Here is a 72,089-nt window from a genome sequence, read left to right on the forward strand (position 1 = left end):
CATGCTTCACTTGTTTTATATCAAATTTAAAATAGATGGAAGGGATTCAACTGCTGAGGAACAAATATCACATTAGCTCTATGGACTGTCATACTTAAAATATCCTAAAAAGTATTTCAATGAATTTAATTTTCACAGAAAAATGTGTGTATATATATATATATATATATATATATATATATATATATATATATATATATATATATATATATATTAGACATTAAGAGGAGATTATAAATAGATATATAAATACCCGTTCACATACACCTTTCACGATAATACCAGCATACCAGCAGTAACTATCTTAGTTGTATGATGCATTGCTTGTCACATCGTAGAATGTAGAAGTGGATAAAAATATAAGAATTTAAAAAATCGAGGCACAGTCAATAGATTGCGCCGTGGCCCATATGGTTAGGTCGTCAGTATTGCACACTTCATGAGTGCGACGACCTGTATTTGCGCCTATGTCGGAGTACGTCACTGATGAGATGCAGTACATCGAAACCCACTGTGGGTGTGGCGTTGTCCGTTGTCGATGCAATTGCTCGTTTCTATCTAATTCTGGGTTCTATCTTTATCGTGAAAGGTGTATGTGAACGGGTATTTATATATATATATATATATATATATATATATATATATATATATATATATATATGATATCATTGAAAAATAATAGACGTTGGAACAATAAAAAATACACTACAAAAGAAAGACAAGCAAAGAGACCGAATAAAAACAAGTAATTAAAACTCTAAACAATTATTTCCGATTTTTAGCGACTGCACATTCACTCTAGCCCAAATATCAGACAGTACCACACAAGAAAGAGTATGTGTGTACTCAGTAGAAATGAATATTAAATCACACAAACAGAATCCTGAACAGAAGCGTGTGCTCTATCTCAACCATCATCAATGGACTTGAGGTAATCTCGTCAGTATCACACAAAGTTTGCAGCTAATTCTACTCTATGCGATCAAGGCCGCCAACCTCCCACATTTCCTCCTGTATCTGAAAACACGGTATGCGACATACAAATATCTGTGCGTGATGTTACCAAGCAAATCAAGAACCTTGATTCCAGTAAAGCAACTGGCCCTGACGGCATTCCAATTATAATGCTGAAGAAGCTTCATACTTACAAAACTGTTTAAACGTTGTCTTTAGGAAAATTGTTTCCCAACATTCTGGAAAATCTCATCAGTGTGCCCCATATTTAAAAATCCAGGTGATCAATCATCTTCCTTTCAGTACAGACCAATAAGCCTGGTGTGCGTCATGATTAAGTTGCTGGAATCTGTGTTAAATAGAGAAATAGTCAACCACCTCAGCAAAACGAACCTCTCCAGGTTACACACAATATGGTTTCCCTTTCTGCTAGATCTACAGCAGATGTGCTAACAGTTATATCTCATAGTATTAGCGAATCTCTTAATGGAGTCTTCCTTTCTAGGGCAATTGCTCTTGACATATCAAAGCCCTTTGATAGGGTGTGGCATAAAGGTCTACTCCATGATCTCCAGTTAGGGTATAGCTATAAATGTTTTTTCAATTATTAAATCAGTTCTCTCTGATAGGTTCATAAGAGTAATGGTTGATGGGCAGAAATTAGAGGCTCATAGTATTAATGTTGAAGACCCTCATGGGTCCATCCTGGGGTCAACTTTCTTCCCCAGCTACGCCAATCATCTCCCAAATCACATCTTAAAATCATTCGTAGACACTACCATCTATGGCAACACTTCAAGGCTGTAAATGACCAAGTTCTCTCTGATTCTCTATCCTCTGAACTTGATCACATGGTGCAATGGAGAAAGAGGTGGCTAGTAAATTTTTATGCATCTAAAACCAAGCTTTTATCTTTACATCGTCAATGCTCTGATCCCCGTCTGGCATCAATTAAAATGAATGACTCTCGTCTTGGGGAGGCTCCATATTTTGACAAGTTTCTGGGCTTGACCTTTATTCCAGATCTGAAATGGAATCCGAACATCAAATCTGTTGCCAAGGTCGCTGAAAAAATGGGGGGATCCTTCTACTGCTCCAGTAGATATCTTACTGCCGATGCAATTCTCTACATGCATAAGAGTAGAGCATGTCCAAGGATGGAGTACTACTGCCATATCTGGGAAGGAGCTGCTAGAAGCAACTTCTCCTGTCTTAACAGAGTTCAAATAGACTTTATAACCTAGTGGGAGATGCTCCTTTCTCTTTCCTGCAACCTCTTTCCCACAGAAGAGACGTTACGAGCCTGTCTCTACTTTATCGTTATTTTCATGGTAAGTGCTCGTCTGAGCTCCAATCTATGGTCTGTGTTGCCAAACTTTCACAAAAGACACTCGTCTAGCTGAAAACACTATCAACAATTTTCCCCACTCTTTGTCTATGCCTAAACCTAAACGTAGATTCCATAAACAAAGCCTCTTTCTTAGAACTGCACCCCTGTGTAACTCTGTTCTGTTTTGTTGCTTTCCAACTGACTACAATGTCATCGTCTTCAAGTCTAACACGAACAAGTTGTTGATGAGTTGTCCCCTTAAGTAATCCAATTTCCACTTCTAATAATTACTACAATATTATCCCATTGACTACTGTACACTCATTAACCCTTATCCTCGAGTTCCCTCCAGGCCTTGACAATTGGTTACTCCATTGTACCCCCCCAAAAAAACACACACACACGTGTTTATGTGTGTAATGGAGAAAAGAAATAAGTATATTTAACAATATATTTATCATGCTTCTTAAAATGCCAGAAATATTTTATAATATATAGGATAGAGGTGATTTATCGTAAATTGTCATGTGTATTTATGTGCGACTAAATGTTGACAAACAGAACTTTGTAGGGATAAGAGGTGACATGTAAATCGAACACAAACTATCCAAAAGAACCTTTGACAAATTAATAACCAAAAACACCTGTGTCATATCAAATTTTAACTGCAGTCTTGCCTCCCGATTCTCGAATCATTACTGATCCGGTCATATGATTCAACATCAAATAGGTTCAGTATAAGGGCTACACACACACACACACACACACACACACACACACACACACACACACACACACACACACACACACACACACTAGAGGCGTTCGAAAATAAAGCCTCCTATTATTAATTTCGCCCGAATGGATCAGATGGTATTTGCATTGTTATGATGACATGAAAGTTGCACTTTCCCATTGCAGATATTGACGGTGTTAGACTGTAAGGAAGAAACCCTGGTCATGGACGTGCGTCAGAAGAAGAGATGTATTGTTGAATTCCTGGCAAAAATGCATTGACAATAATGGTGACTATATAGAAAAATAAATTCTGGAGAACAAAAGGTGCCTCGTTTTTATGGTACCACTCCCATCTTCGTAGCTCTTAAACTTTTGGAGTAAAAATAGGAAGCGTTACTATTGGTATGACCTTTGTACGCTTGTTTATTGCTGTTTCAAAGCAATATTAATTTTATGTTTGAAACAGCTGTTAAACAATGTTTGAAAATCTTTATTTCGAACTTGGTTTGGAAAATGTTTTCACTCGTCGAAATCTTTCTTCTTTATAGATACTCGCAAGCCGCCCGGCATTGCCCGGTCGTAAAATACGCTTGAATATAATATTTTGATTAATGCAGACTTCGTATTTATTATTATACTAGCGGTGGTACCTGGAGTTGCCCGGGTGTTTGGAGGTGTGTGTTGAGAACAAAAAAAAAGTGTTAGTAGGCAGGCAGGCTCGAACCCGTGACGAACCCGTGACGTGAAGGCGGAAAAGAAAGTAAAAGAAAACGTGAACTTTTACCGCTACACTACAAAGCCATAGGAAATGGAAAACATTCAAATTTATCGATGTCAATTAAAAAGTTAACTTGCAGAAACGAACGTTGGCTGAAGGCCAGTTCAGCTTTCAACCGTTTCATTTATTTGTTTGTTTCCCCACGATGTTGGCGAAAACCAGCTTCCCACAAAAAAGGAGTGTCCAAATGAATAGCAATTGTTTGATATGAAGGGTTTCCACCACATTGATCAAAGCTAATTGCTTGTCTGGAGAAGGCCGGCGAATGACGTTCGCGTTTGATTCAGTTTCGCTTTTATACGAAAAGCACCAACAAACACGCGAGAGGATGGAATAGCATAAATTTTATAAAAGTCGATCAAAATTAATCTAGATAAGACGTCCCTTCGCAAATCATAGATATTATGATTTACAGAGTATATAAAACGTTCTAAAACCCAGTAACCCTCCCCCGAGAACCTCCCCACCCTAAAAAAACCTTTGCTGGGCATACAAAAACGCGCCCGCGACTTTTGCCTTTTATATATATAGAATATTATATTGGACCCAATACATTGTAACGATTTAAAAAGTTTAAAAAAAAAATGACTCGTGTGCTACCACCGAGAATCAAAACCAAAACGTGTAGCTTACGATTTAGGTTTTCTTTTGACGTTAATACCTGACCTATGAAGACATGTTTGCTGCAAGGCTAATAATTAAAACATGAATCAATACCTAATACGTTACGAATGAATATTTATAATGCCGTCGTTCGACCTTCACCTGGCAAATTTCATTTTTTTTCATTTTCACACATTTGCACCGATTTCCCCGGCAAAAACTAAAATATAAATTGTCACAGGGGTTCGAATACCTTATTATATAAAGTTTTATCCCTGTAGACTAAAAACTGACAAAGGAGTTTGGTAGGCAAATATTTTTAAACAAATATATATACGCATACATCATAAATATATATAGAAAAAGGTTTGTGTTTACTATAACCTTTTTACACAAATATTACGCAAGTATAAATCATGTAGAATGTATGCATGAATATAATTACACGTAATAGTTAAGTAAAAATGATCATCCAATAAGAAAACCGACAAAAACTAATAGAGAATCAATTAAAATGAATCCTTAAAAGAATATGCAAATTAAATAGATCTTTTGCAGGTAAATGCAATTCCAATTATATATTTCATAAGAAAGTTGTATTTTCTTTTTAAATAAATAGAAAAAAGGGGGTTTAATATGACTATCATTAAACAAAAAAACAAAAACACATATTTATAGGAGTGTGTATATATATATATATATATATATATATATATATATATATATATATATATACTTCATTTACTCACGTAATTCAAAAAGATATCTTAACCTAGATTCAAAACAGGCCAAGACACTAGATATCTACGCTAAATAGCACACACAAAAACGGGTCAACCGGAGGTCAAATGGACCTTTGTCCTGTAAGTACCTGCTCATTGGATGATTAGGAAGGGTGCGATGGATACTAGAAAGCTGATTGGCTAACACAAAACTCAATAGAAGGAGCGTATATAAAAACGCGAGACAACCACAAAATTCTCGCATAAGCCTGAAGAATCCTAGAGATGGATGAAACGCGGAATATTCAGTGTAGCTTAATCGCCATATATATTTTATAAATTACTATATATATATATATATATATATATATATATATATATATATATATATATATACCACATTTTTTGGTAATTTTAAGTTCCACATCTCTGCGACTATTGACCAGACTTTAACAAATGAAGGCTCGTTGAAAAGCTAATAACCTGGATTGTGTAGTGAGCTATGTCACATTTGCCCTTAAGGTCGCTCATTAAGAGGGCCATTCATCATCCAGAGCCTGTTTTTGGCACTTTTTTACGGTCATAAAATGTTTCAATCATAGTCTTTTGCTTTCCCAGTTTTGCATATTAATTACAAAATATCTGATATTTCCCCAAAACATTAGGTCTATTGTTAGTCTCTCTATACGCTAAGGTTATTTCCATTGAAGGAGCTTGACAGAACTAAAATCTCTGGTTCCTTTTTGTAAAACATTCATAACACGAACCTGTCTTGTTACCACAGTGTAGCAAACGTTCCTTTCTACCAGCATCATGCAAAATTACCATGAACAGAGCTTTGAGCTTTTCCGCAATGACATTTATAGAACACATTGTCGCGGAACTGCTTCCCTGTTGAATACAACTTGGTCATCTTCAAAGTAGATGTCAACTGATTACTATCTATAACCATTGCCACAGATATTCCAACTTGTTTCTGACAGTCTGATAAACATTCCATCTCCTTAACCCTATTCCTCGATTCGCATTTCCCCTTTATACGGTATGCCATTCTTATATATATATATATATATATATATATATATATATATATATATATATATATATATATATATGTTTGTGTGTGTGTGTGTGTGTGTGTGTGTGTGTTAGAACCACCTAAGAATTCTCATGGTCTATTTTACTGAAACTAGTGATTATCTTTTGAAAAACAAGACGCAAAACATGTTTTTGAATATGTTTAATATAATTTTATACGAATTCTCTGCCTCAAATGTAGTTGTCAACAACGCTAATAATATGGTGAGTGTAATTAGAAGTTAGATTTTCGTGACAGTAATACGTGCGTGTCTTGTGTTATTGATTGTTTCTGCTGATAGATGCCAACAACGCCGGCATCAAATGTACACTTTTCAAAACTGCCACTTTTTTCTACTTCTTTTTCTTTTTTTCTCTGGACTCGCCCAACCTTCAACTTAGCTAATACGCGACACAGCTTATTTGGTGACAATGTAATTTATGATAAAAATGAATAAGCACTAACTTACCTTGATATCCGCCCCTTATATTTTCCATCGCGAGCACACGGTGTATTAATATGTAATCTGAGTACCGTCGGTACATGCCATATCTTTGTGCTTGTGCGTGTACAGATATTATGATTTACTTGTAATCCTGCTATATTTACCAGTTCGTTCAACCTGATGTGCTGTTAATGTTAAACTATAGACAACAGTAGATAAGTATTAGATTTTAAGCTTCTTATTAAAATGTTACATGTAGTAATAATTTTAATTCATCTGCCTCTCTAACTGTCTTTCTTTTTTCACTTTTTCTCCTGCTCTCTCTCTCTCTCTCTCTCTCTCTCTCTCTCTCTCTATATATATATATATATATATATATATATATATATATATATAGATATATACAACGAGCATTTCCTGTATTTTAATTAAACTAGTAATTTCACTATTACATTAAAATACACTTAGCTCTTTAGACTATTATTCTAATCTCCTTTAAATTATATATATATATATATATATATATATATATATATATATATATATATATATATATAGGATACTTTACCCTTCACCATACTATCCATTCACGTGAAATCACTTTTTCTTCACCCTATTCCCTCTGCTTCACTTTTTGTTATCAAGTAAGATCTATGATTTACTTGTAGTTTCATCAAATACTTTTGCAAGCAAATCCGATACCGCATTTTGCTAAATCCTACCCTCTGAGGAGAAGGAAAGTATTTCTTCGAAACTCTGCAGATTAAGGACTATCCACTTATTTAGTGTTTCCTTTTTAAATTAAATATGTTTTTAATTCTTTTTCAAAATTTTTTAAACATGTTTTATTAACTACTTGCTCTTATATATATATATATATATATATATATATATATATATATATATATATATATATATATATATATATATAGTCTTTGAAGTTTTTAACCTTTAAAACTATACAAAAATTTTTTTTTTTATCATTCGTTAGAAAACCATCTAGTCAGTAAGTCATTTAAACACCTGCAATCACTGCATCAACTCGCTCTCGAATTTACTATAATACCAATAATTTATTTTTCAAGGAGTCATCAGTTGTTTACCATGAAACACTGTTTCGGGGATTTATATATATATATATATATATATATATATATATATATATATATATATATATATATATATATATAAAATGGGTTAAGAAATTCCAACGAAAGAAAGATGTATATTTAAATAAGGGAGTAGTCACCAACAATGTGTATTTTTTAACATTATTTTATTATTCCGTGTCTTGGTTTTTCATTGAGAATTATGTTTGGATCATTGTAATAATGTTTTTAAGTCATTGAAATCGTTTTTACGCGCGTATCAGACGGTCTGTGATGCGTCCTCGTCAGAAATTATTTTTAAATGTCTTAAAATTTCAATGACTTAAAAGCATTATTACAATGATCCAAACATAATTCTCAATGAAACATTGTTGGTGACTACTCCCTTATTTATATATATATATATATATATATATATATATATATATATATATATATATATATATATATATATATATATATGAACCAATTTTGCATGCCTGTATATCTATATGTGTGTGCGGCGTCACAGATAACCAATTAGTTTAAGAGTCAAACTAACCAAACATTTGGAATCAGTATCTTTGTAGAATTAAAGACAAAGTACAATTCTAGTATCAACATTAACTTTATTGGCTATCTTCGTTTACGTCAAATATGTAATAATAGACAAGGTTTTAGTGATTAAGGATAAGTTCATGGGTTTAAACATAGCAAAATTTGAGAGTCTATAATAGGAGAATCTTATTAAAATCCCCTTTGTATGTATATAGTAATAAAAAGGTATTTGCTAAGGTTAACAAAGTTTGTATTGTTAGGAAATAACCTCTGTGTGCCAAAATGCTAATAAGAGTAGCTGTCAGTTCTTTATGTATGTATTTAAGCCTTCTTGTTGACGCCGATAGATCATGACTAAAGGTTGTTTGGTTTACGCACTAAGAGAGGAGTTTATTGATAGAAGTGAACAACGTGAATGGGTTACAAAGCTCTAAAATTACAAGCAAATATTTCGCCATTTTTAGCGTTCTTTTTCCAGTAAAATAATTTCTATTAGCCGACTGAACAACATAGCTACTATGTTAATAGCGTAAACTTGAGCATTCCTCTGTAAATTCAATCATACCAACAACAAACATGGCACCAACACCAACACCAGACACTATACCAACAACAAACATGGCACCAACACCAGACACCACACCAACACCAGACACTTCACCAGCACCAACACCAGGCACAACACAAACACCCGTCCCCACACCAATGCAAACTGAGCCTCCACCTCAAAAAGAAAAGGAAAAGAATGAACCGAGGAAGGGGAGAGACTGCTCTGCCTCTTTCAGACCAACCAAATTAAAAGCTCTTGCCCCTGAGGAACTATGTTATGTAGACCCTCTATTTGTGGCAACAGGCATTTTCCATCGGCAGAGGAAAAACTTAAAACCTCTGCTCGATTACAAACAAATAGAGGGGAAAGATATAAATATCCCCTCAAATTTCCTGGATGCCATGCTCCTAATAACTTTTGTCAGAACTCCAGAGGCCCGCAAGACCAACTTGTGGACAAGGCCGGGAATCGAACTGGTGAAAAAATATGACCCTTCTCTTGACGAACTGTCAAAACAATGCAAGGGAAGGGTCCCAGTGTTGGTCCATCCGTCACTCTACAGGGCCGTAAAATTAATTTATCCTTTGGACGTCGGTGGCATTACGAGAGAATGTCAGGATATGAAAAACCTGACCACCTTGAGCATGGCACATAATGTCGGCGTCCTCTCCCCGGCTGACTTCAGAGCTGAGTGTGACACACCCTAAGGTAGGTACCATGGCTTTGAATTTGGCAAGTTTGAATGTGAGGGGCTTGAGATCATCAGGCTGGGCGGCTCACCTCCGGCACAACCTCTTATCCCTGGGAGTGGATGTGGCTGCGATTCAGGAGACGCATTTCATTTCCTCTGTGGACTGTCAGTTGCTGGCCTGAGATTTTGAGGTTTATTCAGCATATGGCAACCCACGGGGGAAGGGAGTTTCCGTGCTGGTTAAACGTACCCTGTCAGCGACGGTCGATGTTCATAGGGATGCGGTGGCAGGCTGGTTGTGGCCGATGTTGCCGTAAAAGATTCTGTGTTTCGGGTGATTGTGATTCATGCACCCAGCACCACTTGTGAGAGGGTCTCATTCTTCAGTCAGCTTGATGCGTTTGTAGATTGTTGGAAATGGGTAGTGCTAATGGGGGATTGGAACGCCATCTTACACCCCGAGATAGATAAGGTAGGAGGCTATGCTAGAGGATAGGAGAGGTGCGAGTCCAGCCTGGCTGATCTGATGGCTAGATGCAGTCTGGTCGACAGGTTTTGGGTCGAGCATAAACTTGTTATGGCCGAGCTGAAGCTACGAAATAGGCCTAAGTTAGTGGCTCACTGGAAGTTAAACACCTCCGTTCTGGAGATACAAGACTTCCAAGAGAAGCTAATAGAATTAATTCAAAAAGCCTTAGTGGGGGCGGTTACCGGAAGTAAGTGGTGGGTAGGTCTAAAAGCCAAAATTAGAACCTTCTCCATCAAGTATGCCCAGTGCCTCGCACTAGATAAGGCTAAGACGAAGAAGCAGCTAGAGCAGAAACTAGCCCGGGCTATGGGAGAGGGTGATAGGGTTAGTCAGGAACTAGCTAAGCAGGACCTTCTGCGTGAGAAAAGCGAGCGTTATGAAGGTCAAGTAGTCAGAGCTAGGCTTAGGTAGTTAGGCAAAACTCCCACACTGACGCACGTCGTGAAATTTCTAGGCGTGGCTCGGACAAGTACATTGCAAAGGTAAGACATCCGGATGGACGCACCCTGGAATCAACTCGGGAGATCTGCGAGGAGTTTCGAGAACATTTCGAGGAGTGTTTTACACAGCAGCCCGATCTTCCTGTCCTTGAGTTTAGCGACTATTTGGCTGACTCTCCCTGCCTCGGGGCGGCTAGAGCATCTAGTTGTGAGGGCCGGGTGACAGAGTGGGAGGTTTTTACTGCGCTGAAGCAGGTCAGCTGTGACAGATCACCATGGCTCAATGGTCTGCCATACGAACTGTATTTGAGGCTGTCGCCCATGTTTCTGCCTCTTCTGACAGATGTGTTCAACCATTGGTTTGCTCAGGGATCCATCCCGGGCAAGTCACCAAGGGAGTGATCACATTGCTGAGGAAAGGTGACGAGCATGGTGGGGAAGAGTAAGAAGATTACAGGCCCATAACTCTGCTAAACACAGAGTTGAAGATTTTGGCCAAGGTCCTGTCGAATCGGCTGCAGGTTGTTATCGGCGAGTTGGTTGAACCAGAACAGAACTACGTTATGAAGGGGAGATTGATTCAGAAAAACTTGCACCTGATCCGCATGATCCTAGAGGGAGGGACAGATGACGACACGGAAGCCGCGCTGATCAACTTAGATCAGTCCAAAGCTTTCGATAGGGTCGACCATCGTTTCTTGGCATCTGTCTTAGAGGCTGCCGGTTTTAAACCGGACTTCTGCAAGTGGATCTCCGTGATGTATCGACAACCCACAGCCGTCATGCAAGTCAACAGAAAGCGCTTGAAACCCTTTGTTATCTCTCAGACAGTTCGTCAGGGTTGTCCGCTGTCACCCCTGCTCTATGTCCTGGCTTTGGAGCCCCTGCTTCGCAAGCTGAGACATGGGGAGGCAAATTCAGCCCTGCGCGGAAATAAAATACCCTGTGGCTCAGCTGCCAAGGTATCCGCGTTCGCCGATGATGTCACGGTCTTTGTGTTGAGCTTCAGAGACATCGAGATCGTGTCGGAGGCGCTCGCTTGGTACAAAAGAATTACAGGGACCAAGATAAACCGCAGCAAGTCAGTAGGACTGCGGTTGGGCGCCTGGAGTGGCAACGCAAACCTCTCGGGGCCTTTCAGCTGAATGGATGGCCCGGTTCGGATCCTCAGTGTGTGGTTCAGACCGGGTCTCCAGCTTGACAAAAATTGGTTGGAGGTACAGTCAAAGGTGGAGGCTGCAGTCAATTCGTGGCTTCCTAGGAAACTTTCCTTAAAGGGTAGAGCTGAGGCGTGCACCACTTACGTCTTTCCTCTCATCCTTTACCAACTGGCCGTACTTCCCCTACCTGCACAACACCTAACAGCTCTTGACAAACTCTTGTCCTCACTTCTTTGGGGCAGAGGAAGACACTGAGTGAGCAGACAGGTCTGTATTCAACGTCCGTGTGAGGGAGGCTTGGGAATGCCGGACTTGAAGTGTCATCGAGACGCTGAGAGGCTGGCCTTCCTGAGCCACTAAATGCAAGATGACCAACCGTGGCACCCAGTGGTTACTGCCGCCTTCCCCGACCTCGTTCTCGACTCTTCTATCGAGAACCGTCGCAGGCCGCGGGGAGAATCTGCCTACATGAAAGAGTGCCGAGCCACGCTAAAACGACTACCAAGGTCCAGCGACCTTGTGACTGCTACCAGTAGGGAACTCCATAGGGATCTAGTGAAGGGGGCCACCGACGACCCACTATGCGCGCGTTTAGGTTGGCAGCAGAGTGAGATCCCTCCACATGGAGCTGGGCGCCAGGTTCGAGTCATCTGAACAATTCGGAGTTCTCTCTGACCTGGCGATTTGCCCGAAATGCAGTTCCACTCAGCAACATACAATGCAGTTCCGGGTTTTTGGAGTCACCTGATTGTCCCCGTTGTGGGACAATGGCCGTAGAAATGACTGATCATGTTTTCTTTGATTGCCGCGGACTCCGCCGGTACTGGTTGTATGTCAGCGAGGTGACGGCTCGCATCGATCCTGAGCATCCCCGCCCAATTACTGTATCCAATGTCGTGGACAACGTGAGGCCGCCGTGAGACCGGGAAAGACAAATGGTCTACGTTACGATCCTGGCCGTGGCAAGAATGGTGATTTGGACGTCGCGTCTGCAAGGTTGCCGGGGGGGGGGTGTTGTCTTTTTCTGATCAGGATCTGATCGCTTTCTTTAAACACCAACTATGGGGCAAGATCAGATGTGATAGAAGAAGGCTGCATCGCGCGGCATTTGACAGAAGATGGATACATGTAGGAAGTCCGTGTGTACGAAGAGGAGCCAAATTTGAATACGTGTTCCCCACGTGCAGTTCCGTAACGTGCAGTTCCGTAAAGTAAAATTAAACAAGTAGCCTCTCAGCTAGCTGAGTATGTGTTCCATCCCTACCCGATTAGGAAGCTTCCAAGATCCCCACCCCCTCCTTCTTGCAATTTTTGTTTTCACCCCCCCTCTCAATTTCACCCATCTTGGAGAGAAAGAAGTACAAACTAACAAATTTTCTTTTCTCCATTCACCCCCATCTAGAGGGCATCCCGACTTAGAACCTGACCCGCAGAAGCGAGGTTCCTTTTACAAACCTAGTGGAACGGGCAGTCTATCAACTAGACGGGGTTGGGAGGGTCCTACTAATCACTTTTTCCCTCCACCCGCCCTCGACACAAATGAAATATTGTACCATTTTTATTGTTATCTTTTTTGTTTTTACACGTCAATAAAAAATGTTTTAAAAATTGTGAGTTAAGTAGGACGTCCCCCAATATGAAAGGGTGAATGCGGTATTATGGTGAAAGAAGATACTAGCTGGGAGAAACTTTTGATTTTATTTAGTTCTGGAGTTACAAGGATGACCAACGACTCCCACAATCCCCCCTTTTGAGTTGGCCATGTGCCTAAGTTTTTTGTTCATTGTTGATATTCAATGTATTTTTAACAGGAATAAAGTGTAGTATCTGTTCCGGCGGATATTGCAAGCAAAGACAATATGTGGGGGGAAACCCCGCATATAAGACCTTGGTCAATGTAGGGGAAACCCTTCATGCCAATTGTCACTATCCAGCTCCCCTACTCCCCGGGGAGTTGGTCCCCATTTCCCCTTCACTCCTCACATTAAAAATCGGCTTTGTGCCTAATTTGCTCGGTGGGGGAGCAAATAAATACCCTTTTCCTGGCCTTTTGGCCAAGATCAAAGTGTAGTATCTGTTCTTACTACATGCTGTACTTATGTTTGTAACTTTGTGATATAAAGTGGGGGATCACTTTTCTGTATTAATTTAATGTAAAATGATCACCCACTTTACAACCAGTCAGTCTCAAAGTCATTCAAGTCATTCTCCAGATCATTGAAGTTGTTTTTGAAGAATTCCAGTTATTTTTTAAGCATTCAACTCATTCTTAAGGTCATTAAATTCATTCTTAAGTTCATTAAAGTCATTCTAAGTCATTTTCTTTTTATTTATTTAAGTCATTTCAGCCCATTTTTCGGTCATTTTAGTTTATCTTTAATAATTTCATGTCAATCCTACATTCACGCATTCATTCATTACACGAGAGCACGCGATTAATGACTATCGGCCGTGTTTATTATTATACTAAACTACATGAATACCCGTTTCAGGACTAAAATAGACCAGTTTGCATCACTTTTATGTCCAATTACAAAGATCAAAATCAAGTTATAATGAATAGAATACTCACTTTAACGTCGATCTTAATCAATCACGTAATTTTCAGTCTAGAAAATGTTTAAAATTTAAAGAGATTTAAGAAGAATATGAAATTCCCAGTACCTTGCTTCATTGATGTCTGATAGAACAGAGAACAAATTCAATGAAAATTCGATTTAAATTTTCAATTCGGATGTTATGTTCACACTGTGTGCACCGACAACCTTTGAAATACCCAAATTAAAAATTGAGGAATATTTATCTATCACTGTCACACTGTCACACTGTCACATATTAAAATTTCACCAAAAAATGGAGCTATTCTGTCTTCACGAAGGGCATCTAAATTCTTTTACCTTTTTGCATAAAACTAAACTAAATATAGCCCACATTTTAACTCCTTGCACCTAGCAAATCTATTCAAAAAGTCCTAATTATCGCTTAATTATTTTAGGTGTGAATCATATACATACAAATATATAAATTTATTTATTTTTATTGATGGGTCACCAGTTATCAAGGCCAGGAAGGCCATTCGAGGGTAAGGATTAAAAAGATCACTAGTCGAATGATGATCACTCACACAAGAACAATGAGATAGAACAATGAGTGAGATAGGGCAAACGATTATTTAAGGGGACTGATTATCCAAAAGGATGTCTTTACAAGTACTTTGTTACTTGAAAACGATTACGATATCGGGGGGGGGGGGCAAAGATTGGAATAGAATAGAAAGAGAGTAGCAACATCTCTTCTTTGCAAAAAAAAACCTGTAGGGCCGAGAAGAGATCATCCCCACTAGATTGCGAAGATGATTTTGTATTCTGTTAAAGCAAAAACGAGTGCTCTGAGCGGCACCTCCCCAGATATGACAGCAGTACTCCATCTCAAAACGTATCTGGCTCACATACAGGTAGAATATTGCTTCAAGAGAAAGGTACTATAAACATACCTAATTTTATAAAGATACAAACGTGAGTTATACATCGTTTGTTTCCCTAACGCTTTTCCCTTTATACTTAAATAACATAAAATGCATTGTAAAATATACTTTAATTCTGAAATTGAATTATATTTGAAAAAAAAAAAAAATGTCGATCCGATTACTATCTGATATCTTTCAATGTCTTTCTGAGTTTTTAGAGAAGAGTGGGCGTCGTCATTTAATTCCAAGACGTAAACACATCTAAATTAGATGGCAAAATAATACGCCTATTTATTTCTGTATTAGAAAACAAAAATATTTCTATATTATTATAATAATAATAATAATAATAATAATAATAATAATAATAATAAGAAGAAGAAGAAGAAGAAGAAGTGTAGCGTTGGCATCAACTAACACCACACCAAATAGTCGAAGAATCAATGAGGATGGAAGACGAGACAGAAAAGCATTAGCCAGACCTCCACTGGGTAGGTGCGAAAAGTGACTGAGACCTTAGGGAGTTTTATTTCCATTCAAATTCCAGTGAAGACGAATGACCATTGCCAGTAAGAAGTTAATGGTAAACGGTTGTTGCAATAACGCAAATTCGTTTGCAAAGGTTAGCGAAAGAGGTGGAGAGTATTTGAAATCTGGAGAGACTTGTTGTCACCCAGACTCCAGGGAACAGCACAAGTTGTTTGTATTGAATCATCTCTGATGATGACCTGTGTGAGAAGTGCTACTGATAATAATTTGGAATCAAGAGGAAGATGGGGTTCATACAGCGGCCGGTATTAATGAAAACAGCTGAAATCTTAAGGGAAACCATTGAATGCGGAATCTAAGTCACAAATTACAAATACTAATCAGCGACATGGGAACTGCTTTATAAGTAATACAAAAAGATGAAAAACATCACATAGATAAAAAAAAAAAAGAAAAAACTGGGACTGAAAGACATTTTATAAACTGCCCCTTCCCACTAAAATGACTGAAAGACATTTTATAAACTGCCCCTTCCCACTAAAATGGCGTCATTCCTGGGCTGGTATCACACAAAATAGTCATGAAGAACCCAGGAGGAAAAATATTGTCCAAATCTCCACTGGATGAGTTGCGAAGAGTGTTGGAACCTTGGGAAGGCTTATTTTTACTCACATTCCAATGAAGACCAATGGTTGTTATCAATGAGAAATCAATGGTAAAATGTTGTTGCGATAACAAAAAGTCATTTACAAAGGTTATCGAAAGAGGCGAAGAGTATTGGAAATCTGGGTAGCTTTGTCACCCAGACTTCACGGAACACCACCGCTTATCATCACTGAGTAATCTCAAGTGATGGCCTATGCGAGAACCCCAAGTGAGTTACAATAACATCAATAGAGAAGTCAAGAGACTTACTATTTTCAGTTATGCAAGAAATGTCTCGAAAGATATGTTACTATTTATGAATTTTCGAATGAAAACAAAGTTGAATACTTGCAGTGCTTGTGATCCAACGTGTCACGAGTATGTTTCGTATATATATGTATATATATATATAATTTTCAAGTAAAAGAAAAATAAAGAAATAACTTGTTATATAATTCGATGTTAAGATCAGATGTAAGGATAGCATCATAGTAGTAGTAGTAGTAGTAGTAGTAGTAGTAGTAAGAAACGGATTTATTTTTCAGGGCTTTTCCATTTCATGTGGGCGTGCAACGACGTACGCGAAATCATATAAAGAAAAATAAATACCCAGAGAATCCGTTGATACGTATCTCTCAATGATAACCTACACTATCCTCGCTTTTGATTTTCATTCCTAATCTATAAACACTGTTTTTTTTTGGTTTTTTTTTACTGTAATTTGGGATCCTTCTTTTTAACATAAACTGTTTTTTGGGGTGGGTGGGTGGGGGAGCAAGAGTATTCATTCAATGCCATTTCATTTTTTTATTTTTTATTTCTCCTTTGATATCTGCCGCGTTGAAATGAGGGTAAGGAAGCCATGGTTGTCTCCGTTGGGAAATCAGTGAACAGTTATTTAGTTGCCTTGCCGCAAAAGTAGAGGGAAATGCACTGCGGTGTTGGGAAATCGGCGAAGTATTCCCCACAGAAATAAAAGTAGTCAAAATGTAAACACTTCGCTTTACTTAGAGAAGCATGAAATCTTTGCAATACAAATGCGACACACACACACACACACACACACACACACACACACACACACACACACACACACACACACACACACACACACACACACACGCGCTCTCTCTCTCTCTCTCACACACACACACATATTTTATTTACAGAAAGTTTAGATGAGACAAGTCTGTAAATAAAAATATAAATAATACGCTCTTATTTTCGGAATTTTTCTTATTAATAGAGCACTCTGATGGAATCCTTCTCACCCATATAAAAATATAACTACATATATATATATATATATATATATATATATATATATATATATATATACTAGCGGAGATACCCGACATTATCCGGGATTAAATGAGGACCAACAAATGTTCCACCCTTCCATACTGTTATTTTCATAGAAATCGACGAAATCACCCATTTTAAAAAATTAAATCGATTGATTGCCTACTCTAGTTATAAACTCCCCATGGTGTACCTGAAAGAAGCTTCACATGTCTCCCCGCAGTGATTTAGTCTACAATACATTTTGGCCTATATTGCAGTGCAGATTTTATAAAATAATCGGTAAATGATGGCTTCATATAAAGTTTCAAATGCAAAAGTCAAGTATCATGTTTCAATTGTGCTCTAAACAGAAACATTCATTTCGAACGCGCCCCTGTCTTATCAAAGAACCAACTGTTAATTTCATGAAATTATTTTTACATAATCATTTCAATTAAAGTTAAAACCACTAAAAGTTAAGTATCTTGATTCAATTGTGCTAAAAAAACCAAACATTCATTTCGAACGCGTCCTAGTTTTATAAAAAAACCTACAGTTGATTTTATAGGCTGGACCTCTCTACTTATGCGGTGATAAAACTTATTAAATGCACTTGTGATGTTAGGTTGTATAAAAGTGTTAACTTTGGTCAAAATCGATCTTGCTTCTTTAATCGGATTTTTTTCGATTATCGATATTTATCAGATACATTCCACTACAAAACCTACGTAAGTACACTCCCAGACACATCGAGTACCTTTGCGTAAAATTAAAAAAAAAAAAAAAAAAATCGGCCCAGCCGTTTCCGAATCCGTAGGAAACAAACTCACTCTAATAAATTTCCTTAGTAATTTATATGTGTTTTATGCTTACGCAATCATCAATTCTTGCCAGTCAGGAGATTCGAACCCAACCACGAAGCTACCTTTGACTTCATTTGCTAATCTTTTACCTCCGAACCACCAAACAATTGTCACGAGAATAAGGGGAATTAATAACTAATAAACGCTTAATTTGGGCACAAACATGAAACAATCGAGAGTATTCGAACGGTGGAAGTCGTGAACGTTGCATAAACAATAGTTGACAGCCTCTTATACTTCACGCACACACACACACACACACACACACACACACACACACACACACACACACACACACACACACACACGCATATATATATATCTGCCTATATCTCAAGTATGTTTTCCGACTATCATGTATCGATTTCATTCAATATGTTCAATTCCTACAATAAGTCCGAAGAGAAACTCTCCCAACCAAGTCATAGTTAGAGGTGGTAGCACAATACTTCTCTACTCATTGTTATGTCTTCCTTCTATCTCAGTTTATACCGTTAAATATTTCATAATGTCCAATTCTTACACGCATTCGTGATTATTTCATTTTATCATTCAGTTTACTTAATAGTCATCTAACACTCCTCCTATACGCAAATATTGAACGTTCCTGGAATTTTTTATTCAGTCACTTTGACTGGATACTCAAAGTGGTGCACGGATTCTCAGATGGCGTTTTCGAACAATTTAGAATTACTTTGTTAAAATCCAATACGGTTTCCCTTCTTACTCGCTTGGAAAAATAGAAACCTCCGTTTCCTACATACAGCAATAAGACACCGACTTTCAGAACGCTAACCGCGAACAATAAACACACAGGTCTATTAGTTTCTTTCCCGGAAACACTAACAAACGATCCATTTTCTCTGAATACGTCACAATCAACACTGTCCAGATTTAGTCCTTCTTTAATAGACTTGTTAGTTGCTTCGTCTTCTTTTTGTATGACCTTTCATTCTTCTTCTTCTTCTTCTTCTTCTTCTTCTTCTTCTTCTTCTTCTTCTTCTTCTTTGTCTAGGTACAACTTCATCAGCAATTCCATCCGTGATGTTTACACGACACGATATAGATTGAATAAAGGAGTTATTATTGGTGTAATTTTCTATTCGGCAGTATGAATGCTTCGCAGTTCATTGCAACTTTTCCTAAAAACATTGCACCAAAAATTAAACATGGTCGCAACAAATTGTGTAAAGGGATTTTCGTAAGTATCAAACACGTAATATAGGCCAGGTTTTCAGATTGCTTTTCACATTCATTACTGGAACGTCATTGGGCGCATTATAAAAATACTTTCAAGACAAATGTCAATAATACTTCCTTTAGCGATCTTAGGGTTTTACAAAGTGTGCGTAATTTAACATATTTACTTGAAAACAAAAAAAAAACATATATCGATCATATTAATTTGCAGAACACACAAAAAATTAACCTTAATCAATTTACATGTAATAAAAGAAAATTACATTCATATAAAAACGTCAACATTATCTTTACAGTCAATACTGAAAATAAGTGTAATTTTATATTCGACAGTTTAAATGCTTCAAAATTCATTTAAATCTTTCATAAAATATATAAACACGTTACATAAAAACATTATGAATGGTCAAAACAGATTAGGTTAATAGATTTTCGTAAATATAGAACACAAGGTTTCAGATTGATTAATGACAGCAATAGTTTGCGCAGGTTTTCACATTCATTAAAGGAACATAATGGGGGGGGGGTTAAAGATTTTGAAAAAAAAATGTAAATATTAATTTCTTTAGTTTTACAAATTCTGCGTAAATAAACATATTTATCTGAATAGAAAGAACAAGAATCAAAACACATTGATTATATTATTTCCAAAAAATAGTTGAAAGTATTTAAGTGCAATAAAATAATTGCATTCATATGCGTAAATCAATGTAAATTTATTTAACGTCAACACTGAAAAGATACAAATCGAATCTGTTATAAACTAGGACGAGAATTAGTCTATCACTGTCTTTAAGTTACTGCAGATAAGAATTAGTTCAAATTCTGGACTGTTTTCGTGCTCTTAATATTTAACAAAAGAATATGTAAGCAGAATATGGACTGCGCTGAAATGATAGCATTATTATTTACAGATCCAGTCTTAAAGTAAGAGGCACCTGATAATTAATAAATAATAACTACCGTATACAATTTAATTTATTTGAACATCATATGTAAAATATAGCACTGTCGGTATTCTGCACAAGTACAAAAATGTGTTGTAATATAATATCTACAATAACGCGGCAAATCAGAAGTAAAACGAGAATCAAATAACAATGAACCTGAACATCTCCTTCTACCAATAAACCTGATAAATAACAACACTAACAATATGACAATGATCATTTTTTGCAAGACAACTCCCATTATAGTAATATTGACAACTCGATCCACAACGATATCCCTAATAATTCATCCAATTCTTACCCTGACCATAACAACTATAGATTCCTCAACACCACCAACAGTAACCAAATCGCACCCAAAAAATACAAGTACATTGGATTCACTTCCACTTTAATAAAGCTGAGAATTTTTAACCATATATCGTCATTTTATAGCATAAACCCAAATAGTAACCAGAGAAATTCTCTAACTACTCTTATAAAAAAAAACTTAGATCTAAGAATATCCTTTTGTGAATTAATGGAGATGTTATAGATAAATCCAAATCATATACACCTGGCTCCAAATTTTGTAACCCTTTTCTTATCTGAGTCAGTTAGGATAATAACGCACTGATTAGCTGTAAAACAGCGAAACAGTACTATATGTGGATGATTATATATATATATATATATATATATATATATATATATATATATATATACTAGTTATATTGATTAGTTACAAATATATTGTATGTAATATGTATACAAGTATATATATATATATATATATGTATATATATATATATATATATATATATCTTCGTTGGCTTTATTAAATATTGTGCTATTTAGAAGTGTCTGCGCCCACTTTATATGTGTAAGAAGATGTTTCCTTGGGGCGACAGAGAGATAAGTAAATAAATTAAAACTCGCTAAACAATGTGGGTTTAACGATATACTCGTTTGAAGTTTGAGACCATCGGTTTACTTTAGGCTACCCCATTATGGCGTTTCTTTTTAGCGAGAACGGCTTGATGTGTTTTATAAAAGATATAGGTTCATTTCCTCTCATGCAGCCCCTTCCTCCCCAAACAATAAAAAAATATTTTGTAAATGGAACGAATAAAATCACAGCACAGTGAAATTCAACCTACATCTCTCTTCTCAGCAAACTCGTAGATGAGTAGACGTCGCGCCTTTTTTAATCAACTATTTGAAATTCAGATCTTCACATACCTAGAGCAAGATTTATCATATTATTGCTGTTTGAACCAAACCTTCCATTACCTATGAGTAAAATAGCAACTTTAATCCCATTAATCGTATACATTAATAATTTTAAATGGGTGCTCCGTTTCAGCATTAAATAACCGCAAAAGGTTTGATTTGCCGTAAAACCAAAAATCCAAACTAACTTAACTTCAGCAATTTTTCTATCTAAATATCACATTTCTTTTTTAATTTTAGAGTCCTGACTTTTCCACTCTTCTTTATAAAAGAATGATTTCATCCTAAACGCTATTTCTTCAATTTGTCGTGTGTCTCAACAAATTTCCTCTCGTTTCATGGCACGACATTAAAGTGCTTCAGATACTCTTGATGAAAGTGTTCACCAAGCCACCAGCACCCCCTATCCGACCACAACAAAACCAATCTTTCACACCCTTTTGAACTTAGTTCTTTTTTCTTCTAGATACTCTACTTACTAACCTGACCCTCCTTGGCCATCGGGTTAGTATGAAAGTTTAGTATTTGAATTAGCATTATATATAATAAAATGATGACATTTTCCCCTATCGAACCCATAAGAAACCAAAGAGACCATTCATATACACATATTTTTCACTCGCCATTTAAACTTAATACTGCAGCGTCTTCTCGATATAAAATGTGTACATTTTGTCTCTATTTATTAAAAAATATAATTTGCCTTTTTTACCTCATCAATGACGGTGCCTGCCACTGCATGCCAGTGCCCGACATTTGAGGAAACACGATTTGTCCGCCAATGCTCACTCTAGTCAAGTAGTGATAGTAATCATAGTCGATTTCATAACAGAGCAGTCCAATAAGCCCCAACACTGGTCATGATCGAGAAAGCCAATGAACGCCGGTAAACTAAAACAATCTCCTCAATATATCTCCGGAGCAGTACAATGGAGGCTGATACTGATTATGGCAGCCAGAGACCGACAGTGTACTCCAGGAACCGACAGTAACACTTGTCAAGTCAAAGCCCACGAGTACAAACTATTAAACGCCATTAAACGCATTAACCGCCTCAATACAGCCCTAATTTCTAGTGGCCATCAGTCCCCGCCACAAGCATCCAAAGACAGCCAATGTATGCAAGTGCCTGACAGTTGAACAGAGACTATTTTTTACGGTTTCATTTACGAGCATTCCAATAGAGGCCGACACCAGTCAGTAGGTTTTGCTACCTGCCACTGCCAGACAATACATGACAGTGGAAGCCAGATGATTTCATTTTGACCACGGCTCCCACTGCTCGCTATTTTCTAAGGGCGGCAGTGGCCCCCACTAACAACTTTATTTTAATTTGTTTTCAGAGGGAAGGGGATTTATTGAATCTGTTCTTGATTTGTGAAATGCTTCCACCGGGCAACGCCGGTACACAGGCTCTGCTAGTTATAAATAAAATAGTCAATAGTAGGATAAGCATTAGATGGTCATCAACTACAACATCAAACTTTTGATAGCTATTTGTAAGTAAAATTAACTTTTATTTGTGATTAAATAATTCAAAGTGTAGTAGCTGATTTGTCCTTGGCCAGGAAAGTATGGATATTTCTTTATTTAAGAAATTTTTATTTTTGTCTTATCCAGGGTGCATTATGTTTTTAAATGCAAATATCTCCCACGTAAAAAATGACCTTGTTTTTTTTTAACTTAGTCCTTAGAAAATAAGTACCCTACTTTCCAACATCGTCAAACAATAATTTAAACGGAAAGTAGAAAACGCATTGTGGACGCGTTATCGGCAGCTCCCGTTACTCTCGCTTCTCCTTATTTGTCCCTCAGTCCTCATTTTTTAATGAGTGATTTTTCTGACAAAGGGAGAAGAAAAAGCTGTTTTCTAGGTTGGCAGTATTTTGCGCGAACAGTTGGCAGAGATGGCAGAAATTTTCTGTTTCTATGTCTATCCTTGTAGCCATGTCACTAGTAAGGTGCTGGAGGTAAACGTTTTATCTGGGTTGACGTTATCCGCCTGATAGTCAGGGACCCGAACCTTGGATTAACCACTAAGGATGTTGTCCTATCAGCTGGTGCAAAGTACTAGGGCTGCTGTATTGCCATTTGGTGAATGGATCGGGACCATGCAGTAGTTTCTGGTGGGGCCTCTCGATGCCATATTAGTGGGTTATTGTTACGGCTTTACCTTATCATGTTCTACAAAAAAATTCTTCGTTTCTTTTTCTCTCTTAGTTTCCTCTCTCTGTCTTACTCTAAGCAAATCTGACGACCTAGTCCACAAATTCCAAAATTCCATCATGACAAGTTTCAAGAAAAAATACACGATTAAACCCAGTTCTCCAACTTCCAACGTAGACCCCTACTACCATGTCTCCTTCTCCAACATCAGGGGTCTACATTCTAACCTTCCAGAGGTTGAAACCCAATTACAGGAGACTAAACCAGACCTTTTATTTTTAAGCGAAACTGGCATTGGACAGGCTATTTCCCTAGATGAGTTCGTAATTAAAGGATACTCTAATTTAACATCTAAATCTGCCTCCCAAGATCGCCATGGACATGGAATATGTGCCTACATTAAAGATGGCTTTCCATGTGGTAGGGACATCTCCTAACTTACCCTATATATGCTTCCGGGTTGCATTAGCTCACACGACTGCATTTATATTTACTCTCTATCGCCCCCACAACAGCGGAGTTACTAACTTTAAAAGCATATCTGAGAAAATTAATCAAGTCCTATCTGCTTATCCTTCAGCTAATATTCACATATGTGGAGACTTCAATGTTCACAACGTCGAATGGTTGACCCACTCAAACAAGACCGATGATGAGGGGAGGTTCTGTCATGATTTCTCCATTGCTTATGACCTCACTCAGATTGTTCACGAACCCACTCGTGTGCCCAACAATGACAGCCAATATGCGAGTCTACTAGACCTTTTTCTCACAACTTGCCTTGAACTATGTTCAGTTTCTGTTCCGTCTCCTCTTGGATCTTCCGACTACTCTGTTGTATCAATTAAGATAAAAATGAAATGTAATAAGTCCCCAGACGTACCTCTCCATCGTACAGTATATCGATACACTAAGGCTGACTGGGATAGCTCTGCGTTCCATGTTTAAAAAGGATGTGTCCTCTATAGTATCAGACCTAACGGAATGGTTAATTGTAGGTATAGACCGTTTCATACCCTTGAAAATTTCCAGCAAAAACCTAATAGCCAGCCATGGTTCTCTCCAGAATGTGCTGCTGCCATTGCGCACAGAAATCACTTTTTCCACTGCTTCCAACGTAATAGATGTATGGAAACTAAAGCCGCTTTCAGGACTGCCAGCAACTATTGTAAGAAAGTAATAAAGAACGCAATAGAGTTGTATGCTCAGTCTGCCCAGTTCAAATTAGCTGAGCAGCGGCTTGGTTCCCACCAGTTTTGGCAAATAGCAAACACAATCCTGAACAGAAACGTGTGCTCTATCCCAACTATCATCAATGGACCTGAGGTAATCTCGTCAGCATCAGACAAAGCCAAACAGTTTGCCAAGAACTTTGCAGCTAATTCTACCCTTTGCGACCAAAGCCGCCAACCTCCAATATTTCCTCCTGTATCAGAAAACACGCTATATGATATGCATATATCTGTACGTGATGTTACCAAACTAATCAAAAACCTTGATTTTAGTAAAGCAACTGGCCCTGACGGTATTCCAATTATAGTACTCAAAAAACTTCAACCAGAACTAGCGCCCATACTTACAAAACTGTTTAAACGTTCTCTTAAGGAGAATAGCTTCCTATCACCCTGGAAAATCTCATCAGTATGCCGTGTATTCAAGAATTCAAGTGATCGCTCATCCCCCTCTCAGTACAGGCCAATAAGTCTCCTGTGTGTCATGAGTAAGTTGCTGGAATCTGTGTTAAATACAGAAGTAATCAACCATCTCAACAAAAATAACCTTCTTAGTGACACTCAATATGGTTTCCGTTCTGCTAGATCTACAGCAGATGTGCTTACAGTTATATCTCATAGGATTAGCAAATCTCTCGACGGAGGCAACCTTCTAGGGCAATTGCTCTTGACATATCAAAAGCCTTTGATAGAGTATGGCCTAAAGGTTTACTTCACAAGATCTCTAGCTATGGTATAGCTGGAAATGTCTTCTCAATTATTAAATCATTTCTGTCTGATAGGTTCATAAGAGTAGTAGTTGATGGGCAAAAATCAGAAGCTCACAGTATTAATGCTGAAGTCCCTCAAGGGCCCAACTCTTTTCCTGATCTACATTAATGATCTTCCAAATCACATCCTTACATCATTTGTAGACATTTATGCTGACGACACTACCATTTATGGTAGCACATCTAAGACAGTAAACGACCAAGTTCTCTCTGATTCTCTCTCCTCTGATCTTGAACACGTCGTACAATGGGGAAAGGAGTGGCTGGTTACTTTAAATGCATCTAAAACCAAGCTTCTCTCTTTACATCATCAATATTCTGATCCTCATCTGGTATCAATTGAAATGAATGGCTCTTGTCTTCAGGAGGCCTCGAGTTTTGACAAGCTTATGGGCTTGACCGTTGCTCCTGATCTTAAATGGAACACATACAGCAAATCTGTTGCCAAGGCCGCTGGAAAAATGGTGGGATCTTTCTATCGATCCAGTAGATTTCACTGCTGATTCAATTCTCTATCTATATAAGAGCCAGGTACGTCCAAGGATGGAATACTGTTGCCACATCTGGGCAGGAGCTGCTAGAAAGGACTTGTCCTGCCTTGATAGAGTTCAAAATAGACTTCACAGTCTCGTAGGAGATGTCATTTTCTCTTCCCTGCAACTTCTATCTCACAGAAGAGATGTTGTGAGTCTGTATCTGATTTATCGTTATTTTCATGGAAAGTGTTCGACTGAGCTCCATTCTATAGCCCCCCCCATTCCAAACTTTCACAAGAAACACTCGTCTAGCTGAAAACACTATCAATAATTTCCCCCACTCTTTATCTGTGCCTAAACCTAAACGTAGATTCCATGAACAAAGCTTCTTTCTTAGAACTGCACGCCTGTGGAACTGTCTTCCGTTTTCCTGCTTTCCGGCTGACTGCAATATGGTTGTCTTCAAGTCTAACGTAAACAACTTCTTGATGAGCCGTTCCATATAAGTTAACAAATTTACCGAATTTCCATTACTAATGATTACTATATTGTCCAATTTCTACTGTACACTCTTTAACCCTTATCCTCGAGTAGACTCTTGACCTTGATAATGTGGTGATTCCTGTGTAAAAAAATAGCTTTTGAGTGCGACTGTTAATTGCAATCAGTCATGATGCTCCAATTTGGCAACTTTTGTGACTTAGATGTTCCTTGTTATCATCATCAGACTTTTCTAACCCACAACAATTGCTAATAACTCTTGGTCCTAGCTACTGTTTAAACAGAATCTATCGTTTGCAAACTATTTGTATACAAACTTTATGCTTAAAAACAAATTCACTTTTAAATATTTGAAGGTAGTAACAAAAAAGTTGACGGGATGAAATGATGGACACTCTTATGCCCTTTTTTCATCATGATCATAACACTATATTATTTTCTTTTTTCACTCTCTCCGCCCAGTGTGGCCACTAGTATCCTGTACATATGGGTTTAAATGCGATATACGTATGTGAAGTTTGAATGAGATTCTATCTCCATAGATCTTTTAAGAAGGGCACGTGGAAATTAGGGATTACTTCGATCGTCTTTCTCGAAAAATCTTATGATTTGAAGTTCATCAAAACCGGATATATACGAAATTTTAAACCAAGATTAATCCCTATACCTCTCTTGGTGGGACACTTGGGAGCACATCTATTGTCTTACTCAGAAATTTTGAGAAGCATGGCTTAAGTTTAATTGATATCTGATATATTTGATATTTTTAAAAAAATATTTTCTTTATATTTCTTTAGGGATGCACATAGAGATTCGGGACTACTTCTATTGTCTTCTCTATTAAATGAAAAATACGAATACACTTTTAGTTTGTATTTAGATTCTCTAACGTTTGTTGATATAGGGACACACACACATACACTGACGTATAAGCTAAAGGTTGAGAAGAAAGTTCTTGCGAATTTTTAAATTTTGATTTCAAATGATATATTTTCAAATAAGTATTCGTTATAATACCTTTACTTTATATATCAGTGTACATAACGTTTTTCGCTCTATCTAATCGTTTAAATTACAGTCGTTTTAAAAGAAGAATGTTGAATACAAGATGAAAAAAGTAAATTCGCCCAATTTTCTCATTTCAATTCAAGCTAGGTCTAAAAGCTGCTGAAACAGCTCGCGATATCAACGAAGTTTTTGACACAGGGACCACTAATGAACGCACAGCAAAATGGTGGTTTAAGAAATTTCGTGGCGGCGCCGAGAGTCTTAGTAGATGATAAGCGTAGTGGCCGGTCATCAGATGCTGAAAATGATCAATTAAGACCCTTAGACGAAGCCAATCCACGCAGAACTGTTAGAGAACTTGCTTCTGAATTAGACGTAACGTATAATACGATTTCCAACCACTTGGTAAATATTGGAAAGACAAAATAACTTGATAAATGGGTGCCTCACGAATTGAAAGACAACCAAAAGAAACGCCGTTATACAATGGCACATTCCATTCTTTTACGCAGCAAAAACAACCTTTTTCTTGACGAGGTTGTGATTTGCGATGAGAAGTGGATTCTTTACGACAACCGGCGACACCCAGCTCAGTGGTTAGACGCCAATGAAGCACTACGACACTTCCAAAGCCAGAGTTGAACCAAAAGAAGGTCATGCTGACTGTTTAATTGTCTGTGACCAGTCTCATCCATTACAGTTTTTGAATGTAAGCGAAACCATTATGGCGGCGACGAAGTACTGTCGACAAATGGATGAAATGCATCAGAAACTTCGACAACAACACACAGCATTAGTCAATAGAAAAGGCCCAATTCGCCTCCGTGACAATACCTGACTCTGCAGAAGTTGAACGATTTCAGCTACAAATCAAGCATCTCGACAATTTTCTGCGTGAGAAATGCTTAAAAACTTGAGCGATACCAATGACGCCTGTAGCGACTTCATCGCTGCCAGAACGTAAACATTTTTCGTTACTGGCATAAGTACACTTGTTTTAAGTTGGTAAAATGTGTTGATTCTGATGGTGCTTATTTCGATAAATGAATTTTTATTTGAGTTGAAATATGTTCATCTGAATTTAAAAGTTAAAAACCGCAAGAACTTTCTTGTCAACTTGATATAACAAGTTTATCAAAATGAAGAAATTCGGTATTAAATGTTGATATGAGAAATGACCTCAAAATGATGATATGCAGCAAAACAAAACAACGAAACAAAAAACAACCTTTCGTTATTTTACAAGAAATAACAAACTGATACTAATGCAAACATGTCCTATTAAAATGCATCTAAAGCACAAAATAATTTCAAATGGGTGTATGGAGAAAATATGTTGTTATAAGAATTATCCAACTAATATGGTTTGCCAGAGTAAATAGTTTCATTGACTTGAAAAAAAAATTAATATTCTATGATTTCAACGGAGTTTTGATACAAAAGAAATAACTTATTTATGCCAAATAAATTCAATGTTGTCATTTTTACACAGACGAAAGCTGTGATACGATGAAACAATTGTCTGTGGGTGACTATACATATGTTCCAATGCTTCCATTGATTGAGCGCTATGGAAAGTAAAATCATCAGCTATCATTAGTGAGAATGCAAAATTCTTTGTATAAGCAACTAAAGCACGTGTTACTGCTGACATTGTTTATATAAACAGCAAGATTTCCTTCCTTCACGTGATGTCCGAAAAAATTATGGTGACATAACGTCCCCCGTTTGTAAATGTAAAATTTTTTTTCGAGGTGTCAATCATTTTCAATTAAATATTTAGCCTGACGAAGTTTCAGTTTTTCTATACATACCAAAACATGTGAGCATATGTGTTCCTAGAATATAGTCCGACTTCTTGTAGAATACTCTCAGGATTGTTTATTATGACGCCCGCATGCATGGCATTCAGAAGAACTTCATTTCCTTCTATTATATATGTTAGTTGCCAGAGAATTGGAGGAAAGATACTAACAATGACTGGATTCGAATCTCTCAACCAGCAATAATTATCACTTCCTACACTGATGATTGCATAAACATGAAACACTAGTGTCTGTAGGTAAAAAAATTGTTAATATTTGTCTAATCTCTAATTATATATAAAATGCCCTTTTGTATTTTCTGTATCTACGAGTATTCTTAAATAGGTGTAGTATCGGAATACCTACAATATCGATAATCGAAAAAATCCAATTAAAGAAAGAGATTATCAATTTTGAACAAAGTTATACAGCGTATACAATTTGTGATGACAAGTGTATTTGAGAAGTTTAATCACTGCACAAACAGAAAGGCCCGGCATATGAAATCGACGGTAGGTTCTTTAGTGAGAGGTTCGAAAAGAATGTTTCTGTTTAGAGCACAATTAAACCATGATATTTGCATTTTAAAATTTAATTCAAGTAATATGAAATAATTTGTATAAAATCTGTAGTATGCTCTTTACAGTGCGATATACACGTATATATGTATATATAGATTACAATGTATTGTGGGGGTGGCAACTGAACCTTCCAATGCACTGTGGTGGGTCTTTGACTAGAGCAGACAATCAATCGATTTAGGTTGAAAAATTGGCGATTTCATCGATTCTGATGATAATAGAAGCATTGTAAGAGTGGAACATTCGTTGATCCTAATTTAATACAAGGCAACGTTAGGTCTCCATAATATATATATATATATATATATATATATATATATATATATATGTATGTATATATATATATATATATGCATATATATATATATATATATATCTGTGTGCGTGTGTGTGTGTGTGTAAAAAAGAAAGATAGATAGGTGAGAGTGAGAGAGAGAGAGAGAGGGGAGAGAGAGGGTAGAGAGTGGGGATAGGTTTCTAAATATCTATAAAAGAAAATGCTGGAGTTCAGGATAACAGAGACTTATCAAACGGATAGTATTACCAGGTGTTTGCCATTTCGCGAATAATACTTGCTAATGTATGCAGTAAATATCCATTTATTCTGTTGCAAATTGTGTGCATAACAGAAGGGAAGGCCGCCGAGGAGTCACGCCCTTTTAGTGTCGGCGGCGGAAAATAAAAAGACAAATGAAATGCTATTGAATGAAAAGATTCCTCGACTCTAAGATTGCAAGTTAACATTCATATCGAACAAACAAACCTTTGAATTGAGATCAAAGGATTGATGTCGTCGGCATGTTTAACACGGATTCTATGATATTTTGGAGACATTTTACATCGATCTAAATTCACCTTTTGTAAATACTACTACTACTACTACTACTACTACTACTACTACTACTACTACTACTACTACTACTCTATGTACTCAGGCGGCAAAAAGAAAGTCCGCACTTGTAATTTTTTCCCAAACTGAAAATTTAAGCAAAATTTAATGTAAGTGTTTAAACAAACAATACCTCATTTGATTGGCCTTTTATTCTTCTATAATTTTACCTGTTCATATCTGACTTTTAATTGAAATATTCTAGTGTTTACGTCAATTAAAAAAAAGACTTCAAATTGAGGAGACAAAAAGGAAGTTCGCACAATGGAAAATTGTTATTTAAATGTAACTTTAAGACATTAATGCAACAAAAACACAATGGGAACACAATGAACTACTTAATATTTAGTAGCATAGCCCTTCTGCAATTTGACAGCCTGCAATCTTTTGTGAATTCCTTGAATTAGACTGCAGCAATACACAGGGAAAGGGCATCCCATTTTTCTTTAAAGTTCTTCCAAATTTGAAATTTTATCATTGCGTAGTTGTTGCTTGACGTAATGTCATACGTTTTCGATATGATTGAGGTCTGGAGATTATGCAGTGTTGTGTAGCAGGGGACTCATATTGGGACAATACATAGAACGGATATAACGATGATGAGGAAAAGAAGATATATATATATATATATATATATATATATATATATATACATTACAGTTCTTTTAACATATATTAGAGGAGAGGATGATATGATGCACAGTTCTTTACTTAGAGGGGAGGAGGCATCTATAGACATTATTTGTGATGATGGGATACATAACTTAGAAGGGTTTACAATGTTTATTATTATATGATAAACACATTACCCTTTTCGTTCGTGATGAAGGATGACACAAGACAACAGTTACAAATAATGATGACTTTCTTATTCATCTGATCGACCGGTCCATTGACGTCAGGGATTCAAATTTGTATCTACATAGTCTAAATGTTTTCCCTTCTTTTCTTTGACTGACTAAAATCCGAACCCATAATATGGAGAAACGCCCTTTGTCTATGACGTCAGAAGTGTGTTTTTCAAACGTGACCAATTTGACGTGGCTTTACATATGTTTGTCCAACACACTTTTGACAACAAAAGAATCCTAAATTCCATCTAACCTAGTTAAACAATATGATTTAATTTGCATTGTTCATTCTTTTACTGACATATTTAATATTCAGATTTCTAAAAGAATGAACAATATACTTAATTTCTAACATTCCATTTCTTAACTTTGCCTACAGGCAATTCTAGGCTTATACTAATCTCATTTTCACTCATCTAATATTCTTCTTATTTACATGGGAAGGGAAGAGCCCTTCCCTGTAACACAAACACGGAATATCATGCTCTTCCAGGAACCTCTTGACATTGCTAGCGGTATGAATGGGAGCACTATCCTGCATGAAGAGGGGATTATCATTCAAATTCCGACCAAAGTAGGGTAGAAAATGCTCAGTCAACATATTAATGTACTTGGCCGAATTAATTCGACCTTCCAAGCGAACTATAGGCCCTGGACTATCGGTACTAATAATGCCCCACACCAAAACTGAACCTCCACCACCTTGCAGCGTTGAAACCGAGCACATAGGATTAAATTCTTCGTCTTTCCTCCGCCTGACGTACTGCCTACGATCACTGCCTAACCTATTGAACTTGTTTTCGTCGCTAAAATCACCTTTGACCAATACGAAGAGTCATGATCTTCATTTCATCTGACGAAGTCCAGACGACGCGTTCTGTTCTTTACAGAAATCATTGGTTTGCGTCTTGCAACATATCTTCGCAAATTAAATTCCTTTAATCTGTTCTTGACAGTAGAAAGATAGCACTTTTTAACAAGATTGCACTGTTGTTGGATTTGGGGAGCAATTTCAAAACTGTTTTTTTGGCTTCAGATCTTGATAGCATTGTCTTCCCTGTTAGAAGTAACTCTAGTACGACCAGCTTTTTAGGAGCCTTACGAACACTGCCGGTGTTTTGGTGCTTTTGCACAGTCTTTCGTACCGTTTTCTCATCACATTTCAATCTGCGGCCGATTTTTTGATTGGAGAAACCAGAAAGGTGAAGATTAATGAAGATTAATGCACTAAAAGCAACTCGTGGCATATGAACTAAATATTACGTTGTATAATCTGGAACAACAACAATTTCGATTAGAGATGCTTTGTTGCCTGTTGGTGGATATTTTAAGCTGATTTAGGGGCAATAATTTAAGCTGGTTTTAAGCGAATTTGTTGCTGCGGACTTTCTTGTTGCCTCCTCAATTTGAAGTTATTTTTTTAATTGACGTGATTACTAGAAATATGACCAGGTAAAATTATAGAAGGATAAAAGGCAAACCAAATGAGGTATAGGTTCTTTAAACAGTTACATAAAACTTAGCTTAAATTTGCAGTTTTTGAAAAAATTACAAGTGCAGACTTTCTTTTTGCCGGCACTGTATATAAAGTAGTAGCTTTCATGTGTGTCTGTGTGTACAACTCTCCTACAGCCCAAACCACTGGACCGATCATGACCAAACCTAGCATGATGCTGGTCCCTAACTTAGAGATGGTGCAAACCCATTTTCAAGGTCAATGTCAAAGGTCAAGGTCATGTCCTATGTATATATGCCCCCCTTTAGCCAACACCACTGGATCGATCATGACTAAACCTGGCATGATAATGGTCCCCCACCTAGGACTGGTGCAGACTAATCAAGTCAAGGTCAAGTCAAGGTCACGTCAAATGTTAAGGACTTTGCTAGTAATAATAATAAATGAGTATTCTGTTTTTTCATTTTTAAAAATAAGGATTATTTGTATTATTTGGATCCTTCGGACTGCTGTTCTCATCTTGAGTGTTATTTTAACAACGTTTCAGTAAATGTAACCGTCGGCCATCTTCAGGTGTATCTTGTCGAACTCGAAATCTGGAATCTGCGCAGAACTTCGAACTGAACCCTAGATTTTATCCACGGAGGTTGCATGCTTTCGTTCTGTTTGCCATGACTGGATAATTTGCAATTATATTTCGAGTGTTGGCCGCAATGAGGATTGAACCTTCAACGGAAGAGTGTAAATTATAACTGAATTTTACCAAGGACATTATCCAGTACGCCACGGGACCTTGCAAGAAAACGTTTGAAAACAACACCGAAGATGAGAACAGCAGTCGAATTGTCCAAATAATTCGAATAAATGAGTAGAAATGAAATAAAAAAATTGGATGAGAAAATTCGAGAAGAGAAAAATTATTTGAAACAAAATTTTATAATAGGAACAAAATAAAAGAAATATGTTTGAAGTATCCCAGTAAAATATTCTGGATAAAAAAAAAACATATACATAGATTCCCAAAACAGGAAACTCCTAATTATACACAATATATTGCACCCGAATGGTGATATGTAAATAAAAAGGAAGATTAAGAATGAGGACCCAAAAGATAAAATACATCGGAAAATACACAATCCCAAGTACAGAAGGTCTGATTAACGCTACAAAAAAAACAAAAAAAAAAAACAAAAAAAACAAACAAACAAACAACAACAACAAAAACAAACAAAGGAAATGAACACGAATTTTGATTGTAAAAAAACAACAACAACAACAACAAAAATAAAAACAAGAAAAGATAACTGACTAAAGAAGAGGCGCGCGAAAACCCGTGGAGATGGTTACAGACAGATCATTGGAACAGCCGCACAGAACAAACAAACTATATAAAATCTCAAGCACATGACACCCGTAAATGTAGATTCTGTGAACAAAGAGCCGAAAATAAATCACATCATATGCGAAAGAAATATAAACCAGGCATGACTGTTTAGGGAAGGCAGTCAATCCACTGATTACAAGATGAACGCCTGCATTTTAAACATGCAGACTAATCGTACAGACACAAACTATAAAGAGCGATAGAATATGAAAATCAGAAAACTCTCTGTTACATGAAACGACTTACGAACAAACTCAACCAAGCAAGTAAACCGGACACGATAGCTGTCAACAACGAGAAACATTGCAATTTTTTCATTCCACCATTTAACAAAGTTAAAGGAGGCAGAAACACGAAACAAATACATGAAACTTGTCAAAGAATTAAAAGACTATGAAACATGAAGATTACAGTAACACCATAATTGTAAAAGCACTAGGAACATTGCCGAAAACATATTAGGATCAAAACAATACAACGTACAGCACTGGTGACAGCAGATAAAATATTTAGGAAAATCCTTGCGTGCAGAAATAATCCACACAACGAAAATTTAAAGAAAAACATTACAATGATAAAAAAAAAACCCTGAAACTGCAAGAACCTAATATTCTCCCTATTAAAAAAAACTAGTGCCTTATTCCTGTATGATACTATCGTTTCCTGGGGAGAATTATTTGGTTGAGAAACGTCATGGGAACGCAACCAGCTTCCCGAGGGAATAAACTATAGGCACATGGAAAAATCAACGCAACGGGTCGATATGTCGTCGGCGTCGTTTCTTGTCTCATTACGTCGTCACAGGCATCTTTCCATCGTCGGCATTAATACTATGCTGGAATTTAACGCTTATACAAAAATAACGAACAAATGCATTTTTATAAAAGAATATATATATATAATTTATTTAAGATTTAACAATGAGGAACGTATTTTATAAAGACAAGTTGAAACCAGGCGCATGCTATGTCGCGGCTGCTGGCTCCAGAACCCAAGCTTCAACTGTTTAAAACAATATAATTATATTTATTTCCCTCTTTCTTCATTGAAAGAAAGAAAAAGGGAGTGAAAAAGAGAAATGGAGAAAGAGGGGGAGAGAGAGTGTGAGAAAGAGAGAAAGAGAGAAAGAGAGACATTCATACATAACATTTAAACATTGTTTTGTTTTTGCATCCATGAGTTCTTTCGGGTTTGACCTTCTCAAATTCTAAGGTCTTATATTGTTTTGCCTAAGTTCAATATAATAAACAAACTGTCATTCTTGACTTGAGTTGTACCAGAACATTTTCAAAATCACAAACACCTGCTTAACACATCTAAACCTCACAAGTACAGACCAAGTTAGGCACAAGGTTCATTAATGTAGAAGCCCCCAGCTCTCCCAAAAGGGGCGCTTTCCTATGTGCAATACCTGGCTGGTTCCACACAAAATAGTGGTGTAATTTTAAGGAGGGTAGAAAGATCGAGGGTGGTGAGCACTACCTTTATCTCCATTGGAAGGATGCGATGAGTGCTAAACTCAAATTTCTTTATCGATGAAAAATCAATTATAAACATCTGTTTTGCGCGAACGCAAAGCTTTTTTTCCGACGGTGATCTACAGAATTGAGGCTACTTGACATCTGGAGAGACTTGTTGTCACTCAGATTCCAAGAAACAGCACTTGTTTTTGCTATTGAGCAATCATCTGTAATGACTCATGCAATCATTACTGTGAATAAATATTACGACTACTACGACTATATCCATTTATCCTATTTAGTCTTGACATTCTCTTTCCCCTTACCGCCTTCTATTTTGAGTCTAAAATGTCACTTAATGTCACACCTCCCACTTAAATTTTACCGTTTTAATATTTTATTTTTATAAATAAAAAAATATATTTCATTTCTTCCATTTTGGAACCAGATGCCTTCCGTGGCAAATAAACTTTTTTACGTCGCCTGCCGAGTGACTTTTGAATTCTTGCAAAGCAATTTGACCAAAACATTAGCACGTTCAGTGTAGCGACTATGTAATATTTATCTATATAAATAAAAATATTATATTTCGCTCTTTTTTATTGAGAACTCTTAATAACCTCGTATTAATTCATGAGTTTTATCTCCTGAATACCTTTAACTTGGTATATATATATATATATAAGGAACATTCTTTGTGTGTCTGTGTGTCGGTGAGTTCGTTCCCTATGAACTTGAAAACGGCTGGGACGATTTTTATGAAGTTGTACACTAAGAAACTTCATGTACCTGACAGTGTTTTTAGATAGGTATCAGAATGTCTTCGATAAGTATCGCTAATCGAAATAATCTGATGAAAGAAGGAAAAGGTGACTTCGTCCTAATTAACACCTTACACAGCCTAACATCACAAGTGCATATGAAAAGTTTTATTAAAAAACAAGCCAAAAGGATCGACATATAAAATCAACTGTGGGTCCTTAACTAGAGCAAACAATCAATTTATTTGATTGATAAATAGGTGATTTAATCGATTTTGATGACAATAAAAATATAGAGGTGTGAAACATTCATTGATCATCATTCAATCTCAGGCATGCTAGTATCAATCTATCTATCTATCTATCTATCCATCAATCAATATATATATATATATATACATATACATATATATATATATATATATATATATATATATATATATATATATATATATGTTCATGTGTTTTAAGGGAGGTGGTGTTTGATCCACACTGCTGTGGGACTATGATTTAATATATTGTTTTGTTTTTAAATCCCCGAAACATTGTTTCATGGTAAACAACTGATGAAACATTTAAGAACATTTGGTACTATTGTTTGTTCCTATAAGTAAAACTATTCAGTGATACGGGAGATTGATTTACTGACACACACACACACACACACACACACACACACACTCACACACACACATATATGTATGTGTATGTGTATGTATATGTATATATGTATGTATATGTACATGTATATATATATGTATATGTATATATATATATGTATATATATGTATGTATATGTATGTATATGCATATATATGTGTGTATATGTATGTATATATGTATGTATATATATGTATATATATGTATACGCATTATATATGTATATATATATATGTATGTATGTATATATATATATGTATGTATACTCATGAGCAAAAAAAAAAAAAAAATGGGCCAAGAGTGAAAGAAAAAGGAAATCTATTTTTCAATATTTTTCCATGAATTTTTATTAATTTTAACTGAAAATTGCTATTTTGCAGATTATTATTATTATAGCATATAATAACAAGTGGAAAAATTAATTCTAAAAGTGGTAAGACCGCATCTTGGTGAGGATATTAAAAACCGAATTGCAGAATAAATAACTTAGAAGCAAATTTTTGATATTTTAAGAAAAGAAAAAGTGAAAACATCTCTTTCTGTAGTGAAGCGAATTAATCAAAGGTTCGAAGTCGAATGCTTGGTAAAAGAGAAATCTGGATCTGGTCGCCCTAGAGCATTCACTTTGAAGGATGAGAACAGGCTTAAATTAACTGTTTTGAAGGATTGAAAGAAAACTTATGTTGACCATAGCAAAGAATTCATGCAGGTGCTGGAAATTTTCCTTTTAAATATACAATATCTAGACGAATGAAAGAAATGGGATTTTCTTCTAACAAGTGTGCAAAGAAGCCATTTTTATCTAAGAAGAACATCAATGATAGAAAGAGATTTTTCTAGTATTATGGCAAGAAAGATACAGACTGGTTCAGGAATGTTTTCTGGTTAGATGAATCAAGATTTTGTCTTGTTATTGATGCTCCAAATGCTCCCGAACGGTGCAATCGAAGAACTGGAGATTTTCACCAAGTTACATAAAAACGACAGTTAAGCACGAGAATGGTAATGATATGGGGGAACTTTTACTGCAGCAGGAGTTGGGGAACTTATTAGATGTGAGAAGTCAATCAATGCAAAGGAATACATTCGAGTATTAGAAACAGGACTGTTACCAAGTATTCAGAAACTGGGAATATCTCAGAGCATTATTTTTTTCAACATGATAATGCCCCTGCACACACTCCTAAAGTCACAGAAAAATGTTTTTCTGATAATTCAATTAATGTGATATTTTGGCCAGGTCAAAGCCCCAATTTAAACCCAGCCGAGAATATTTGTTCCATAATATCTCATGCATTGGATGGAAGAACTTTTTCGAACAATGACAAACTGTAGGAAGCTGTGCAAAGCGAATGGAATAGCATCTCCTCTTCACAGTGTTCCACTTTGGTTGAGAGCATGTCTAAAAGGATTGATCTTTTAAAGTAATCAAAAGCGAATGAACTTCTATACTAAACATTTGTTAAAGTAAATGTCTTGTTCTGTGTTATTAGTTTCGTTTAAGTTTCCTTGTTCAATTGTTCTTTGTTTAATATAGATTTTAGTGCGATTTAATTTATAAAATTTGTTTGGCCCCTTTTTTTTGCTTACGAGTGTACATGTATGTATAATTATATATATATATATATATATATATATATATATATATATATATGTTTATGTCAGGTCATGTTATATGCTACTGGTACCATGGATCCCAGTATTACCTGCCTCATAGTCGGTTCACCGGCGACTAAACTGGTTCCCCCACCAGACTTGTTTGGTGAGGAGGGTGGCTAGTCTTCCTGAATGATTAAAAACAAGACCTTTTAAAGGGCGAATGAACTCTTTTCGGGGTCAACGGCCAACTAGCACCGTGTGTGTTTGTGTGTATGTACCTGTGTGTTGGGGTGGAAAGGGCTCCTGTAAGCCGTGGTGAAGGCAACCTGTCTAGGAGAAGCAAATCTTTGATTTAAAAAACCATAAAGCGGGACACCAGTACCCGCATTAAGCTGGTTGGCTTTTTAACTTGTTGCTGGCTATCTTGCTCTTGCTTGTTGCTGGATCTCAACATTTTAAACCGAGAGAGAGAGAGAGAGAGAGAGAGAGAGAGAGAGAGAGAGAGAGACAGCTGTCGTACAAAGCTAAGACTCTGTAACGTCATCTGTGTATAGATACTCACTCGGGCACTTGTCTATTAAAATGGTCCTGTGGCGATGGAAGTCATTTTTGGGCTCATAGACTCTCATGTCTGAGGGAGTGGCACTCGTCTGACAAGACGTTGCAATCATCATATACATATGTATCTATATACATGTATGATTATATGTATGTATATATATGTATGTATATATATGTAGTATATATATATATGTACGCATATATATGTAGTATATATGTATGTATATATATGTATGCATATATATTCATGTATATATAAATGTATTTGAATTTTTCGTCTAATTCTATGTATATTTAGTTGTAAATAATGTGTGAAGTTCGTCATCATTGTCTGCCTCCAGGACGTGAGTTTTGTGTACAAACATTTTATTAAAAAAAAAAACAAATAAAAAAAACTCCAGCTGTTTGAAATGCGGTTCTATTCATTTGTAATTTTAGTCTGATTCTATGTATATTTAGCTGTAAATAATGTGTGAAGTGTGTCATCATTGTCTGCCTTCGGGACGTGAGTTTTTGTGTACAAACATTTTATTAAAACAAAACAAAAAAAAACAACAAAAACTCTAGCCGTTTGAAATGCGGTTCTATTCAGTTGGATTTTTCGTCTGATTCTATGTATATTTAGGTTTTTTTTTTTGTACCCATCATCTTCGTCCAAATCATTGAGGATATATGACTTTTGGAACGCTCCTTCATGTGTATTTTACATGTATGTGCATGTGTACGGTTGTGTATTAATATCTAAGTACATGCTTATAATGTGTGCCTCTATGTGTGTATGTTTACATGTGTGTGTACATGCATATGTATGTTTGCGCGCATTCTGTGTGCATGCATGTGTTTATTTCCATGTGTATCTGGGGTGGAGAGGGCTCCTTTAAGCTGTGGTGAAGACAACTCCTCTAGGAGAAGCAAATCTCTTATTAAAAAACATAGAGCGGGAGACCAGCACCCGCATTAAGCAGGTCTGCAGTTTAACTTGTTGCTGGCTATCTTGTTCGTGCTTGTTGCTGGATCTCAACATTTTGAACCGAGAGAGAGATTTAGCTGTCGTACAAAGCTAAATCTCTGTAACATCATCTTTGTATAGATACTCCCTCAGGCATTTGTCTATGAAAAATAGTCCTATAGCAATGGAAAAGTTGTGACGCGTATAAGCTTCAAATGCTGGAAACATGTAATAATTGATCTGCCATCATTATATGTTTCCGTGTGTGTATGTACGTATATGTGTACGTATGTTTATATATATATGCACATATGTATGTATATGTATATATATCTATGTGTATATGTATGTTTATGTATGTATATCTATGTGTATATGTATGTATATATGTATATATGTTTGTGTGTGTTCGTATGTATATATGTTTGTCTATGTATGTATATATATGTGTATTTATGTATATGTGTATGTTTGTGTATATATGCATAGATATGTAAGTATATGTATATGTAGTTAAATGTATGTGTATATGTGCATATATGTGTACGTATTTGTATGTGTATATGTATATGTGCGTTTTTGTATATGTGTGTATATATGCGTGTGTATTTGTGTATGTATGCATGTGTGTATGTATATGTATTATGTATGTATATATGTATATATGTGTGTATGTTTATGGATATATGTGTGTGTATATGTGTACGTGTATATATATATATATATATATATATATATATATATATATATATATATATATATATATATATATATATATAGCAATGACCGTCTTCAGTGCCATGTCTGCTTGTGTGAATTCGCCGGTACCACTAAAAAAAAAAAAGTCATGTTAGGGCTCATGGACTAAGTGTCTGAGGGAGTGGCACTCGTCTTACAAGACGTTGCAATCATCATGTATGTATATATATATGTATATATATATATGTATGTATATATTTATGTATATATATGTATATATATGTATATATATCTATATCTATGTATATATGTATATATGTATATATATATGTATATATGTATATATATATGTGTGTGTGTGTGTGTATTGGCTCGTATTTTATATTCAATGAATGTTCCTCCATTATCCCCATGTGTCTCAGTTTTGCTTCCAATGCTTTTGAACACACTTTGTGTTTGAAATAATCAACAATTAGTAGGCAAGACAGCAACCTTTAAAGTCGTTCATTCTCCTGTTAAATTGCTTGAGCGTAAATCGGAGTGAAAATATACTTCCGTCCGAAAGATTGCCATTTGTCAACAACGTAAAGTTTAAACATAAATAGGAGGCTGAAAAAAAAAAACAAAACAAAAAATAAACAAACAAACAAAAAACATTGAATGACCCGCGCAGCTAAGTTATCGACCGCGTAACCAACCGTTTCACTTCGCGCATTTTTACAAATAAGAATGTTTTCATGCGTTGCTCAACGTAACCGGTTTTCAATTTGTGTCGAGAACAGAATGTCTTTGATTTAGGAAACGGGTCTACGCTTCTCGGCGGTGCATCCGCCACGCTGGGCTTTTCGGCTTGTTAACTTTTAACATTCTCATCTGTCGTCATCCAGTTGTTTCGCACCCACTCCATCCTAATAAATGTCAAAATAAGGGAAAATACGTTAAACACGGTTTAATTATTATTTTTTTTATTTTGTTGCTCTTAATCATCAATGTCTAGCATAAAAGTGAAGTTTGTCGCCCTTTTTAAGGTGTTGTCTGCTTGCTAATCAACTTTATGACCCACGTCAAACCAGTCCCTCCTATGTCATCAGCACTAGTTAATTATTTAAACATCCCAGCTGGAGTAAGCGCTTCTTTAATTGATACAATTAAAAAAATACTACTAATGAACCTGTATCGTCAACAAATGACGAATATACTTCTTTAATAGCTATTTTTTTTCTTTTTTTCTCGTTTATCTCAAAAGACGAAGTCGGTGCTAGATTTTTCCATCCAAATTAGTTTGCGACAGTTATACTCTGACAGATGAGTCATATCACTGTCACCATTTAATAATTCTCAATCTTTGTTTAATTTTATTAATTGAGAAAGATTTTATCTAATCAAGATATTTTTTCCACGAACATAAATTTCTTAACTGAACGATTATTCAAATGTATTATTTATTTGTCCGTTGAGGTGCAACTATGCGATACCATTGTGTTATCAATATTTAATTCATGTCATATACTGAGATGTCATTTAAAGTGTGCATTTCATTCATTTACAAAACGTATTACTAATGATTAATGGGAATTTTTTTGAAAAATAAATGGTTTCCTAGTCGTGAGCAGTCATCCAAGAAGTAACTGTTCTTAAAAAATCTATCTGTATTGATGAAGGTCTCACGCTTTCGTTTACACACGAATAAGTAACTATGTAAATATGTAAGAAAAAATAATTGAATACATAAACAAATAAAAAAAAATATGATGTTTTAGACAACCGAGGAAATATGAATGCATAAAATAACAAACTTCTGCAATATTTGGTTGTGTGAATCGAATTGTAATAGGTACGGGCAAAAATGAGCGGACAAAAATAGGGGGACCTCGTTTTGAAAGTCGATTTATCATAATTTTTTGTAGGTTTCCGACTACTTTTTGATTGTATTTGAAAGATTAAGGACTAAACTTTATTTCTAAAAGGAAAAAAAAAATTTGTACCCGTGAAAAAAAAAGTTATGAAAAATGTTTTCACGGCGAGCTACCCAATTCAGCTTAATTTTGAAGTTAAATAAATTCATTGTAAAAATCCTTTAAAAGATAAATATTAATTTTCTGGTTCAATTTCAAAGATAATTAGTAAAGTCCTAAGATATTGAATTAAATTTAAAAACACACCTTGTTTGCACAAAACATAAATTAATTAGCCCAAAATCGATTGATTCTGCCGTTTGCAAAACGCAACAAACTAAAATTTTGTAAACACGAAATATACGAAGACCAAAATTTTCAGGCAGTTGAAAAACTGAAAATGACATCATGTAATTAAAAGAGAGGAAGGGGTGATAGTTTCTTATTTCCCCAGATGTGCATCCGTACATTCCTATTCTGAACGTTTATATACATTTTCCATTTTTTTATTTAATTATTTTTCTATGTTCCTGATTTTAAATTAATTCTTTTTAAATATTGTGCAATATTTTATCAAAAATATGTTACGCCGAAAGTTTCACATTCTTGCGAGCAAGGAAATTATTAAAATCTTGCATATAAAAATTATGCGAAACCTGTAATTAAAAAATATATAAATATTTTTTGTAAGTATAATTTTTTTGTGTGTGGAAATATCAAATAAACAATGCTTAATTCAATGGTAATATCGGTAGTTCGAGAAATTCATTTTTCTTCGAGTTATATCAAATTCATAAATACAGACTTTAGTGGCTTTTTTCGTAATGTTCCTGTAAAAATTATTTTATTTTTATGTTTACAAATTACGATGCTTTATTTATATAAAAAAGCAAAATAAATTCTTGCGTTTTTTATTTAGTTACTACTGAAACCATAACTTTAGTAAATATATATTTAGTTTAAATAAAATAATACATTTTCCCTAAGATTTTAAATAAAGAAAATTAGTTCATTATATTCCGCGATAATTATTAGATAAATACTGAAAATTTCATTAAAATTGGTAAATTTCTTGATTTTTAGTGACTTTTTAAGTAAAGGGAGGGGTCAAAATGTTTATACATTTTGAGCATCGACATTCATTTTGCCCGTACCTAATAACTAAAAATTAATTTTACACAAATTCGGCATCGCACTATTTGACGATCAAGTGAGTATGAAACTAACATCGTCATAAGTAAAGAAATAAATAATCCTTTTAAGTATTGACTCTTTTTTCGAGAAGGCATCGTTATATACATGAGTAGCAATAAAATCTGAACAGCAATGAAAAAAAAATGATACTTACCCACAGTTATCATTATATATATATATATATATATATATATATATATATATATATATATATCCCTTCCCTTATATATTATATATATATATATATATAAAATGAACTCATTTTTCCCTCTGATTTTGACCTTAATAAGATTTAAAAGACATTTCATGCAAATGTAATATGCACAAACTGCAGCACAATATCTGGGGTGTGTTATAGGCATATTAACTCTCCACTTTCTCGATTATCGTAGATTTCTATATTCTTTCTGCTGAGAGATCACTGCCAAAATCGGTTAAAACCAATGGAAGTAGTAAAATCTTTTCTCTCTAATTAATTCCTCCTACCCCCGTCATTACTTATACCGTTACAGGATCGTTCACAAGGGAAGTTCACAAACGAACGCCGGTTTCGGTTTTCTGTATTTCGGAGTTGCTTAAAAAACCTGGAATGGAATTTTACCGTGCCTTTCCGTTCTATGCTTCCTATTCGGTCAAACGCACCGATAACGACATTCCCACAAACATTAATTCTTATCCCAAGCTTACTTTACGTTGCTTGATTACCATTTTCCCCCAATATTTTTACACTAAAAAAAGATTCTTTCCATTAAACATATAAAACATCATTTCCGTTTTATTTCATTTTGTCGTTGCTTAAAAAACCGGAATAGAATTTTAACATTCCATTTCGTTCTATGTTTTCTACTGGGTGAAAAGAACCATGGACTTAACCGAATCGAAAGGTTATTTCTGCCATTTTTTTTTTCGCTTTTCGCTGTGTTTTTTGTTTTTGTTTTTCCGAACACGTTCATCATTGTTTCCCCTTTATTTTTGCTTTTCGTTTTTCCGGTTTCATTTTTAAACAAGTTTTACGTTTGTTCGCTGTTTTTTTTTGTTTCGGTTTTTCCGATTTTTTTAGGAAATTTAACATCGTTTTTTTTTTGAATACTTAAACAGGGGTATTACTTCGCCTATACTTTACTTTACGCCCCCTCTTTTACACACACACACCTCCAAACACACGGGCAACGCCGGGTACCCTCGTTAGTATATATATATATAAATATATATATATATATATAATTTAAAGGAGATTAGAACAATAGTCTAAAGAGCAGAGTGTATTTTAATGTAATAGTAAAATTACTAATTTAATTAAAATACAGGGAAAGAAAAAGTGCTCGTTGTAATTTAGATATATAATAAGCTCGATAGGTAAATATCCTAGAGCTAATTTAATATTCAGTAATGTGATTGATAATTTAAAATTCAAATTAGAATTAAATTAAAAATCCGTTTCACAAGTAGGAACAATATCAAAATCAATAATTTGTATGATCGTTTCGGAAAACAATGTTTTTATTGTGGTAGACATTAAGCCACGGACAATAATTTTTACATATAGTATTTTTAACAAACAAAGTTTCCTCATCAGCAAAGTATTGGGAAGGGGTTTTAATATATGTAAAAGACACCATAAATAAACCTAGCATTAAAAGTAAGGCAGATGTATCTGGAAAAAATTAAAATAAAGGTATGTATTTACTTCATAAGAAAATTAATATGATATAATATGATAGAAATAAAATAGAATAAAATTATAAATCTAAATTTGGTTTAAATATAATATTAGAATAATATATTTCTAATAAAATTCATAGACACACACACACATATATACATATATATACATATATATATATACATACACACACATACATATATATATATAAATATATATAATTATTTACCTTTTAATTCTTCGCCTTTTGAAATCAGCAATTAAGGTCAAAGCATTCATATGTATTGTAGCTTTTCAACTTATGAAATGATAAATTTTCAAAAAGAACGCTAATGGAATATTTTATATCGGTTAGCATACGTTTGATTAAAACGCTAAATTTAAAACTGAAGAAAGAAAGGGGAGATAATCTTATTTCTTTAATTAAACAATGCAAGGGAGATAATTAGTGTTTAAGTTAATTTATTATTAAGGAATAATAAATCAAGCAAACAATATATTATAATCTATTTTAAAATTATTGAATTTAATATTTGATAATTTATTTGTTTATTGAAATTAAAAAATAAGGATAAGTTAAGGTTAAGAATATATTTTAATAATATATAATAATGATCGATATATCAGATCAATTAATAATAACAATAATATTGATGATCAAAAATTTTTATTAATAAGCATGTCAAGTTATAGTTTAATTTTAATATTGAATATTAATAAGTAACATTTTTAATGATTGTTTTCCGAAACGATCGTACAAATTATTGATTTTGTTGTTGTTCCTTCTTGTGAAATGGATTTTTAATTTAATTCTAATTTGAATTTTAAATTATCAATCACATTACTGAATATGTATATATATATATATATATATATATATTTATATATATATATATATGTATATATATATATATATATATATAATCAGGGAGATCCGACGTTACCCGGGATTGAATGAGGATCAACGAACGTCCCATCTTCTCATTGAAATCGGCGAAATCAGTTATTTTTTTAATCAAATCGATTGATTGCCTTTTCTACACGGTGTACCGGAAGGCAGCTTCACATCTCTCATCGCAATAACTTAGTCAAGAATACACTGTAGTCTACATTGCCCTTTTGATTTCATAGAATTATTTTATATAACGGCTTGAATTAAGGTTTAATATGTAAAAGTCAAGTATCATGGTTCAGTTGTGCTCTAAATATTCTAAATATTCATTTCAAACGTGCCTCTGAATTATCAACGAACTTACTGTTGATTTTATACGCCGGCCCCTTTTGCTTGTGTGGTGAGAAAACTCCTTAAATGCACTTGTGATGTTAGGATGTATAAGGGTGTTAAATTGGGTCGAAATTGGACTGTTTGTTCTTTGATCATGTTTTTTCGATTATCAATTTTTTATATTTCTAAGAAGGATTCAGATAAAAAAACTTATCTAAAAACACCCCGAGGCACATACGGCAAATTCGTGTCAAATTTAAAAAAAAGTCAACGCAACTGTTTTGGAGTCCATAGAAAATCTCTTTCTTTCACACACACACAAAGCGTCTTATATATATATATATATATATATATATATATATATATATATATATATATATAAATTTTTATGTTTCAATTCATAAGGAGTCTTCAGACTTCTGCGTAACTTGCTAGACGTATATTTCCATACAGGTACTAAACTGTGTTCATGTATTTATCGATTATATACACAGGCGATATTTTATGCGATAATATATCCATACTTATATAAAGTTAAAAAAAATGTTTTGGTTTCCATTTAAGCTGATGACATCCAAGTCATTTTTAAAAACTTTGGAAATCATTACTATATATTAGGTAGAATAATCAAAAAGAGAATTGGCTTTATAATAATGATAAAGATCTGCGTAAATTCAAATGTAATTAAGCGTATTTTACGACAGGGCAATACCCGACACTCTGTGTGTGTGTGTGTGTGTGTGTGTGTGTGAAAATATATTTTGTTATTTTTATTATTTTGCCTTACATGTGTCAATATGATGATTTTTGGAATATCCAGATTTAGTTGCCTACCTTGTTCGTATATCCTGTTTTTAGACGTTCAGTTGCACCGAAATTTCAGTAAGATATTCTACGGTAGACACACACATATATATAATTAATAAAATAGTAACGATTTCCCCGTAAAGAAAAAAAAAACATTATAGCAATACAAACACAAATGCCACATATGAATTCAATATAGTCACACTGTCAATACTTGATGCAGCTTTGAATGATATTGTCAATCGATTTCATTCAATATCGTAATATCGTAAATTCCTATTTATTTCCGAGGAGAGTCACTCTCTCGAATACGTCATATTTACAGGTGGTAACAAGATACTTGCTCAATCATTATTTTCTACTCTTACTCTCTGAGACACCGAGAACTTTGATACGTTTGACATATTTTTCACACCGCGCTGTACATGTTTACTTTCTTATTATCTACTTTTAACATTATGGAGCCACATAGTGGCTACTCTAAACATTTAGATCTAAACATCTAAACATGTACACTTTTAATATGAGTAGCCACTGTGTGGCTACACTACGTAAGTACGAACCCCTTCCCTTCAGAATCCATTTATCGGACTTGGAGAATTTTAAACGGCTACAAACAACTATCGAGAACTAAACAACATGATGTCATTCAACAAAACAAACAATCGATTAACAAAACTTCGAATCTGACGAACACAGAAAATAATATCTACCTTCGTACGCTTACTTCTGCTTCAGTGTAATACGCTCTCCTATTCTGAAGAGTAATTACATGCAAGTATTGTAAAATGATAGTATTCGTCTATTCTGTTATTCCATTAAAGCGATAACAATAAGGGAGCGGTTGTTAAATGAATCTGTTAGCGTATGTAGTCAATATCAATACGTAGAAAATGAAATGATAAATCGGTAAAAAGCAAGTTAACTTATGAATAAAATTAAGCGGTGATTTTGGGTTAAGTTAGGGGATTGTATTGCATAAAGGTGGAGCTTTTGTTACTAAAAAATCGTCTGTATATATATATATATATATATATATATATATATATATATATATATATATATATATGCGTGTTTAATTTAACTATTAACGCTATACACATTTAAAAGGTATGTATTTCATGACGTAACATTTGATGGTTGTGATCACCTCATTGGATAATTCCGATTACAGCTTTATTGATACATGTTTTCTGCCCTTTGGCCGTGTCATACGTTGTCTACCAATTCTGCATGCAGTTACAATGTTATTCTGAATGATGCACCTGATACCAAGTTGAAAATTTAACCACGATGCATTTAATTTTATTTAAGACAAGCAAAAAGAAATAAACATTACTTGGCGACAATTATTCAATTTTTAAATATTTACCAAATATATATAACTTACATTATATATCTTTAATATAAATGTATTGTAATTTAAAAAAATGGTAATTTTAATTTAAATTATTGCCATTCAGAATTAATAAGCATAATGTAAAATGAATTGTGGTTAAACGCTATGTCAATATAGTTTGTGAGAAATACCGAGGACATAAGTTAGTACATCAAAGAAAAATGACAATATTAATTGAATTTCCAAACTTTCTAATTATATTACGTTTATTTACCAAGATAATGTGCCGCACATGATGGTAGGTGTTGGTATGCCTAAAGATTTAGAGTGAATCTCTTCCTCAGGGGAGAAAAGAAACTGTTGCAACTGTAAGGCGAAGCTTTATTTTGTCTGAAGTAATTTTTATTTTTTTGCCTCAAACAAGAGTTGCCCCACCTTGGGGAGCTGGATTTTCCCGACATTAAAAGTTAACATGTATCTTTGCTCTTATTAGAAGGCAAATAAATAGGAATTAATGTGAAACCCGACATCGAAATTTTTGTAATTTGTCACAGTTTGAATAGCGGTCTTTGATCCAGGTAGAAATATATGAGTATTTTCGCCAAGAGTCAAACTCTGTTTACTCTTTTTATATTCGTATTTTTTATCAGTTCTCTTATCATTACGTTTTTATTATGCTTTACAGGATTCTGCCCAATGTTTTTTCTTTCAACATAAGCATCCCTTCTAAAAATAAAAAAGACACTTATTTAGGTTCTTATTCCTCTCCCCTATTCTCGCCATTTTTCTTCTAATTAGTTTTTTTCCGATGTATTTTGCAAAGATAATCAACTTCAAATGAAACGAAAGTCTAACTTTAGATTACGGTTCCCGAAGGGATCGATGAGAAGCAGGGTAGAGTGGCGCAGGCAGGGGAAGGTGTTTCCAAAACATGCGCCGTCTGATGGGAAGTTTTGAAGATATCATTGAATATCCTCACCCTCCTTCCATCTAATCAGAAAACATGAAACACAAATACAAGTATCAGCGCATCAGAACTTGAAAATGATAACCCACTAAAGATACACATTTCAGACAGTTTGTGATTACTAGAAAAATAAAATGGAGCCCGAACTGTTGAAGAAAATCATGCTTTCATGTAAAAATAGAAGAAACAAGTAAATGAAGGAAAAGAACGGAAAAAAATTTCTTGGAAATGACGGTCCATGAAAAAAGGAGAAAATTCTCAAACAGCAAAAAAGAAAAAAAAGTAGAATGAAGAAACTAAAAACGAAAAATAAATAAAAGAAAAAAATTAGAATGAAGAAACTAAAAACGAAAAATAAACAAAAGAAAAAAATTAGAATGAAGAAACTAAAAACGAAAAATAAATAAAAGAAAAAAATTAGAATGAAGAAACTAAAAACGAAAAATAAATAAAAGAAAAAAATTAGAATGAAGAAACTAAAAACGAAAAATAAATAAAAGAAAAAAAAAGAAAGTTACAAAAAAAGAAAAAGGAATTAAACAAAGTAATTAAGAAAAGAAACACAAAAGAAAAGGAATACACCCTAAAGAAAAAAATAAATGGAGAGAAAAAAGAAAAGAAAACGGATGATATGGAAAAAATCAATGCTAACACAAAAAATGGAAAAAAGAAGAAAATATAAAAGAAGAAAAGTAAAACAAGAAAGTGAAGCAAGGAAATGAAATGAATATTAAAACAAAAGAAAAAAACAACAAAAAAGAACAGACAGAAATGGAGAAAGCAGTAAATATAGAGTGAGACAAAAATGGAAAACGAAAAAGTAAATGAGATAACAAAGCAAGAAAAATGGAAAAAAGGGATGAATAGATTGGATTAAAAAAAGGGAATACTTTTTTTTTATTAATGAGGAATAAATTTCTTGGAAATGACATTAAAAAACGGTAGCATTAAAATATTTATAAACTTTTAGGAAATGGAACTTACTTGAAAACAGAACTGCAAGTCCCACCTAAAAGAACTGGTACTAATTTTGTGGGTCTCGTTTATAATTATTTATTAATAATAAGAAATAAATAGAGCTTTATTGATAGTTGATATATTATGTTGGAAAAACCATATGACTACTCCTATAGACTCTATTCTAGAGAATGTGTTCGAGATGACCATTTCTCGAGTAATCACACAAATTTGTCCGTGACATCATTACAATATTACTTTTGCATGATGATCCATTCATTGCTCTATTCTTTAAGAAAACCGCAGAAAATGTAATCTGAGAGACGGTTATTAAAAGAATTATAAAGTAGATTTTTATTATTATTTTAATATCTATCAAATATCTTTAAAAGTTAACCATACATCACGTAGACTACAGACAAAAACAGATTTAAAAACAGAAAAATTATGTTATATTGTAATTCTAAATGACTAAGTTCAATTGTGGAACAATCGAAGAAAAATAAACGCAATCGGACCAACATATCAGGTCACAATATTTGTAAGTACGGCGCTACCAACGCGCGAAATCGCGCCACCACCGTCCACAAACGCGTTACCAACGTGCCACCAACGCACCAAATCGCGCCACCAATACGCCAAATCGCGCCACCAATGCGCCAAATCACACCACCAACACGCTAAACCGCGCTACCAACGCAGTATATTTCGTACATGTAAAGCATGTTTAACGTTATAACTGTACAGAGGTATGCAGATGTAATGATGAGTTTCTGGCATGTTGATTGTATGTACCGTGTATTAAAAAAACAACTAAATTATACAACGAAAACCTATAAAATATTAAGTGTTTTATTTAAGCTAGATGTTTATTGAAAGGAGCATGTCTAAATGATATCTGTTAAGATAACGTGATAGTTTTATTAACACTAGATGCATCTATGACGTTAATGGAATGATGATTCTTGTTGTAAAGGAAAACATTTTTGACACCGAGTCATGTCGCATATATTCATAGTGAATTTCGAAAACTGCTGTTTCTCGCGTGTTATTATTATTATTATTATTATTATTATTATTATTATTATTATTAGTAGTAGTAGTAGTAGTAGTAGTATTGGAACCAAAATAAGCTTTTGAGAAAATGACAGTCGACTTATCGAAGTTAGACATTGATTGTCTTGAATCTCGCAAATCTATATTTGATACTGTCTAATCAACTTGTCTTTGTCTTCCCTCAGTAATGTTCGTTAAAAGAAAATAATGTATTTCCCTTTACGTAAAAATAAATTACATATTCCAGTTAGAAACATTTTTATTATCGCTATCATATATTTATTAGCACCATATTTCATCTCAGCAGAAATTTCCACTGCTAATAGTCTGTACTACTAATAATACATTCTTGGATTCATTATTAGTATCATTATTATTAGTTGTAATATTTAATACTGAAATAATATATAATTATTAATTTGTATCTTAATTATATATTATTTAACAACAACAACAACAACAACAACAACAACAACAACAACAACAACAACAACAACTACTACTGCTACTACTTTTGCAATAATTTTCCCCATCTAAAATCTAAATATAAAATTTTGCATGGATTCAAATACGCTACATATTAAGTTTCATGTCTGTAGATAAAAAAATTGACACAGGCGTTAGGTAGGCAAATTTTTTAAACAAAAATATATACACATATATAAATATATAAAGAAAGAGGTTTGTGTTTACTATAACCTTTTTATGCAAATATTACACAAGTATAAATCATGTAGAATATCTGCATGAATATAATTACACGTAATAGTTAACTAAAAATGATCATCCCATAAGAAAAACAAAAATAATAATAGGAAATTAATTAAAATGAATGTTTAAAAGAATATGCAAATTAGCTAAGATCTTTTACAGATGAATATAGTTTCACGCGACCCATATATAAGAAAGTTGTATTTTGTTTTTAAGTAAACAGAAAAAAGGCTTTTAATATTAATATCAATACACAAAAACCCAAATTTATATATCTATATATATATATATATAATCTTACCTTTCCATTGCATTTACAGTTCTAATAGGAAAATAAACGAACACTTCCGAAATAAAACAGCACATACAAAATTTCTCACAGTGTGTTTCGCGAAATTTTGCTTACACATCATCTTTGGTCAAAAGTTATTACCTTTTTCAGAACAAAATGCCTCTCTTAAATCCGTATTCCCACAAAGATGACAGCAAACACTTTACACTCTATCCACTAAGTCCTCTTACTCGCCCATGTCCTCCCCAGAAGATTACTAACCGCTATCATTATTTCTATTTATACCCAAACTTAACCACTTACTACATTTTTAGTTCTGTAGAAACTCCTTAGATAGAATTTTCAGTGGCATTCAATTTTTACCGTCTCTTTTGTTTATCGTACATAACAAACAGAGCAGCTTACTTAGCCCTAAAAAATATGTTCATAACGGGTTTCTAAATAATGGCGTAATTTTCAATCTCTGCCCGGGAAATGCACAGGTTATTAACTTCATGGAATTTCTTCACACAAACGAAATATTTTCTTGATCTTCGTTGCCCATGACGAACCCTATCTAAGATTAAAAAAAAAAAAAAAAAAAGAATTCATTCCTTAGGGTAGAATTGTGTAAAAGTCATTGTAGGGTAAATTTCATCGTATTTTCATTGTGTTGTGACTGTGCATGTTAACGTGCAAATCATGAATACATTTATATCTAACGTTTCCTAATGATCTTTGCAATTAACTCCGTTACTAGATTGACGGATTGAATGTCTCAGGGTTTCAGTTTCGATTTCAGCTCATAGGGTTGTCTTCAGTTCGCCCCATTTCCTTCTTTATATATATATATATATATATATATATATATATATATATATATATATATATACTAGCTGTTCAGCGTGCCTTTGTTCGGGTCCTATGCACTGGTCATAACTTTCCCTATGTGTGAGTATCCTTTATGTAATATTTCAAATGTTTAGACAAGCAATTGTCTGAGTAATTTGGTAGAGATCGCAGAGGTATTTTTTTTTTTACTTTGACCCCTTAACATTTATTGTTTTGGTCTCAAATCAAAATAACAAGTTTGACCCATGTTCTAGTTATCTACATCTAAAATTTCAAGTGTTTGTACGAAAAATTGGCGAAGGAGGTTGGTAGACAATGCAAGGGTCAACTCATTCAACTTTAACCTTTTGGCAGCCAAAATTTTGCCCCCAAACTGACTACCCGTTATGTAAAATTTCAAATGTTTCGACCCAAAATTGGCTGAGTAGTTTGCTAGAGACAGCAAAAGTCAAATCTTTTGAATTTTGACCCCTTGACAGCTCAAATTTTCGACCTGGACCGATTAAAAGCTTTACTTATCTCTGAATACCATTTATGTAAAATTTCAAATGTTTAGACCAGAATTTGTCTGAGAATTTGGTAGAGATCGCAGAGGACAAATTTTTTAAAACTTTGACCCCAATTTTAACCCCTTAACATCCATTGTTCTCGTCTCAAATCAAAGTAAAAGTTTGATCCATGTCCAAGTAACCTACATTTAAAATGTCAAGTGTTTAGACTCAAAATTGGTAGAGGAGTTTAGTGGAGTTTTCAAATGCCAAATCGTAAAACTTTAACCCCTTAAAAGCTAAATTTCTGGCTGAAAACCGATTAAAAAGTCTTTCCCAAATCTCAATATCCCTTATGTCAAATTGTAATACGTAGACCAAAAATTGACAGAGTAGTTTGGTAGGGAAATATACACACACAGACAGAAACACAGACAATTTTACTTTAATATATATATATATATATATATATATATATATATATATATATATATATATATATACACATACTAGCAGTTCAACCCGGCTTTGCTTGGGCCGTGTGTTCATAACTTTATGTGCATATGTATATATATATTAAAAAGTTTGACTCATGTCCAGGTAACCTACATCTAAAATTTCAAATGTTTAGACCCAATATTAAAGGAGGAGTTTGGTAGAGTCTGCATATGTCACTTCTTTCAACTTTGACCTCTTGGTAGCCAAATTTTCGCAAAAACACTGACTAAAAAACTTGCTGCATATCTGAATACTCTTTATGTAAACTTTCAAATGTTAAGACACAAAATTGGCTGAATAATAGTTTGCTAGAGACTGCAAAGGTTAAATCTTTCGAACTTTGACCCCTTGGCAGGTAAATTTTCGGCAAAAAACCGATGAAAAATTTTGCCCTATGTCTGATTATACTTTTTGTAAAATTTAAAGTGTTTGAACCAAAAATTGGCTGAGTAATTTGTTAGAGACCGCAGGGATCAATTTTTTAAAAACTTTGACCCCAATTTTGACAACCTTAACATTTGTTGTTTTGGGCTCCAATCAAATTGAAAGGTTTGATCCATGTCGGAGTAACCTATCCTAAAATTTCAAGTGTTTAGACCTAAAATTGTCAGAGGAGTTTGATAGAGTTTTCAAAGATCAAATCGTTGAACTTTGACCGCTTGATAGCCAAATTTCTGGCCGAAAACCGATTAAAAAAGTTTCCCAAATCTCAATAACCCTTATGTCAAATTTCGAGTCTGTAGACTGAAAATTGACAGAGTAGTTTGGTAGGGAAATGTACACACAGAAACACACAGACAGACAATTTCCCTTATATATATATATATATATATATATATATATATATATATATATATATATATATATAATGTTTTAATGATTTTAAGTAACCACGAGTCAAATTTTAAAATCTTTCCAGGAAGCAAGTTAAAAAAACAAAACAAGAAATACTTGCAAAAGAAAAGATACAGAAATAAAAGTTTTAATACCAAAATGTTACACACTCTTTAACTTTCATTTTGTTTTTAGGATTAAAAGAACCTACCTTTATATTCTATCGTTTCCTTCCCATAATATTCGTCCATATTTAATGTACTCCACAAATTGACATATGTATTGAACGCATAACCTACCATGACAAGTCCCTTAACTACATTGCATACGACGTATATTCATTATGTAATGTCCACAAATTTCATCCTATATCACCTTAATTACTGTTCCCTCTCTTACTTCCTCCACATTTACAATGTTTTACCATCTTCCTCCCATATTCCATTATTTCGTTTCTAGGTAGTTGTTGCTGGACTTCACATCTCTAATATGGTACCTTACACCTTATCCCGTCTTATGATGAGAAGCATTAGGCTGTGAAATATCTAGGTATAAAAATTATATTTATCCCGCACCCCTATTCGATGTAATATCCTTATTGAATCAATCATTAAATTTATATACGTTAGTATACATTTTTATATTTTCATTTTTTCTCTTTTAATGTATATTATTTATATGTATATCTATGAGGAAATGCTTATTTAATTAATAGCATGGGTACCCGGCGTTGCCCGGGTCGACATAAAGTCCCGTTTTGAACACACCTACTATACTAAGGATGTTAATCATTTTCATCGTGGGTAACGTCGATACCCCCCCCCACACACATACACAACAATTTCAAAAATAAAAGAACGGATAAAAACATGTAAACGTAATCGCCCCCCAAAAGAAGTACGTGATACCCTCTCCACCAGTTGAGATCCTTACAATAGTAAAAATCATTTATTTATGGGCGTCCGAAATGGTTACCCTTAAAAATATGCAAAGGGAATGTGGTATTATATCGGAGCACACTTACACATTTCCTTTACCCTTTCTCCTCCCTCTTTGCCGTTCAGCAGTCGGCAGAAGTAAAAGATTCCTAAGGATATATCATTATCTCGAGAAAATTCTTCCACTGGCCGTACAGCCGTAAAAAATAAAATAAAATAAAACAAACATATTAAGTTTTCTTGATAAAAAAAGTAAATTTTTCCTGTACGTTCATCTAACAATATATGCTTTTCGTAAACATATTTTTACGTATTTTCTTATATATATATATATATATATATATATATATATATATATATATATATATATATATATATATATGAAATAAAATGGAGGTGGAAGGACCTGGATACTCAACGTTTCGCCCGATTTATGCGGGCTTCTTCAAGAGGGATGGTCATTGACGAGAGAGTCGGAGGATTGGGGCTATATATAATGATGGGGGAGAGCAGCGTGTTTTCCTTATGTAAATTAGATGTCATATATACATGTATATACATTTTATGAGAGAAGAACTAATTAGAGTAAACTAGTGTAGTGGATTACGTCTAAAAGATAAAATATCGTAGAGATTAAAAATTGTGTTTGGAAATATAGCGGTGATAGATTAAATAAATAAAATGACACGAGATTACGAAAGAATCTTTTTTTTTTTTTAAATTAGAAATAATTGAATTGGGATAAAATAGCGCAGTAACTTAAAAGATGGTATCTAAAAATAAGAATCGGAGGTGATAAAATGGAGTCTAAAAATAGATAATGATAAAATACAGTAAATAAGTAAAATAAAAATAAAATTAAGTGAAATTACGAATTTTTTTTTTTTTTCGCGTTTAACCGGTGTCTAAGTTGTTTTCTTTAATAATTATTTTCGACAGAAAGGGAGCAACGTGGAAAAAACCTTTTCTTTGCTTAATTATATTGCTGGAATGGGAGATTATAGCTGACTCAATTAAACGTCGTGTGGATCTGTTATGTATGTGTTTAAGGAAAGTTGCTTTGTTAAAATCAAAATGGTGGTCGTTTTCCATGATGTGACAAAATATGGCGTTGAGTGTATTGTTGTTTTTTACATCTCTTTTGTGTTCATATATTCTTTTATTTAAATTACGTTGAGTTTCTCCTACGTATATTCTTCCACAATCAAGGCAGGGTATGGAATATATTCCGGCTTTGGTGTTAATGTTGGTATTAGTTATAATTTTACGTGTTAGATCCCTAATTGTTAAAGAGTTTAGTTTTGTTATTTGAATGCCTGTCTTATTTAGGTTCTTATAGATTGTGTCGTTGTTTTTATTAGTTGGTAATGTTAATTGTCTGTTGTGTGTCTGGTTATTTAAGGAATGGTCTCGGTTTCGGTTATGGTAAATTTTTAGTGCTTTTCTTTTTGTATTTGCCAAAAAATGTTGAGGGTATTGCAAGTTCATGAATGTAAGTTCGATATACTCAAATTCTTCCACGATGTATTCTTCACTACATATTCTCAGGGCCCTAAGAAAAAATCCTATTAGAATACCTCTTTTTACTTTATCATCGTGATGAGAGTAAAAGTGTATGTAATCATTTTTATTCGTGACTTTCCGATGGACTTTAAAACTTAGATGATCATTGTTATTTATGATGTTGATGTCCAGAAAAGGTATGGAGTTGTTATTTTCTCTTTCATGCGTATAGTTAATAGTGGGTTCAATCTTGTTTAATTTATCAGTGATATTATCTATTTTGGAAGATATAGGGAGAAAAATTAAAATATCATCAATATATCTATAGTAGGAGGTGCCCTTGGGCAATTTATATTTCATGGGTCCGGTTTCTATGAATTCTAAAAATAGACATGCCAAAACCCCACTTAGAGGGTTACCCATGGGCAGTCCAAATTTTTGTTTGTAGCAGAGTCCATCGAATGTGAAATATGTCATGTCAATGCATATACTTATAATTTTAATTATATTATCTATCGGCAAAGGTAATTTAATTTTTATTTTATTTAAGTGTTTTGAAAGAAGGTTGAGACATTTCTTGGTAGGGATATTGGTGTATAAAGATTCTATATCGAGACTATTCATGGTTTTATTTTTCATATCTATGTTTTTTATCTTATTAAGAAGGTCGCCAGAGTTTCTTATATGGGAATTGCTAATTGTGCCCAATAATGGCGTGAGGAGTTTTGTGATCGCTCTTGCTATCTTATGGGTGGCACTGCCAATGCCAGAGATGATTGGGCGTATTGGATTATTATTTTTATGTGTTTTGGGTAAACCATATAAGGTCGGGATTTTAGGATGGTATTCTATATAGGTAGTCCATATTTTATCATTATGTATTAATTTCTTGTAAGATTTGTTAAATTTGTCAATTTCTTTATGTATTATTTCGGAGGTAGTTTTTTCATATGTGTGTTTATCTTGTAATAGTTGAAGTATTTTATTTTTGTATTCAGTTGTTTCCATTATTACAATCCCCCCACCTTTGTCAGCAGGTGAGATGATAATATTATGGTCGTTAGCCATGTGTGATAATGCATTTATGTATCGTTTTGGTAGGGTGATATCCCTGGTTTGGGCGGTAGTCGTGGATATTATACCCTGGACGAAACCTTTCATAAAGTCGGTATCTTCGTGTTTATAGTTTCGAGCGATTGTGTTGGTTGTTATCTTTGGATAGATTCCCGTTGCAAATTTTAAACCAAGGCTGAGGGCTTCTGTCTCGGTGTTTGATAGTGGCCGGTTTGTAAGATTTTGTATGAGTTTTGGTCGTCCAATAAAACCCCATTTGCTGTTGGAGATTAGATTGGATAGTTTTCTGTTAAGTTTTCTGTTGTGGGTAGAGTTGAAAGATATAATCCGTCGTTTAATTTTAGAGGTTGTATTCCTAGAAATAGAGTGGTTCATGTGTAGATCGTCTGCTAGTGATTTGGCAATAGTTCGTAAATAAGTTGCTTTGTTTCTAAGAGTTTGTGCTGATGCGCTTAGATACTGCTCAATGTGTTCAGGGAAAATATGGTGGGAGGATTGGAAGATCTTATTGGTACATTTGGGAATGACCTTCTCGTCAATGCATCGTTGTAAGAAAGAACTCCTGTTTGTGTTGGAGTGAGCTGCGATCAGTGTGTTAGTATATTTACGCAGCTTTCTTTTGTAAAGTTGTCCTTCCATTCCGACAGTATGATTGTTGAGCTGGATTAAATCCGACGATATGAAATAAAATGGAGGTGGAAGGACCTGGATACTCAACGGATATATATATATATATATATATATATGTATATATATATATGTATATATATATGTATATATGTATATATATATATATATATATATGTGTGTGTGTGTGTGTGTGTGTGTGTGTGTGTGTGTGTGTGTAAAATTTATGTGCCCTCCCTCCCCAAAAAAACTTGACTGAACAAAAAGTCTTTAAAAAAAACTTGTACTTACACCTAAGAATTTACGGTGAAAAAAAGTAAAACTTTTATCTTTTCTTGAAGGAAAAAAAAACAACTTTTTGTTGATAAATATTTTGCATATATATATATATATATATATATATATATATATATATATATATATATATATATATATATATATAAAATAAAATGAATAAAAATATTTTCAGTCCTTTAAAGGTAGGTGTTTGTTATTTTTGATTATTTAAATTTGTATTTTCCCGGTTTGTTTGTTTTTTTCCGGTTTGTTTGTTTGTTACAACGCTCTGCTTAAACCGATGTTTGCCGGTCTCACCCGATCCATGCTTGACGGGAATTCCAAGAGTATCGAATATTTAAATATAAAGCAAAACACTTTTCTGTCTACTCGAAATTATTTTTCCACGCTAGAAACGTCATGCGATTACCAAATTAATTTATTTGGGAAGAGTTTTCTTTTTATCGTTCGAACTTCGGAACATATAAAACAAACTAATCCGGAGAAATAACTCTACTCGTTTCATAAAAAAATCGATGTCGTAAGTAATAATTCCAAATAAATTTAATTAAATATATTATCAATATAATTGTTATTTAGAGCTGATGAAATAACTATCTTTAATAGAACAATTAAAACAACTCTTCCGCTAGAACCTTAAACTAACATACAGCTATTTAGTACAATTGATTTTCCTTAATATAATAAGCAAATTAGGTGACCTCTTAATCGTATATTTTTTAACGAATCATACTATATATAGAAATAAATGAAATACTAAACTAATGGACCTTTTGTATATATTAATAAAATTGTGAACAAATAAACAGACAGAAATACGAGTTTATATATATATATAGATATATCACCAGTTTTTTAATTTATCAAGCTCAATGCAAGTACAGAGCATATATATATATATATATATATAGAGAGAGAGAGAGAGTGAGAGTGAGAGAGAAACAGTGAGAGAGAGAGAGGCACACACATATACACAGACATATACAAATAGACAGAAAAGGAGATATTGTCTATTCATAACTGCGTGAAGAGATAGAGATAGATAGATTGAACGTATGTATGCTAGTAAGAGAGAAGGCGAGAGACACGGACAGAGAGCGAATGTGCGTAGTTATATGTGGTAGCAAGAATATGTGATAGAGCACACACACACACACACAAACACACACACACACACACACACACACACACATATATATATTAATATATATTCAAGCAAATATTATTAAATACAACGGAGACATTTTGTCTTATAATTCTTTTTTTTAATTTTTTCCAATTTTTCGTATTGTCTTTTTTGTTTCAAAATCAAAAATATTAATAAAGGATCCATACATGTTGCTGTTACGAGCGCTTTCGATTCGTCCACGAATCATCGTCAGGTGTTAAAAATACAGGATTGCGAAAATGAGGATTAAAAATGAAAACTAAAAAATATATATTCAGTGATGAGTTAAAATAAAAGTCGATTAAGAATAAAGTCGATTAAAAATTCGAGTGTTAAAACCAGCAAGTTCGTAGACACCATGTACGAAGTCCGTCCAACACGGACTACGCAAGACATTTCAGAACGTTACTGCTTTTTTGAAATGCAATGTCATTTATATTAGGTTGAAGAGTTCTAATGTACGACGCTTCAAGAATCTTTAATTTTTTTACATTACGTAACAGCAACATGTATGGATCCTTTATTAATATTTTTGATTTTGAAACAAAAAAGACAATACGAAAAATTGAAAAATTAAAAAAAAGAATTATAAGACAAAATGTCTCCGTTGTATTTAATAATATTTGCTTGAATGAAAAAATGCTGCCTAAATATACCAATTAATATATATGTATAGGAGAGCCATAGATAGACAGAAATTCGGAATGGATGTTTTCATGTCTTGTGTGTGTGTGTGTGTGTGTGTGTGTGTGTGTGTGTGTGTGTGAGTGTGTGTATGAGAGAGAGAGACAGAGAGAGAGAGAGAGAGAGAGGGAGAGAGAGAATGAGTCCAAGTTATGAGAGAAAGACGATTTGAATTAATAGGCAGTTAGTGATAACCTTTTCAAAAGAGAATTGTAAACTAGAGCGCGGAGATCAGAAGAAGAAAGAGCAAAATGAAAGCGTTGTATCTTATTCCCGCTCTTCTTTAAAGTCATATGACGCTTGTTTTTCGGTCTGGTGAGCAAATCAACCTCACACATAGGTTTCGGCGTTTTGACGCCGAAACCTATGTGTGAAATTCACGCATTGTAAGATTATCAAAGGCTGAGTGCACAAACACCGAAGAACCTGTTAAGGAGTAAAAGATTAACTTATTTTGCTCAAATAAGTCTCACACAAGTCGAACACCTCATCATCATGCTGCTCACTGTTAGTAAAGGTTAATTAACTAATATTGCTGTCGAAACGCGTTTAAATGAACAAGTGACACCTGAAAGATTAGAGGTAGCTCAAAACGTTAGTCATGAAACCATATGATTTCTGGGGAATATTTTATATCTCTTAGCTGGCGATATTTTGAGATATCAAGAAGGAAAAACGTATTGCAGGGTGCTGTCTCCAATGGGAGAAGGGAGATTGCATATAATGTTTCTAGATGTAATGAGACACGCAAGCTGTCCGCCTGACTTTCTCTCTCTTACGCGCGTACATATATTGTGTGGTTTCTCTGTTTCCTGTGACAGTATCTCTTTTTAAATAAACAATGTTTTAAATCAACATCGGCGTCCGAGTAGTTTTGTATTCACAGACAAGCAGGAACATAAGTTCACGACGATGTCACTAGCATACAAAACATTATCATCGGTAAATGAAAACGGAACACTATATCACCGTGTTATGTTTTCATCAACGAGCGATCAACAGACCAAACAACTTAAAAGTCTTAGTTTTGTGTGCGGGTGTTTATACGTGTTGTTTTTATTCTCTGCACAGTCGCTGTTACACTTCTCTGTTTTATGTACGACTGTAATCGTCTCATCAAGTGGTTCTCGAGCTTCTTTTTAACATGAATAAACTTCTCATGCATGAATAACACAAGGAGGCGTTTGCTGAGTTTTCGTCAAGGATTTATTATAGAGAATGGATAGGTGATATAGATTACATAACTAACATTATTTAATTATTCCAAATTTTTTTATTTACTCTTAAGAAATGAGCAATGCACCAGACAAAGCATCTAGATAATATTCAGCTTAGGTTATTTCTACATTAAAATGGATGCAATGCTTCCAACGGAGAAAATGATTAGAAAACCTTGGTTTCTTTCGTTCGAAAATGTGACGTGATGCCATATCGTGATCGGTCATCTTTTTGCGGAGTTTGACCTCTTATCCGCTAGAAGTTCTTGGTACAATTCTGTTTGCCGCTCGGTTATCCTGACATATACTAATGTGACTCTTACCATATACATATATATATATATATATATATATATATATATATATATATATATATATATATATGTGTGTGTGTGTGTGTGTGTGTGTGTCCGAGCACGTGTGTGTGTGTCTAAGGTTAACAGAACGAATCCTAGCAAAGTGCTCGATTATTAAAAAAGAAAATTCCAAAATAAGAGCGTAATGTTTAGTCATATATAAGTTACAGAAGATTAATACAACACCGGATAAACAGAGGCTGAAGCAAATACGACAAAATCGATCAAATATATTGGTCTCTTTTTATTTGAACAGTACCGATGTTGTTTGATAACTTTAATTAAATATTCAAATGTTTTGAACTCAAAACCAATAGTTTTTCAAAAGTGTTCCATAGATATGTAGAGTTATTATAAGAGAAGTTATATAAATATGCAATAAACCCAACGCTGATTAATCTACGCTTCGACGATGTTACTCTTATTGTCAGGGGTTCCAGACTCTTGAACCCCTGAAGAAACGATTAACATCATCGAAACGTAGATTAATCAGCGTTCGTTTTTTTTCTGATGTTTATATCGCTATCTCTATCTCGACTATTATATAAAACAAACTTTGTCTGTGTGTGTGAATTTGTTTAATATGGACTCGAAAATGGCCGGGCCGATTTTATGAAATTTCACGCGAAAATACTTTATTATCCTGGCAGTGTTCTTAGATAGATGTCTTTAATAATATCGATAACACTTTAGAAAACCTAGCATAAAAAGTGCATTTAAGACTTTTTATTACCACACAAGCCGAAAGGTCCGGCATATAACATCACCAGTAGCTTTTCTGACATGAAAGGGGGAGTCCGAAATGAATGTTGATCATCATTCTATCTAAGAACACTGCCTGACATATAAAGTACATTATGTGAAATTTCAAAATAATCGACTCAACCGTTTCGGAGTCCATAGGGAACTATCTTTCTAACACACGCATTCAGTGCAAATCAACTGTGTCCATCGCTTTATTTCAGATTAGTAATATATCAATATTTCACTAAATATACGTCACAAAAAAATAAAAATTGTATCATCAAATGACTACGTTAAGGTTAGTTATTTCCAAAAAAATTATTCAAAATCATGCGATATTCACCAAGTTACGAGGTGCGTGCAATAAGTAATGCCCCTGGCCTATTTCCCATAGGAGTAGAGCAACGAAACTTGGCACAGTTATTAGTCTTTCTCTACATAGGAACCACCCAGAGTTATGCATTTCTCCCATCGTTTGATGCAGCTCTGGAGACCGTTTTTGAAGAACACCCCAGGTTGGTCCTCCAACCTCGACGTGACTTCAGAAATCAAGGCTGCATCATCTGGGAAACGCTTTCCTTTCAAAAACAACTTCATGGCTGGGGAGAGGTGAAAGTCAGAGGGTTCAAGGTCAGGAGAGTAGGGAGAATGGGGAAGGATTTCATAACCACACACCCGTGCTTCTGATCTGGCGCATGCGAGTTGTGGACTGAAACGTTGTCCTGCAGGAGGAGGGTATCTTTGCTGATTTGCCCCGCCTCTTGATTTTGATAGCTTCCCTTAATTTCCTCAAAAGTGAAGCATAATAGGCTCATGTAATTGTGGTACCCTTTGCCAGGAAATCTGTCATCACTACTCCGCCCTAGTCCCATAAGACTGTGAGCATGACCTTGCCATCGGTGGGCTGAACCCTTGCCTTCTTTGGAGGTAGTGAGTCCAAGTGCTTCCACTGCATTGACTGGGCTTTGGTCTCTGGATCATAGTGATGGACCCAGGTTTCATCCTCTGTGGTCAGTCTTTTGAAAAACTTTGACTCATCTTCTTGGGACATCTCCAAATTCATTCTCGAGCAATCGATGCGTTCTCGCTTCTGGAATGGTGTGAGCAACTTGGGAATCCATCTGGCAGACACCTTATGCATATGCAAATGGTCATGAATGATAGTTTCCATAGACCCTGTACTAATCTTGACATCTTGGGCTATTTGACGAATAGTAATGTGCCGATCTTCCAAAATTGCAGCCTCAACTTGGCGGACAGATGCCTCATCAATGGCAGAAGGGGAGCGACAAGGTTTGGGAACTGTTTCCACAGACTTTTGGCCATGTTTGAATTCACGATGCCAACGTTTTACAAGGTCATATGATGAGGCATTATCACCACGTTTCTTTCATTTCATCAAAAGTATCCTGTGGTGTGCGTCCTTTCAAATACAAAAATCGGATCACTGCTCGACATTCAACAGGCTCCATTTCACACCTGACTCAGTTCAACCACCTGTAAAACAGAAACCACAATAAGTTCAGAGCTGTAATTTGTCACATAACCTGTAGAGATATAAATCATTGCACATGCAAAATTTCAGCTAGATCAGACAACTGAAAGTGAGTCAAAAGCATTACTTATTGCACGCCCCTCGTATGACATTTTATTCTTTATGAAGGAATTTTCACTGTCCATCGCTTTATTGCAGGTGTATTAAAATGTTGTTTTAGGGCAAAAATACAATGTCTAATCATGAAAACTTTTTTTTAATTATATTTTTCTGTGAAAGAATAATAAACAAAGCACATTCTATGTGCTAAGCCTCAACTAAATCAATTATTTATCGACTTATCCACATTAAAAAAAAAGCTTTAAACAACCTTTTGTCCACCGAGGAAGTCAATTGTTTGATCTGAAAAGGGGTTATGGTTCTGACATCAATTATTTCGCTTCACAGGGCATCCTTTAAAGTAAATTGCTCTCTTCTTTCATAAACCCCTTTTTTCAATATTGACCAGAGAACACAGTGGCCAGGTCACGAGGGGTTCTCCAATGAAGCCTATAGATTCAAGGAGGCTGCAGTCAACCTAGCAGAATGGGATGGTGTATTGTCATGCATGAAAATCATCTGAAAGCAACGTGACAATGGCAGGTCATCTAGCCATGGCGACAAATGGTTATCTAAAAAGGCTGTGTATGCATTGCTCGAAGCTTTACACCCTCTGCCACTCGGAATGGCCCAACCAATGATTCCCGCCCAAAACATGCCTCCGCCTCATTTTTGGCGATGAAAGTTTAGAACCTGAACAGAATTCCAACCCCTTACAGTAAGGGGTCGGAATTCTGTTCGGATTCTAAACTTTGGCCCATCCATTCGAACTGTCAAGAGTAGCACGGACCTCATTCGTAAATAGCACACGTTGGAAATCTGTTTTCATGTAATCCTGTGCCCAAGCCATTCATTTTTCCCTATGTTTTCTGCTTAATAGAGGCCTTGGAATAGTTTTGATGTTCCTTGTCATCTCATTCAACACATTGCATCGGACATGCCTGGATCTTGGAGTGATTCCAGCGCTTGCAAAAATGAAAGCATTGGTACTGTTTGAGCTTCGGTTGACTTCCGAATATCACGATGTGAAATGTTTCTCCTGGTGCCCTTATTCTTTCTTGATTTGGTGTTGAGGTTGTTCACGAACGGAGCCACGATTCTTGGATCCTTTTCCAGCTTCGTGGCTAAATCTTTAATGGGCAATCCTTCTGTGAGTCCAGCAACAATCCTTTGCTTTTCAATAACCTCCACTCGCCCGTTTTTTTTTGCAGTGTAACAGATCTGCAATAAAGTTATTAGCAGTATAAATAAAATGCTATAACTTCGTAAATATATCATGAATTTGAATAAAATCTTGGTAATTAACTAACCTTGAAGCAGTCCTTTGATAATATAATTTTAATTTTTGTGACGTATATTTAGTGATATATTGATATCTTATTAATCTCCTATATAATAAGATGACTGCAGAAATTCCACTCTTGACCAAAGTACCGTAGGTTTGCAAAAACAGATGGCACATGCAAATTCAATACATTTAGGCTAATAGCCACTATCTTAAGTAGCTCCCGAACACCATTCTAGATACATTAAGTAGTGATATTAAAATACTACATTGCATCATACGAGTAACACCATTACAATCGCAACATCTTTAAAGGAAGGAGTCTCCATTTGCCTCTCCAAATATTTAGTCCTCTAGTGCTAACAGCTGTCGCCGGAAGTCATTCTACACTTTCCACAGAATCTGTGATTACACCGACCGTAACTGACTCATAGCTACATAGACCCAGCATATTCTTTCCAATTTCCGATTCAGAAATAATAAAGGTTCCTTTTCCAAAGTCCTTCTATCCTGCTTGGCTGAGACCTGACAATTCTCATATTCCGGATTGCAACTATTAGCTTCATAAACGAACGCTTCAGAAAGTTTACAATATGGCATCGCTCTCTACAGGCGGCAAAAAGTGAAAAACAAAACAAATACAAACATAATAACCACTCGTGAACAGAAAATTGAATACTGGTAACCTTACACTTATCCTAATCTTTATTAGATACTAGCAACTTCTTTTACACAATTTATCGTGCATAAGTAAACAAAAATACATATATAACGTCTTTAAACGATTGATAATTGCACACACATGTATCTTCCACATTATTCTTCCTTTCTTTCCTTTTTTGTGGTCGTCGCTGTATCACACTGTTCATAAATACTGCACCATATATGCAAAAGTATATATATATATATATATATATATATATATATATATATATATATATATATATATATATATATATATATATATAACGTCTTATAATTATCATTAACTATTAATTATTATTATATATATATCATTCAAACACGGTAGTGGTTGAATATATGCTTAAGTCCGAAATTGAATGAATCGAGACACATTCAAACCCCCACTACTAATTCCGTTCGCAACCAAATTTCAAACAGGTTATATAGTTGGATAGAACACCTCATTAGCTACATTTTGAAAAAAAAATTTCGAAAATTGGTTCAGTAGAAAAAAAGTTACAACAAAATATGTGGGTTCACAAACAGGAGAGTAAGTACATAAGTGACTAACGCTTTTTTTTTATTTTGCATAACTTTTTTTGTATATAAATATTTTTTACTGCGATTTTGCCAATGTAATATGTTAGCGTAACGGTTAGAGTACCGGGGGTTGGTGGAAAAATTTTTGGTTCAATCCCGTGTATCGTTTTTTTTTTATAATTAAAAAACCGAACTTTTTTTTTAATAACTAATTTTTTTTAACTCTCCTTATGATTTTATAGCAAAAAATGGTGAATTTATCGATTAAAAATATTAGTGAATTCTATGATATACATATTCTTTGAATGAACTCAAATTTTTCGTTATCACATTTGATGAAAAATGTAGTCCCATTTTGGCAATGAGTCTGACCAATGATGCTTTTGAACCCGCGACCAGCACTGCGATGTCATCAGCAGCAGCCTGGGCATAAATATTCCTATTTTTAAACTCCTTTAAAAGAGGATTCAGCATACAGTTCCATAGTAAAGGTGATAAAATCCCACTTTGGGGGTTTCATTTAAGTACTTCCCTTTTAACAGTTGCCCTCAGTAGTTCTACTTGAACTGTTCTGTGCCTCACCATATACTCAATCCATCGGATGAGTACTGATGGCACATTGAGTTCTCGTAGCGACTTGAACATACTACTGAAGGATATGTTGTCAAAAGCTCCAACGATATCTAAAAAGACACTGAGTGCCATCTTCTTTTTTGTTAGTTTACGCTCTATACAGATCACGAATTCATGAACCGCAGTCTCGGTAGAGACCCTGGCTCGGAACTACTGTGATTGAATGATAAATATTGCATAAATGTGTGTTTGAGAGCTAATTTTTTTTGACAATCATTAATAAATATTACAAATTTATATATTAATACAATAGCAATGCCTGGAAAAATCATGGATTATATGGAAAAATGCGCGCATGAAAAGTAATATTCTTAAGATTTTATTAAACCTGGAAAAGTAAAGGACAAGAAATTCAACCTGGAAAAGTAAAGAACAAGATATTCTAGTAAAGTAAAAAATAAGAATTTTTAGACTTAAAATATTGCAGCTAAAAATAAAATTTGAATATTGATAAATATTTTATTTATTATTTGCATATGTTGTTGTTTATTGTTGAGTTAGAAAGAATTAAATGATCCTAATTATGATATAATAAAATTATTAATTTTTATGTAAATTATAAAATTATTAATTCCATCTACTAACTAACTAACTAACTAATGAATTAATTTTATTCAAACAATTTTCACTACATAAATATATGCAAATAATAGGAGGGAAATAAGTTCAATCCAGCGACTGACACCCTTTCTAACTCAACAATAAACAACAACATATGCAAATAATAAATAAAATATTTATCAATATTCAAATTTTATTTTTAGCTGCAATATTTTAAGTCTAAAAAATTCTTATTTTTTACTTTACTAGAATATCTTGTTCTTTACTTTTCCAGGTTGAATTTCTTGTCCTTTACTTTTCCAGGTTTAATAAAATCTTAAGAATATTACTTTTCATGCGCGCATTTTTCCATATAATAACGTCTTTTAATTATCATTAACGCAGACATATATAATTATATCCACTTGTAAACATGATGCAAATCTGCTAAAAAAACAAAAAATTAAATACTGGAACCCTGACACAATTTAATGCGGTGACTTATAACAAAAGCTTTGAGAATTATTGTCATTTTACCAAGCATTGCTAAATATTTCCTTATATAAAAACAATTATATATAAATGCACACATGTTGCTCATTTCTTGTACGGACAGAACACTCTAAAAATGTAAACACAGCATTGGTTTGCGAATGTAAATATGCACAAAATATCTACATGCCAATACGCCACCCTCCAAAACGACCCTGAAGATACAAACAAATTTTACAAGTGCCATTATTTAATTTTCTATTTTTGAGCGATTATCGTCTCTTAAAGGATGCTATATTTGTTTTGATTTTTTTTGTTGCATTTACTATTTCTGTGGACGATTTGAGTTAATATACAGTGAGAATTCCTAACTTCGAGAACTTCTATTTTTACTTTCTATTATTATTCTAATGGATCATTTTTCGGAATTTTTCTTAATTCATTCTGATTTACCTATTCCCATAATTGCTTTTTTAGAATCAAGCAGTGCCTGCAGATTATTGCCATAAACCAGCACTAATCGCCAGTGGAAGCTAGATTATTTCATTTCGGTCACAGTCACCAGTGTCCGCAATTTTTCAGGGACCGCAGTGGTTACCAATAATAACCGTAGCATACATTATGTAGCCAGACTTTGTGGAAGCATCCTGTAGATTATGTAGCCAGACTTTGTGGGCACCCTGTATACACACACACACACACACACACACACACACACACACACACACACACACACACACACACATATATATATATATATATATATATATATATATATATATATATATACAGGGTGCCCACAAAGTCTGGCTACATAATCTACAGTCTACATAATGTAGTAGCCAGACTTTGTGGACACCTTGTATATATATATATATATATATATATATATATATATATATATATATATATATATATATATATATATATTGTAGGAATATATTTGATGGATTACTTTTGTTCTGTATAAAACAGAAATTTGAGTTAGGGGATCCGAAAGTGACGACGTCGATGGTACGAAACCTTCGGGACCCTAGTTAATCGTGGTTTCAGTACAGTTTATGGTTCTATAATATCGTTAAGTCAATACAAGTAACATAAAACTTTCCACTCTGCTTTCTAATTGAACAGATGGCAAGGCAATATATGTTCGGCGTCATTCTTGCAACGGAATCCACTAATGGCATTATCGCGGACTGAAAAAACAAACGAAATTACATCCAATTGGGTGGTAAAAATGTTTGCAGCATAGTCACCAAGTGAACAAATTGGAAAGGAGACTACTACTACTACTACTACTACTACTAATAATAATAATAATAATAATAATAATACAGCAACAACATCAACAATAATAATAATAATAACTAGCAAA

At 34.4% G+C, this 72,089-nt stretch overlaps 1 pseudogene; it reads left to right on the forward strand.

The window, feature by feature from the left end:
* Nucleotides 1-13,697: 13,697 nt before the first annotated feature.
* Nucleotides 13,698-13,835, forward strand: LOC145278488 (U2 spliceosomal RNA; annotated as a pseudogene).
* Nucleotides 13,836-72,089: the final 58,254 nt, after the last annotated feature.

This window comes from Euprymna scolopes, chromosome 6 (genome assembly GCF_053919585.1).
Source record: "Euprymna scolopes isolate OS-2025 chromosome 6, ASM5391958v1, whole genome shotgun sequence".
NCBI lineage: Eukaryota > Metazoa > Mollusca > Cephalopoda > Sepiida > Sepiolidae > Euprymna > Euprymna scolopes.